The sequence below is a fragment of the Lemur catta genome, chromosome 13 (assembly GCF_020740605.2).
Source record: "Lemur catta isolate mLemCat1 chromosome 13, mLemCat1.pri, whole genome shotgun sequence".
NCBI classification, from domain to species: Eukaryota; Metazoa; Chordata; class Mammalia; order Primates; family Lemuridae; genus Lemur; species Lemur catta.
The window spans coordinates 62,645,905-62,717,993 of NC_059140.1; the positions used below are offsets into that span (position 1 = coordinate 62,645,905).

The 72,089-nt window shown below is 42.2% G+C and overlaps 1 protein-coding gene across 8 annotated transcripts; it reads right to left on the minus strand.

Moving 5' to 3' along the window:
- Positions 1-5,920: 5,920 nt before the first annotated feature.
- On the minus strand, positions 5,921-42,600 carry RUBCNL (rubicon like autophagy enhancer). Of its 8 annotated transcripts, XM_045567272.1 has the most exons (15): positions 30,796-31,252; positions 29,687-29,742; positions 28,742-29,403; positions 25,837-25,919; positions 25,142-25,352; positions 22,270-22,371; positions 21,760-21,820; positions 21,040-21,172; positions 18,943-19,088; positions 16,408-16,472; positions 11,985-12,223; positions 11,117-11,178; positions 8,737-8,890; positions 7,699-7,789; positions 5,921-6,453 (listed from the first exon to the last, which is right to left on the minus strand). In XM_045567272.1, the coding sequence occupies exons 3-15, from the start codon at positions 29,274-29,276 to the stop codon at positions 6,341-6,343; spliced, it is 1,995 nt and encodes a 664-aa protein (XP_045423228.1). In that variant the 5' UTR covers positions 29,277-29,403; positions 29,687-29,742; positions 30,796-31,252; the 3' UTR covers positions 5,921-6,340. The 8 variants fall into 8 exon arrangements, with proteins under 8 accessions (XP_045423228.1, XP_045423230.1, XP_045423229.1 ...); XM_045567274.1 differs by lacking the exons at positions 29,687-29,742; positions 30,796-31,252 and adding an exon at positions 42,521-42,600; XM_045567273.1 differs by lacking the exons at positions 29,687-29,742; positions 30,796-31,252 and adding an exon at positions 41,851-41,943.
- Positions 42,601-72,089: the final 29,489 nt, after the last annotated feature.

The following is a 72,089-nucleotide window of genomic DNA, read 5'->3' on the forward strand; positions in this document are numbered from 1 at the left end:
TGTTTGGCTTAAGTAACTGTCAGAATCTGAGTCATGGCACCAAAAATGTCAGGGAAATCTGAGTCACGGCCCCAAAGATGTCACAGTGGCAGTGTGCCCTCGGTTCTTGGTATACTCTTGGCCAACCAATGACCAGACACACCAAAGTGTCAAGTCCAGACTATCATCCTGGTCCTCTGGCTCTCTTCTTGGAAAAATCACCAATGATGGAGTAACCTCAAGCAGGAAGCAGTTTCACACAAGCAGCTCTTTATTGTAAAACAAAAACCATCTGTCTCCACAAGTGGAGAGAGACAGACCAACTCACTCACTCACTGACCCACTCTCTCTCTCTCTGGCTTCTCTGATTGTTTCCTTTTATTAGCCCAGTCTGGGGGAGGGCTCTCAGGAGGTGTGGGACGTTATCAAATGATCAACAGGTGTCCTCAAAATTTCATCTGCCTATATGAGCTCCTAAGAAAGCCCACCTTGGGGGAGAGGGTGAACCACAATGCAGATTCAAGGTAATGGCATATTAATTACTCTTAGGTTACTCTAGGTCACTTTGTAAATCCTATCATGCCTGGACTGGGGAGTTCCCAGATTGATCAAGCACTTCCTCCTTCCCCAGGTGTAGCAGTTACTCGGGATAGGATTAAGGGTAGGGCTACACCAAAATGGAGTGCCCACCCTTATCCTTCTTCCCAGGTGGAGCCATTGTTCCAAACAGCACCAAAGCAAGGAACCCATGTCCCCAAGAAGACAAGGAAGATCAGGAGATCCTAACTATCTACCTAACATAACTAGGTCAATGGTGGTGCCATATTCTGAGATGGGAAAGACTACAGAGAAATATAAATATAGCCATCAGCAGGCTATTGGTTACATGACTCCAGAGTTGAGGAGAAAGCTGGGGCTGAAGCTATAAATTTGGGAGTCATTTAAAGCTACTTCATTGAATAAAACCATCTAAAGAGGCAAGAAAAACGATGTTAAAATTGAACCCTGGGATCTCTATCTTTATTTAAAGACGGATGGAGAAGGAAAAGGAGAACCAGAAAGGAGACCAAGGAGAGGCCTGCAGAGGAAGGAGAGAAATCACAAAAGTCAAGATATTTCAACGGTTCCAAAAGCTTCAGGGAGGAAAAGTGGGGAAATATGTCCAGTCCATCTGGTTCATCTGACAGCTAGTCCTGGTCACTTTTGTTCACATGGTCTTTAGTAAAATAACCAAGAGAACCAGGAGCTTTGGGCACTAGGCAGCACCTCCGTCACCAGACCCTATGAAGATGGGATTAAAGGTGGTCCCCAAGAGCTGACCTGATTTCTCCACTGTGGGTATGGACAGGAGAAATGGAAGCACCCGCTCCTTTTTATACAGTTGCAGTACTGCTCTGATTTTTAAAATGATGTCTATTTTATATAGTAAAACTTACAAAAGAAATTTTTCAAAATTATTCTAATCCCACTATACAGAGAGAGATATTCACCCTTAAAGCATGGTAAATTTAATTTTAGTCTAGCTATTTATAGCTCTATTTTTATTACAAAATTTGATCCTAGCATTTTTGCTTAAGAAGAATGCAGGCAAGTGTGGTAGATGAAGACAATGAAATGACTACTGAATTTGGATATTATTAGTGAGCTTGACAGTTTTGGTAGAATGTTTGGGATAGAAACTCCATTGGAGTAGGCAAAGGGAAAAAATAGCTATGGAAATGAAGACAAAAATTAAAGACTGTTCTTTCAAAAAATGTTGCTGTGAAAAAGGCCATAGAAGTGGAACTGAAGATGAATATGAGGTCAAAGAATCCTTTTCCCTCTACTTATTCATTTATTTTTTAATATAAGGAATACTAGACAAGAGTAGATAACTTAGAGGTAGTAGAATAGCTTTTGCTGCCTGCATGACTACAATGGACTGAATGTTTGTGTCTCCTCAAAACTCATGTGTTGAAATCCTAACCCCCAATGTGATGGTATTAGGAGGTGGGGCTTTTAGGGGGTGATTAGGTCATAAGGGTGGAGCTCTCATGAATGGGATTAGTGCCCTTATACAAGGGGCCCTAGCGAGACACCCCTGTCCACTCCACCACAAGAGGTTACAGTGAGAAGACACCATCTGTGAACTAGCAAGTGGGCTCTCACCAGACATGGCATCTGCCAGCACCTTGATATTGGACTTCCCAGCCTCTGGAACGGGGAGCAATAAATTTCACTTGTTTATAAGCCACCTGGTGTAAGTTATTCAATTGCAGCAGCTCAACCTAAGACAATGACAAACCTGTCCCCCACCTACTCATCCACTGGCATCAGAACCTCTTATCTCACACCCTGGAGTCCATAACGAGCAGAGTACACGGGAAGAGTTTAGATATGGGTAACTAGAGTCTACAGTCAAGCCCTTCCACAGAGGTATGGGGTGTGTGTGTGTGTGTGTGTGTGTCTGTGTGTGTCTGTGTGTGTCTGTGTGTTCCAATAAACTTTACCCACAAAGGCATCGTTATGTGCCTGGCAACAGTACTTGCTCCATAAATGGCCTATATGGCTTGATTAATTTCTGTTTAGTGATGAAATTTGTTGAAGTGAACGGGACTGAGGATCAGAACAATGTAATAGGGGTAGAGGGTGGCAGAAAGGGACACTTCTCCAGTGAGCCATTAGAAGCTTCTCTGCCTCTGCCTGGGGTAGAGGCAAGAAAGTTCTGTGGGTAGCAGATTGGTGTGCTGGCTCAGGACTCTGGAGCCAGGATTGGTGCTTTGATGCATCCCTGCAGTCTCCCCGCACCCCAGCTTCCCCTTCTTGCTCAAAGGAACATGGTAGACATGTCAGGGAGGGGCTTGGGGCTCCAGACCCGCCCCTCACGTCTGAGCCTATCTGTGGGCTTAACATCAGCCAGACAGCCCATGCAGGAAGCCTCATCACCAGCCTTCTTGGGGTCACCACTAGAGGGGGCTGACGTAGAGAAGAGCACTGCCTCATCTGTCAACATCCTTCATGAGCCACTTCCTTAAAGGAAACATTTAGGGATCTCTGCCTTTAAATAAACAATTCCGCAACTGGTTTCAAAAGGGAAAACATAGTTCCCTTTTCTCACTTCATTAGAAACTAAAATAGTACTTTTATGGTGATACCGCTGAGGTGAACCAGGCAGGTTGGGCCTGTGCAGGGTAGGATCCTGTCTTTATTTGAAATTTTGATATTTTGTTCTTCGTGGATTTGGGGGGCATGGATTTTTTAAAATACCATATTAAAACATTTTGATCTTGATTACTGAGTTTTGGGGATCCCATCAATTTTATGTCAGAGCCTTAGCCCCCAGGGGTCAGCGTCCATGGTGCCTTCTTGGAGCACCCCAAGCAGAACCCATCAGTCCTCCAGTGTTTTGCCCAGACCTCAGCTTTAGGATGTGTGTTGCCCTCTGACTTCTATTTCCCTGACCTGCTGTCTTGTACCTGCCCTAGGAGAGACCATATGTGCCTTGACTGCAGAGTCCACACCTTATCCTCCACCCAGGGCTGACAGCAGCACTGCCCGGTGCCTCCCCAGCCTGCAGCTCAAGTCTGTGCCTTGACAGGTATTCTGGTTTTCTCCTTCCTGGCCCTGATCTCCCTCCACAGCCTATCTGCCCTCTCTCCTTCTGTGGGGTGTCCCAGTGATGCCTCAGAATTGGCTTGGAAATGGAGTCCTGCTCTGTACTGGCTCCCTGTCTCTTGGTACCGTACACTCAAAACACCTACAGCAAAGGCCTACAAAGTGCCCTGCTCACAGCATCATTCACAGGCTAAGATATCTCACATGGCATCCCGACACTGCTGTGTAACAGGCTCTCCTGCTGTGAAGTCCTCCACGAGGCCAGGATGGAGAGGGGCCACCAGGACCTCTCCCAGCTACACCCAGAATGCCCCCGAGTGAGTCCAGCAGTGAGGACAGCCTGGGGTAGAACAGGTGGCCTCCCTGCCCCGAGCCGATCAGTCCCCAGCCCCGTGTGTGCTATGAGGGAAGGGACGGGTCTTCTTAACATCACCAATCAAGACCTCACTGGAGATTTATTTGAAGATTAGTGTCAGTTTCTGTTACACCTGAGGATCAAGATGGACCCACCGGCTTTTTCATGAGAGGTAACCCCACCCTCTCTACCATGACCCAAACCACCACCTTCCAAGTTCATGGGTAGCCCAACACCTGGAAGGTAAGCAGCTTTCTCCAATGCTTAAGAGCTGAGTAAAGAGGGATAGTATCCAGCTATCCAGCTGCTGCTGCTCTGTGTTTTGGGTCTCTCTCTGTATACACCCACAAATCTATAGATGGGACAGGTTTTTATGTCATCGTCCTCTTTTAGAGTCCATTTTCTATGTCTTGACGCTTGAAGGTTAAAGGTCCAATACTTGATATGGCCTCTGTGTGCCAAGAACTGTGATGGTTTGTTCATATGTGCTACATGATCTTCATTTAACCCTCATAACCACCCCAAATGGTAGATGTATTAGTTTCCCAGGGCTGTCATAAGAAATTACAACAAACAAGGTGGTTTAAAACAATAGGAATTTATTCTCTCATAATTCTGGATACCAGAAGTCTGAAATCAGGGTGTCAGCAGGATTGGTTCCTTCTGAAGTCTCTGAGGAAGCATCTGTTCCATGCCTCCCTCTTAGCTTCTGGTGGCAGCGGCAATTCTTATCATTCCTTGGCTTGTAGATGCATTGCCCCAACCTCTGCTCCCGTTCTTGCCTGTGTCTTCCATGTCTGTATTTCTGTCTAAATTTCCCTCTTCTTATAAAGACACCAGTCATTAGACCAAGGCTTATCTTGATCAAGTATGTCCTCATCCTAGCTTTCCATCTGCAAAGACCCTAGTTCCAGATAGGTCACAGTCACAGATACATGGAGTTAGAATGTCAATGTATCTTTTGGGGGGCCACAGTTCAACCCACAATAGGAAATATTGTTCTCATTTTTGTATTACAAATTACAGACTGAGACTGAGTCACTTACCTAGTTACCTAGAGAAAAGAGGTGGTGTGACTCAATTTTTAATCTGTCTAGACCTCATAATTACCAGTTATTGGGCCCTTTCTTGTACCAGACACTCTGTTGGGTGCTTCATTTCCATTTCTAATCTTCCTATCAATTGCATATAGTTATTATCCCTCACTTAAAAAGAGCTCAGATAATTTAAATGGCTTGCCCAAACAGGCAGGAAGTGGCAGATCCAGGATTCAATCTGAAGTCCTGGCCAATACTCACCTAGGTCAACACACCAGAACATCTTTGGGATGGCTCATCCCTCCTTACCCCATGTCACCTGCCTCGAGATGGCATAACTTCCTACCTGCAGTTTATAATCAAGACTGTAAATGACATGCTACTGGAATTGTCTATATGAAGAGTGTAGAGGCAGAAAATGAATCATTGAGGATCACAGCACTGCAATTCACAGCGGGTGATGGGCTGACCAACTACTCATCTTCCTTCCAGCAGCCAAGCAAGAGTTGAATGGAAAAACCATGTCATCAGTAAATCCCATTAAAGAGCAATGTATGCCACAACTAATTACTTCCCCATAGGGTGCTACACATGGGCTGACACACTGTTCTAACAGTGTGGGAAGGAGCCTCTACTACCACAGTGGGGAGGAACCAAGTCTCAGACAAATCCCATAGAGCCGTTATTTAAATTATCTCATTGTTTCTCAAAATAAATATCAAGAGCCCTCACTTCTTGGCAACTGCTGTGCACTCTTCCTTAATATTAAAGATATGTAACACACACACACACACACACACACACACACACACAACCAGTGCCTTACAAACACAGCAACCCTGAGTACAGACCCTTCAAGCAATGCTTAAAATGTATAAGACCGACACAACTACAAAATGGCATTTAAGTGGAAATCTGTTCCTTGAAGGAATAACAGCCTGAGCAAACAGATTTTGGGTTGCATTTTTGTTCATTGACTCTACCATTCAGTTTTATCAAACAAGTTTTAGAAGAACAGAAATTGAGTAATTCATCTTGTCAGTTACAAGTCACAAAAAAAAACCTGGCTCTTGTATTAGCTAAATATAACTATTCAAATACAGTTTAAGAAGTATCAAAAAAACTCTTTAAGAAAACCCCAGTAGCAGCAAAAGTATCAAACATGTGTAAACAAAACCACTAGTAACAGCCCTATGCTTAATAACAAAGAATCTGCATTCTTTTAAAACATTAAGTATACACAATAAAGAGAATATTGTCCATCTTTTTTCTTAATATACAATACCTGATACCTAAAACAAGGTTACCAATAGCAGACACAAACTGTGTTATCACAAGGCATGTTGAACAGTCTTTTTCCCACTGCTCAGGGGCATCAAGTCGCTGCAGAGGGCAAACTTTCCAAAAGGCTTCTCCTAGCTGAGATCCTCACGCACCGGGGGCACTGGGAGGACTGGAAGCACCGCTTGTGAAAGCAAGCCCTGCACGCTGCAAGCAAGGAGGGTGGCCGTTAGCAAACGGGCTATCTTGTTTTCTCACATACATGCAGATGCTCATCCCATCCTAGGGAGGGAGGGGTCCGAATCCAGAACATAGAGTCTTCTAGAAAGCAATCAGCCAGATTGAAACTCCCAGGGATTATAGCTCTCCCAATAGGTCATGAACATGAGGCTCAGAAAGGGACCCTGCAGTGCCCTCCGGATCTGCCCAGGCACTGAAGCATGAATTCCCCCAGCCCAAGAGAGGCGGTGGGTGATGGCTCTTGGGAAGCAGCATTGCTGCTCCTCTAGAAATGGCCCTAAATGGAGAGAGCTGTCTCATCCCAAGGTCATGCCCCCTTTCTGGCACCAGACTGTACCCAGTGACTGGTCACCATGGAGTTTAAAGGCCTGACCGGCCCTCTATGCCCGATTTGGAACAATGCTGAAAGGTCACTCATTTGCAGAGCTCCCCATGAAATGGGCTGAGGGCTCCACTGTAACCACATCACAGTTCCACTTCTCCCTCTGCCCAGCACTGCTGTCCTCACACCCTGACAGGTACTGAGCTGGAGAACATGCAACTTTCTGCATACAAATCCCTGCCTCAGATCTCTTTGCTGGGCAACCCATCCTGAAACACTGCCTGAAGGGTTAGGGGAGACAACACTAGAGTGGCCTAAGAGTTGGACCTGCCCATATCAAGGGTGAAGGCAGAGTTCATTACCAAGATCTCTCCCATGAAACAGGGTTTAGAAAGCACGGGATTCCCTTGGGCACTAATACTGTAGAACAACAGTCAGCAACCTTTTCTGTAAAGAGCCAGATAGTAAATGTTTTAGACCTTGTGGGCCATATGGTCTCTATGACAACTACTCAACTCTGCCGCTCCAGTGCAAAAGCAGCCAGAGACAACACTTCAACACTGGACATGAATGTGCTCCAATTACAAAACAGGGGCAGGCATAGGCAACAAAGGGACTGTCTCCTCTAGCCAAACCCTGTACCAGGAAACATAATCCTTCATCCCTGCCCCACCCAAATACTCCTCTTTCTGTGCCCAAAATTTTATTATCTCCAATCCAACATACAAGCACACGCCAGCATCATTGTACTTTAAATAAACAACTGAACTTAAGTTATTAAGCTATTATTCAGCTTAATAGCTGAATAATAATTTTTTGCTTAAGTTATTAAACTTAACTTTGGATTTAAGTTGGTAAGCTATTATATTAAGTTTATGTTATTAAGCTACCTGAACATCTTCTACATGTTGTCGTCTGAAATGGGAAGATGACAGTTGTATTCCGGCAAAATTCACAAATAAAGCCCTTTCCTTGACACAGCTGTAAAAGAAGGTATCAAAACGTGACAATTGGCCGGGTGCAGTGGCTCACGTCTGTAATCCTAGCACTCTGGGAGGCCGAGATGGGCGGATTGTTTGAGCTCAGGAGTTCCAGACCAGCCTGAGCAAGAGCAAGACCCCATCTCTACTAAAAAAATAGGAAGAAATTAGCCAGACAACTAAAAAATGTATAGAAAAAATTAGCCGGGCATGGTGGCACATGCCTGTAGTCCCAGCTACTTGGGAGGCTGAGGCAGAAGGATCGCTTGAGCCCAGGAGTTTGAGGTTGCTGTGAGCTAGGCTGATGCCACGGCACTCTAGCCCAGGCAACAGAGCGAGACTCTGTCTTAAAAAAAAAGTGACAATCCTTATTGGTAATTCTCTTGATGGAGAAGCTGTTATCACTCTTATAGAACTTTATAAGCATCAATTTTTTAATGTCTATGATTCTAGCCTCTAGCAGGAAAAAGATACTGTGTTTTTGCAGCAGTGAATGGATCAGAACAAAAATAATGCACATTCATCCATTTCATATTAAGGCAGTTTTAAATTGCCAGAGAAAGATCATAATTTTAAACAGGTGTTCTTAAATGATCTCATTTCATTTCTGTTTGCTGCACTAGAATTCTTCAGTCCACGTAGACACAGAGCTTTCTGTTCCCTCAGCTCCTGAGTCCACATGGTTATATTTGGCATATCGGGGCACAGTGGGCCCCATGCCAGGCTGGGCATCCCGACTTAGAAGTCACTTGCCCAGACTCACATTCCAGCTCGGCTCTGCCCCATACTTCACAGTTCCCAACCTCAGTTTTCTCATCTGCAAACAGTGTCACCAGCACTTCCTTCCCTCAGGGTCTGAGAGAGTTAAATAAGGTCAAGGGGAGACCACTCAGAATAGGCCCTGGTGAATAAAGGACAGCTCGGGGATTGCTGCAGGCGAACCCTCACCTCACAGCCGGCCACATGCCCGAGGGAAGCTTTCAGAATGTTCTTGAGGGTGGGTGCCAGCAGCCCCTTCTTGATCCTGACCAGGTCCTCCAGGGAGAACAGGTGGAGCTCGTCAGTCAAGTGTCTCGGCACCTGCTCAAACTCCTTTAATGCACTGCCAGAGAGGGAAAGAGGAGGGATTCGGAAACCCACCCACACACAGGCTGGGAAGAACGCAGCCAGTTGTTTCTGCTCAGCACTCACACTTAATTTTTTAAACCCAATTTTTAAAAACTAGCCCCAAGAATAACAGTGAACCTCGCTCACCACCACTCTACATTTTGCAAGTTTGCTTGGAAGCTGGAAAGTTAAAATTCCATAAAAGCGGATGTCAAACAGCTGATGAGCAGAGAAATGTCTCTCTTGCAGCCTGCCCCATGCACACATTGAGCAAATGAAAACTGAATGTTTGTTTTCCAAGTCTTAAAAATGTGCACCGAGTACTGTCTGATTTTTGAGTAATCAAAATTACTACCTTACTCATTCCAGCTAAATTTCAAGTCTGTCAGCATCCCTGACTGCTGCCTCAGCTGGTAGGAGAATGACTGCTCGCAGGCAGGCATGTGACTCCCAAATCCACGAGTCCAACACTGAGTTTAAGACTCAGGCATCCAATTGCAGGTGCTCATGGTCACTTAGATGTCCTGAGGGCATTCAAAATGGAACTTAATCTTCTCCAAACCCACTTGGTCTCCTCTTGAAGTACCTAACTTGGCCAGCGGCAGCACCATTCACTGCATTCCCAAGCCAGCCATGCCCTACCCTGGACTTGGCATGCTACTAACACCAAACTGGATTTAATTCTCCACCCACCCTGAGATGCTCGGCCATGCTGCATCCTCTTCCTGGAGGGTCCCCAATCCTCAAGCTCAGTTTATCTCTGAGCCTTGGCTGCTCTCTACCACACCCCACCCCTAACTGAGCTAAATGCCACCTCCTCTCTAGCCTCATGGCACCTTGCACAGGTGTCTAACACACACAGTCTGGCAATGATCTGTTTGTGTTGACTTTCCCCCTGAATTTAACATAGATATACTAATTTCTTATCTGAAGCACAGAATAGATATTCCAGAATTTTTTTCGTAGAAGGGAGGAAATGTAAATATTGTTACGTGTCACAGATAAAGAGAACCGAGGCCCTGAGACCAATGCCACTCCAATGTCATGAGGTGGAGGCTCAAGGCCAAATGACTAGAGAATGCATGCTCCTTCCTGAGAAATTGAATTAAAGAGCAATACATCATCATTAAAGATCAGAAACGGAAAAATGCTTTAAAATAAAATTTTTAAGAAAATCCCTATGATCTCATCTATTATAACAAATAACCTTTACTCCCTTGAGTAACCTACTTTTTTTCCACTTAAAAATCTCTCTCAATGAATTCATGTCTAAACCTTTATTGGCTGTACGGTATTCTATATTATCGATGTGGTAATGAGTATTGTCCTATTACTGAACACCTAGTAGATTTGTAATATCTTTTCTTACTATAAAAACTATACTTTAACTAAATTTCTGCCCATATCCATAGGTATGTCCTTAGAATAAACCTCTAAAAGTAGAATTTCTAGACATTATGGTCTCACCTAGTTTGACATGCCTCTCTATAAGGGGTTTTAAAAGGCCACTGGTCCACCCATGTTCATAGCAGCATTATTTACAATACTTAAGGAGTGGAAGCAACCCAAGCATCCACTGACAAATGGATGGATAAACAAAATGTGGTATATACATACAATGGTATGTTATTCAGCCTTAAAAAGGAAATTCTAACACATGAGACGACATGGGTGAACCTGGAAGACGTTATGCTAAGTGAAATAAGCCAGTCACAAAAAGACAAATGCTATAAGATTCCACTTATGTGAGGTATGTGAGTAATCCAAATCATAGGGACAGCAAGTAGAATGGTGGCTGCCAGGGGCTGGGAAAGGGGGACATGGACAACTGTTTAATGGTACAGAGTCTCAGTTTTGCAAGAAGAAAAGAGCTTAGGAGCTGGATGGTGGTGACAGTAGAACAAAAATGTGAATGTACTTAATGCCACCAAACTGTACACTTAAAATGGTTAATTTTATGTTTTGCGTATTTACCACAATTTAGTAGTAATAATAATAAAAAGGCCACTGGCTAGAGTTGTTTACTCCCATACTGGCCCATTCTTCTAAACGAGTTAAATGCTCCACTAGTGATTTAAAGGGTTTCGTGATTTTAAAGAAATGGTCTGCCTTCCCGAGGACAGCGAAGAAGCCCTGTGCAACGGCAGAGCTGGGAGCAGGAGGCTCAGAGGACCAGCAGAGGCGTGGAGGGATGGCAGACTGTCCCCACCAAGAATAGTACCTGTCAGCAAACCTGCAGGTCTTCAACAGCTTCTTGACATGGAAAAGCTGCTCCTGGATTTCCTAATAGGAGAAACCAAACAGGGGTAAGAGCTACATGTGATCAATGAAACCGTCAATGTGCACATCAAATATGAGTGTTATTTCTAACCTTGAAATGCTACACCTGTATGAAACAAACCTTTTCTAGCAAACAGCCTCTACAGCAGGGGTTCATAACCAAGTCCACTGATCCACAGGGGGTCTCGGATGGATCCGGGTTTTGTGGGGTCTGAAGCTTATGCAACTTTGGGGGCCTTCTTCAAGAAAAACAGGCCGGGTGCGGTGGCTCACGCCTGTAATCCTAGCACTCTGGGAGGCTGAGGCGGGTGGATTGCTCGAGGTCAGGAGTTCGAGACCAGCCTGAGCAAGAGTGAGACCCCGTCTCTACTAAAAATAGAAAGAAATTATCTGGCCAACTAAAATATATATATAGAAAAAATTAGCCAGGCATGGTGGCACATGCCTGTAGTCCCAGCTCTACTCGGGAGGCTGAGGCAGGAGGATCGCTTAAGCTGAGGAGTGTGAGGTTGCTGTGAGCTAGGCTGACACCACAGCACTCACTCTAGCCTGGGCAACAAAGCAAGACCCTGTCTCAAAAAAAAAAAAGAAAAGAAAAACAAAAGCTATGTATGAATATAAAACTCAGTATGGGGCCTTGGAAAGAGCCTGTGCAGGTGAGGGGCCCCAGAGCTTAAGCTCCATTGGCTTATGATGCACCTGCCTCCTGGAGGGTCTCCCTGTGGAAGCCTGAGACTAGAGTGACGTGCATTTCCTGCCGCAGGACCCTTCCAGCCAGGGCACTCCCGGCCTGCGGAGACGCCGCTCACCTTCACTCTGTCCAGCTCCTTGGCTTTCCCATAGAGGCTTTGGCTGACGCTTGGCAAATGGAAAATGGGCTGGTGCCATATGCTGTCGAGCAGCCGCTTGGAGAAATTGCTCACGTGGTATTTCCTGAAGTCCCACATCATCAGGATCCGGGCAGGGATGCAGGACTCCGCGCACGAGTGGCAGCAGTGGCAGAAATACTTCCCCAGGTATTCGCAGTACCGCAGCCGCTTCACAAACTCTGCCGAGCGCACCCGAGCGTGAGGCCGGCGCCGGGCACCCACCCTGGTCGCCCCCCACCTCCGATTCCTACGCAAGACTCAAAGACTCAGATGACTTTTTTTTCATGATTAAAACCATACTCGACCTCATGGCAGCTGGGAAAACTGTGGCAGGGACTTGGGGACTTACACTGTGCCCACTCATGAGCTTTGCCATCGTGGAACAGATGTCTAAAAAATAGAACTCTCCCAAAATACTCCTGGACTTTACAGATGGGCATCACAAGCTGCAATGCAGCTAAAAGAACATTTATTTAGGGTCTGGAGCTCAGACGCTGCCTCTCACTAGCAAGGTGGCTGAGGGCAGGTCAGAATCTTTTCAGGCACACTCTCCTGAGACCACAAGATGCAGCTCAGAGCTGGATGAAGTGATATCACACGTATGAAAAGTAAAATGTAAAGCAGTAGGCATACAACGTTAGGAAGTAGCATCCAAAAGAGCTTCTTGATAAATCATAGAGAGGAAAAAAATACACAAATGCACAAAGGATGGGAATAGGCAATACACGGAAAGAAGAAATTCAGATAACCAATAGGGATGTGAAGAACAATCTCAGGAACAGCATATTTTAAAAAAGTGAGATACTATATTTGCCTTGGGCTTTCAGAAATTTAGAAGATTCAGAGCTGGTGAAGTATACAGAGGTGACTTTCCAATAACAACATTTTCATCAACTCATCGATACATAACCTTGTTTTAGATGTCTTTCTATTTAAGGACACCTTAATTAATATATTTTGTTGACTCATAATATTGAATTCAGGGCCAACAGCACAACTCACACCTGAATGGAGCTTATCAACACACACATTTTCTCCACAAGGCAGACCTTCCTGCTCTTAGAAATGATTCACAGCACTGCAGCACCATGCGTGGGGGCCATTTTAAACAGTGAAATCACCAACAGAAAGCACAAAAATGCAAACAACATGGCACTGAATAAACCACGAAAAGGTATACCCTGGCCCCTGCACTCCACATGCCTGATTGAACTTAGCAAGATGGGAAGAGAAAGGAGGACAAAAGAGGACAACAAATTTTCCCCACAAAATTCATCTTTCCCCAGCAGCTAAAATCCTAACATCTCAATATCCATCCACTCATTCCTCAGACTTAAGTGAATACATACTAAGCATTATACTCTCAATACGGAAATAGCTATGTCCATCTCTTTCGGTTTCCTAACCCGTTCATTAAAATAGAACAAAACAAAGCATTCTAAACCAATGGTTCTCACCCAGGGGTTATTTTGTCCCCCAAGGTACATTTGGAAATATCTGTAGACATTTTCAGTTGTCACCATTGCGGGGCTGCTACTGGCAGCTAGTGACACTGCTGAACACCCTGCAAAGTGTGGGACACCCCTCCCAACAAAGTCAACGGCACTGAAGCTAAGAAATCCTGCTCTAAAACACCACTGTTCTCATTTTATGAAATGTCAAAGTCATGAGGAAAAAAAGGAGGGAAATGTTCTAGACCAGGGATGTCCAATATAACTTCCTGTGAGGATGATGAGAATGTTCTCTATCTGTGCTATCTAATACAGTAGACACCAGTTACATGTGGCTATTGAGTACTTGAAATGTAGCTGGTATGATGGGAAAATTGAATTTTTAATTAATTTAAATTTAATTTTAAATAGCCACGTGGGCTAGTGGCTACCATATTGAGTAGCACAGTTCTAGAATAAAGCTAACTAAAGAGAAACAATAACTAAACGCAATGTATGAAACTTGATTGGCACCTGCATGGAAAAATTAGCCATAAATGATGCCTTGAGGACAATAAATGAAAATAGACTAGTAAACAATATTAGGGAATTGTTCTTTTTTTTTTTTTTTTTTTTTGGTGTGATAACTTATCCTTATTTTGGGGACATGCTGAAGTTGTAAAGGGTAAAATGTCATGTTCAGTGTGTGCAAGATTGAAGGAAACATGACCACTAAATTCAATGTGGAATTCTGGATTGGATTCTGGAACAGATAAAGGATATTAGTGGAAAAAAACTGGTGAAATATGAATAAAGCTTGTGGTTTAGTGAACAGGACTGTACCAGTGCTAATTTCTCAGATTTAATGATGACACTATTGATGATGTAAGATGTTATCATTAGGGGAAGCTGAGTGAAGGATATACAGGAACTCTGTCCTATTTTTGCAACTCTTCTTTAAGTCTAAAATTATCTCAAAATAAAAAGTTAAAAAAAAAAAACCTCATCCTAAGAGCTAGAGGAAGTGCATAGGAAAAGTCCAAAATTATTTATGTGCTATTTACAATCTGTGTTACATCTACCTCTGTTGCACATTTTTTCCTCTCATTCTTACTCCCTAGTCACATAAGGCTTCTTTTCAATTGCCACAGACCCTTTGCATATGATGAACACCCTCTCTTTCTGGAGACAATAACATCCTTATGAAACCTCTTACTCCCAGCCCCTCATGCCCACATTAAGTTTCCTTGCTATAAATCCCATAGCTCTCTTGACTTTCTCTTTTGTTACATGTGTCACCCTTGGTATTTACTTACTTGGCTGATAACTGTGTCTTCCCTACAAGACAGTCAGCAAGATCCTTGAAGGCAGGACCACATTTGCCAGATCCATGACTATATGAACAGTGCAGACACATGGCTCCATATTTGTTGGTTGGTTGGTTTGTTTTCAGAGACAGGGTCTTGCTCTGTTGTCCAGGCTAGAGTACAGTGGCAAGACCACAGCTTACTGCAACCTCAAACTCCTGGGCTCAAGCGATCCTCCTGCCTCAGCCATCAGAGTAGCTGGGACTACACCCACTATACCTAACTGATTTTTTTATTTTTCATAGAGACAGGGTCTTGCTATATTACCCAGGCTGGTCTCAAACTCCTGGCCTCAAGTGATCCTCCTGCCTTGGCCTCCCAAAGCACTGGGATTACAGACATGAGCCACTGTGCCCGGCCACATCTCCATATGTGAATAAAATTAGAGAAGTACTTAAAAAGTTGGAATCTTAGTCACGTTTCTCACTCATGTGTTCAATATTTACTGAGGTACCAGGAAACAGTGGTTAACCAAACAGACATGGTCCCTGCTAGAATAGCTGGGAAAATGAGTCATTTAAAGAGACTTAGTTATAACTGTAATGCCTGTCAGCATTTTCATCCAATGTGTTCTAGAGGAAGCCCAGACAGATTTCTGCTTTTTATTTTCATCTCTTGAAGTAGACAGAGCTCTTCAAAGTCTTTTTCCTTCAAAGACCATCAAAGGCTGAGGGATCTCTTTCCATCCAAGCTCATCTTCCCAGCCTTCTGCAGGTCAGACCCAGGGACACCCCCATAGCAGAATAAGTGACTCCCAGTCTCAAGTGGGAAACTTGCATTTCTGACTTGGAGAAGCCTGATTTTCTGGGCCTCAGTTGGCCCAAGAATGATCCTCTCAGGCCACCTCCTCAAACTCTCTCAGAAAAGTCTGGCTAGCTCCTTGGTGAGCCATCATTCACTCAACAAAAATCTTTCAAGGACTCATTCTGTGTCAGGCACTCTTCTAGAAGCTGGGAATAAAATAATGAATAAAACACACAACATCTGCCCTGACAGAACTTATAATCTAGTGATGAAGACAGACAATAATAAGATGCATCGGTAAAACATAAGAGAGTATTTTCGGAAGAATATGCTAAGAATAAAAAACAAGAAGGCGAGGCAACATAAAGCGTGCATGTGAGTGCAGCCAGGAGTGTGGTGAGGTGGGCATTTTCGATAGAGCAGCCAGGGAAGACCTCACAACTTCTGAGTGAGGATATGAAGGAAACAAAGGAGTCAGCCCTGGAGTGTCTGCAGGGAGAGTATTCCAGGAAGAGAAAACCACAAATGCAAATTCCTGAGTCAGGAGGGACCTGGCACCTTCAAGGGCCAGCAGGAAGGCCACGTGGCTGGAGCTGAGTATCCAGTGGGGAGAGAACTGGGAGGCTGGTTCTCCTCATTCCTGGCTGCTCACACAGCCTTGTAGGTCACGGTGGCCTCGCCACAAAAGAGACAGCAACTTCCATGAGGTTCTTGTAACAGCCTCTCCTCAAAGGCGTCTCTCACAAAACAGCGTGCTGCCCAACTTTGTCATTCTTGACTCTGTCATCGCATAACAAGCAGCAACCCATTGCCCACACTTACTAGGCTCTATTGGAGTTCCACAGCCCGCACAGAAAAAATTCTGGGCCACCACCACGAGGTCCCTCCTGAGACAGAAAATGGTAATAGTTACATTTCAGAGAAGGCCGAGGAAATGTTTTTCACTAATTGGAAAAAAAAATTGACATCATGATACTTTTCTTGGTTTGAGGCTTTCATTTTGTCACTTTTCATTTGGAAAAGAAATAGGTTTATTTAACACAGTTTTCTAGTTGAAATCTCTGGGTCTTTTAAAGCTAGAACCTTTTAAAAGCTTCTGCAAGAACCAAAGCAGGAATCAGTATCACAAGTAACTACTCCACCAGGGGGGTTTTAGGGACTTCTCATTGCCTGCACAGAGTCCTGTCTCCAGAGAGAACTGCAGGCACATTTTGCAAAGGCAATTCAGGGAGACCAGACACCAAAGAATAATGCACTTGGGAAGTTCACAAATGGATCCAGAGAAATTTAGACAAACAAGAGGCAACGTTAGATAAATCATCAAATGTGTCTGATGAGATATTCCACTGGTGTATTTTCTATTGAATTGTGGTGACACTGTTTTACATGTGATTTGGAATTAAGGAGAAAGTTGTAAAATTTTATTACAGTTCAGGGTCAGCAAGAATGGTCATGGTAAAAATATGCTAAATTTCTACCCATGTGCCTTAGAGAAGATTGAGGGAAACCCTAGAGAAGAGATACCCCACACTAAGGACAGTGACCCTGCACAACACCTAGAGAGGGAGCTCTTCTGCCCAAGCAGCCCCAGAGAACTTACTGGCATTCTCTTGTAAAGGAAAATAAAAGTCTCAGGATCACCCCCACACCCACCTCCTTATGCAAAAGGGAAGGTCAAGCCTGAGTCAAGTTCACTGGCTTCCAAATGAATAGCTGTTACTAATGTTATGCAACAACCAGATCCCCAAGGAAAGGTAAAAGGCCTCAGGCATCTATAAGATCCGTTCCCAAGTGTATCTTCTCAGGTGCAGAACAGAGACAAGCTCAAACATTCCTCTACCTACCTAGGAATATCTACATAATTGATTCTTTCTTTGCTGCCTTTTTTTCTTCAAACACTCACCTTATCTTAGGTAAAATATAGATTTCTTGGGCATCACAAGAATGTAACCATTTTCCCCACTATTCACCTCCCTCCTCCTTTTTCTTTCTGTATGCGCTCTGCCCCGAAATACTGATGTTCCCAAATCCCTCTCCAGAAAACACAGTCACAGATGCATCTGTGGCTTCTGTTTTTCCCGACCACATCCTCAAACTTTGGCTTAATAAACGTCCGTTGATTGAGATCTTTGGCTCAGTCATTTATTTTGGGTTGTCATTCTCAAAAGAAAGATATAGTCTGTAACTGTGGTCCCCAAAACCTGGGCCACGGACTGGTAGCAGTCTGTGGCCTGTTAGGAACTGGGCCACACAGCAGGAGGTGAGTGGTGGGTGAGTGAGCGAAGCTGCATCTGTATTTACAGCCACTCCCCATCACTCACATCACCGCCTGAGCTCAGCCTCCTGTCAGATCAGCAGCAGCATTAGAGTCTCACAGGAGCTACTATAACTGCACATGCGAGGGATCTAGGTTGTGCTCCTTATGAGAATCTAATGCCTGATGATCTGAGGTGGAGCTGAGGTGGTGATGCTAGCACTGGGGAGCAGCTGCAAATACAGATTATCATTAGCAGGGATGTTTGACTGCACAATAAATGTAATGTGCAGGAATCATCCCAAAACCATCCTGCCCCCATCCCCAGTACCTGGAAAAATTGTCTTTCATAAAACCGGTCCCTGGTGCCAAAAATGTTGGGGACCACTGGTCTATAAGGCACGTTTATGTGGCATATTCAACAACCCTCACCAGTCCCTTCATAACTGGAGTTTGCATACCAAATTTAATACAAACCAAGAGGAATAAAAAAATTGTATACTATTAAAATTTTTATCTATAATCTTTGTCCATAATCTGTCATATACCCTCAGAATAAATTATAATTAAATTATTACTTGAAATGTATATATAGGTTTATTTCCTTTTTGCATCATCTTAGTTGTGTTGTCTTTTAGGACTTTTGTTACTTCTTAAAGAACAAACATTTTTATTTACATTCTGCTACATTTTCTAACTATTGATGCTCTCCTCAAGATTAAACTTTTTCAAAATCTATTCATTAATTTTTAGTTCACATTGACTGTACTGGAAAATAGAATGGTTCCGTGTTTTAAAATTACTGCATATGATTTTTAAGTCTCAAAATTAGCCACTTTAAAAATTCCTATTAAGCCTTTTTAATTTTCAGTTGCTATGTAATATTCATAATTCATTTGTATAGTTAAATTCTCAACTTGTCAAAACTTACAGAGTCCTCAAAAGCTAAGCCAGAAAATATGCCCAACTTTCGTTTTCCTAAAACAAACTTTCCTGTGTCCCTTAGCGTATTATTTTTTTTGTTCCCCTACTTCCATAAAAAATAAAGTGGGGTCTGCCACAACTTGTTTTAGATGGAGGCCCAAGCAGCAGCCCATACTTACTTAAGGGGTGGATGAATATTAAATATGATTTGAAATCTTGGGGGGGCCCAGTCTTCAGTCCCTCTGATCCTGGATTTAAACTTAATCTCCTGTGCTACGCTCATACTGGATTCAAAGTCTTCTCGGACACGCTCTTCATTGACAACCTGTGTAATTCATAAGAAGATTTAGGAACAATTGAAACAAGCCTATTTCAAGAATTTCAATAAAAGAACATTCAAGTATGTTTCCAATATTAAAAATTTACCGTGAAAAATTAAAACTGAGTTCAACTGAACTAAAGTATGTGGCAAGAGCTCACCATGTCTCTAAAGCCACGTGCAGAACTGCTTCTACCCCCACCCAGCTGAGATCGCTTTCCTTAGTAGTTGCAGTTCGTTTGTTTCTGGACTTCGAATTTACTGTAAGTAGGTCATTTTGACCTGGAATACATTTATAAGTAGCAGAAGCCCATAGATGCTGCCAATAAGAAGCTCTGCTGTGGTTAATCTTCTCCAGAAAGAGCTCTATTAAGACCATTCCCTTGCCTTTAACTATTCTGCGGCTGCCCTCCACACCACTGCGCTTTCCTACTGCCATTTAAAGTCCAGACTTCTCAAATCAGCATTCTATGCCCCCATAATTCAGCCCCTGTCATTCAAGTCTTATTTCCATGAGGATCAACCTTCCACACACAAATACACACAGAGAGGTGTTATTTAACCACACCAAGCCCCTCTGCTCAACAGCACACACACCATGCGCCTCCACTTTTGCTGCAGCCTCCCTCTGCCAAGAACACCCTCCCCACATTTCTACCTGCCACAGTTCTGGCCAGCGTAATATTTGGCTCAAGTTATGAGATCTCCAGTCAGCCTTCCCAAGGAGAAAAGAACTTTTATCTGAGGAATGTGAGTCCTTCTAAATGCTCAGATCCGGAGAGGCATTAAAATGAGACAGCAGGCACGTCCCATTTCCTCCCTTTGAACTATGTATTCATCTCTTGAAACTGCTTGCTATTGCCACAAGTAGCTATAAATTAACCTAATAATGCCACACTGCACTGGCATTGTAACCCAGCCCTTATAGCTTAATAATGTACAGCCAATCATTAATCAATATTAATTCTATAAAGCAATGAGAATTCTTGACAAACAACTTTGTATCAGCCTACTCCCTGTCCCCCTTTTATGTCTTTAAAAACCTGCTTTGTGGCCAAGCACCAGGAGGGCATGGCGGCTCACCCCTATAATCCTAGCACTTTGGGAGGCTGAGGCGGGAGGACTGCTTGAGGCCAGGAGTTCAAGACCAACTTCAGCAAGAGCAAGACCTTGTCTCCAAAAAAATTAGCCAGGTGTGGTGGTCCCAGCTACGAGAGAGGCTGAGGCAGGAGGATTGCTTGAGCCCAGAAGTTTGAGATTGCAGTGAGCTATGATGATGCCACTGCGCTCTAGCCTTGGTGACAGAGTGAGACCCTGTTTCAAAGAAGAAAGAAAGGGGAAAAAAAAAAACAAAACCTGCTTGCAACAAAGGCTAAATGGAGCTCATATCCTAGGCTACTTGGGTCTGAGTCTTGTGGGCAGCTGTCCTCACTTTGGTAAATTCCTTAAATTATATTTTGTGCCTCAGGCTCTTTTTTTTTTTTTTTTTAGGTCACCATTAAGTTCTACTGAAAAAAATTAAACACTCCCTGCCCTGTACTTTGAGTGCTTTTCTCCAATTCTTATTTTAGCCTTTGTCACAAAGTTCTCTCCCCCCAGCGGGCTGCATGCTCTCAGAGGAAGTGTGTCCTACAAGGGAACCAGCATGCACTTTCCAGTCAGGCAGCCTGGGCAGGGCTCCTGCGCTACCACTGACAGCCCTGCCAGGGCTGGCCCATCACGTCACAAACAACAACAGCATCTACCTAACAGGATACTTATGAGGATTAAATTGTGAATTGCTGAGCACAGTCCCTGGTACCTAATAAGCCCTCAACACAAGCCAGTTTCATCATTCATTTTGAGTCTCTCCCAACACCCAAGAACCATATAAGGAAACAAATATTTATGTGAACAGGGCAGGCAAAATGAGAATTCAGGAAGTTTTGATTCAAGTTCAATTTCTTTTGATACTTACTATTGAGCTGGCTGCATTCAGGGACCCCGCCAGCTGGTAATTAACTCCTGACAGCATCCAGCACTTGCGGAATACTCGGTACAACTCTCTGGCTAACCGCTCAGCAGAATTGAAGTCTGGCTCATAAGCAACACTGAAATGTAAGAGATGCAAGAACCGAAAAACTATATTCGTAAACAGCATGTTCAGGGTCTTCCTCTGGTTTTCAACTGTCCTTCCCACCCTCAAAACTCAGAAGAGGCTGTCATATAAGACCATGAATCTTACTCAACCCAATTCCTACATGCTCAATAAATCGTTTGTTGATTGGGGGTACTAAGACTTGGAGGTGTAGTGAAAAGAGCATTGCGTTTAGAGCCAGAAGACCTTGATTCAAGCCCTGCTTCTGCTATTTAACAGCATTGCATCCAGAGGCAAATGCTGTTTGAGTTGCCTTTTCTGTATCTATAAAATGGAGTTTAAAAACACATGCATAAAACTTGCCCCGTCTGTCCCTGAGGATTAAGTGAGAATGTATACAAAAATCTTTTATACACTACAAAATACTGTAGAAACTCTGGGGGTAATTGTTTCATTTCCCAGTGGTAATCCCCTAGATTCATTGGAACAAATCATTGGGACTGGATGAATTTGGCTCAAAATGTCAAGGCCTAGCGTTCACAGTGCTTCGGAGGTGACAGCCCAGGGGTCTATGTGTGGGTGCACACGGAAGACAGGTACCTCTTAGAGGAGCTGCAGGAACACCTACAGGTTTCTGTGATATCGTTAAACTCTCCAAGTTCTGTGGGAAAATAAAAGAGTAAGGAGATCTTTCAGTCTGCTTCACTTAACCATAGCCAGTTTTATAAGAACATTTCAGAAATAGCCAATTATTCAGTATCTCCATGCTTTAGGTTCTTTTGAGTTTCTATTATAAACTACAGATAATAACCAAAGATAGAATTTCATCTGAAATTTGACCAAGTATAATTGAGAAAGCAAACAGATATTAGACCATAATGAATGTCTGCTTTTTCATTCAGTTGTACAAGTGATATGAGAGATAACTATCAAGACATTTGAAACAAGAACATCTTTTTTTTTTTTTATGCCAGGGATATAATCTGACCTTGGGAGAAGTTTCTTTGCATGCCACTATGGCGTGGCATTGCATGCGATGCATGTTAGTATGTACGTGCAGAGGGAAGTGGGGAGGCAGCCAGTTGTATCCAACAAGCTTCCAAATCTTACCTAAAATAACAAATTCATCAAAGTCACATTTGCAGGGCTCTTTCACAGCATCATCGCAAGTAGGTGTTTCGGCCACTGGGCTGACCTGTAACACAGCACAACCTACAGAAACGGAAGGAGGTTTTCACCAACAAGAAGAAAAAGAAAAACTGCACAACCTGCAACATTCAACTAAATAGAAATTGGCAAATGAAAAGGGCTAAAAGTTTACTTTCAAAGAGTTAAAAATTTCAGCTTTAAAATTAAAAAATGCAGGGAATAATTTTTGTGTTCTTCTTACATTCACTATGATGAATAAAAGGATTGATCAGTATATGGGGGTTTATAATAGTAATCTATCTACTTTTAGATATGTTTGAAAATTTCTATAATACAAACCTTAAGGAAATGAAAAGGGAGAAAATGATCTTAGCTTCATAGTGAGGCAAAGAGTATAGGAGACATAAATATGATATTGGGTTGAATAGTTCTCCCGCAAAATTCATGCCCACCCAGAACCCGTGAATGTGACCTTCTTTGGAAACAGGGTCTTTGCAAATGTATTAAGTTAAAATGAGTTCATACTGGATTTGGGTGGGCCCTAAATCCAATAAGACTGGTGTCATACCAAGAGGGAAATTTGGATACAAAGATAGAGACACACAAAAACAATGCCACGTGAAGACAGAGATCCGAGTGATGTGTCTACAAGCCAAGCGATGCTAGTGATTGCCTGAAACTACCAGAAGCTAGGAAAGAGGCATGAAACAGATTCTCCCCCAGAGCTTCTAGAAGGAACCAAACCTCCCAACAACTTAATTTCTACCTTCTGCCAAGAGTTTAAGTGCAGCCTGGACGACATAGCGAGACCCTGTCTCTAACTAAAAAAAAAAATTATAATAAATGAATAATTTGAAAATGGTGGCAACATGAAAAAATTGATATGAAATACTATTAATATAATCATACAAATCTAATCATACTATTAATATAATTATATAAATATAATTATATAATTAGTATGAATGTAATTTCATACAACTATCATTTGAATAAACATAGGAAAGAAACACAGAGACATGAATACAGTTGTTCAGGGACATCGTCTAGCCCATAGGGCACACAGAAGTTACATGAATCAGCCTGACTTTAAAACAACACTGCTCCATTCTAGCTGGGTGACTACAGAACCAATTAGAAGCTCCAGCTTGGGTGGATGGGATGTCACCCATCTCTGTTTCTTCCTCTCTTTTGGCCATGATCCACAGTAACAGACATGTGACTTAGTACAAACACAATAATATATTTAACTGATAAAAAAAAATATTCAGGAAACATTGCTCACCCTAAGTAAGATGCACTCTAATGCTTTTTCTCCTATTTCTGGTTTTGTTTGTTCGTTTGTTTTTTGTTTTAATGCTCTCAGGACCAACCTGCAGTTTGAAGAACACCAACCTACCTCACGGAGGAACACTGATCACCACAAATGTCACAAGAGAGATACTTAATAAAAGGTAAATATTTTTATTTGGCAGGTAGAAATATTCTTAAATTTCATTGCACATATTCATGCTCTTTAAAGCTTTAGCTAAACATCAGTTTCTACCCAAGCCCTTAACAAATATTTAAAGTACCTATTTCAGACAAGGCACTATGCTAAACACAAATACAAACAATTTCTCATCCATCCGAGAGTTTAAAACTTCACATGGGAGTTGAGATACTGACACACTTAACCACAAAAAGGCACAGTTGAGCGCCATGGGCTGTGCACGGCACGACCCCAGGAAGAGCCGCACACGCGTAGACAACAGTGGAGCATCTGGGGCATGACTTGGGTCTCATTCCACACGCACGGTGCCCCTGCCCTGTGAAGTTTCCAGATTTGCCTCAGGGAGCCATGTCACGGTGCCAGTGGCAGGAGGCTGCTTTTAAAGGACGGGAAGGGTGAAGGACCTGCTGTGCAGTTCCCGGGAAACACACATTCCAGAGGAGCCTCCCCAAAGCAAGGGGAAGGAGGCAGGTGATGCCCGCCGACCTGGTGACGCACTGCCCTGGGTGCTTGCCTCTGCCTACAAGTTACCCCGCAAGGCTTCCCTGGCCCCTGCTGCAGCACGTTTGCTCCTTGAGGGAAGGGGCATATCCCATGCACGGGCGGCTCCCAGCACCTACCACACCACAGGCTCATTGTTTGTTGAATGAATGAGAGATGACTACTTGGAAAAGGACAGAATCTAAGAGGAGCTAGGAGAATGCTATGTGTCAGAAAACAAAGGAAGAGGAAGACATTAGCCACTTTTTTTCTTTTCATCGAAAAAGAAAAGCAGGATAAAGTCCAAGAAAATAACAAAACAGGATCTGACAACTGGATGGAGCAGGATAACCAGCGCCAAGGCAAGATGGCAGCAATGCTGAGGATCATATAGGTTACGCAAGAAGTTTTAGATAAAGGATTGAAAGACATACAGTGGTCCCTCCTTATCTGAGGTTTCATTTTCCACAGTTTCAGTTACCTACAGTCAATTGTGATCCAAAAATATTATATGGAAAATTTCAGAAACAATTCATAAGTTTTGAATTGCACATTATCCAAGTAACATGATGAAATCTCACACTGTTCTGCCCAGGACATAAATCATCCCTTTGTCCAGCATATCCATGCTGCAAACACTGCCCACTTGTGAGTCGCTCAGTAGCCATGTTCGTTACCAGATTGAGAAAACATAGTGTATACAGAGTTGAGTATTACCTGACATCTCAGGCATCCACTGGGGGTCTTGGAACATATCCCCCCTTAGATAAGGGGGGACTGCTATACTTCAGTATTTGACAGAAGAGAGGAGGTGTGTGGGGAACATACAACACAAAGTGTTCTCATTTTTGCCCAACTTACCTTCATAGCCACTGTCTGACGAAGTGGCAGACCCAGATTCTTGCTTTATGTTGGTACCAAAGGTCACTTCAGAGTCAGCTTGATCAAGCCCAAGTGACCCACTGGCTTCTTCTTTACTCCAATTCTCTGTCTGCTGTTCGCTCAGGATGTTACACTTTATTTTCTCCATTGTTGATATAATCATATCTGCAACATAAAAGTGGGCATTTTCCTACAGGAAAAAAAAAATCAATAAAAATACAAGCATAAGCAACTTTTTTTCATGGAAAGTGTATCAGATTTGAAAAATCAAGAAGCTCTATTTAAGTGAAGTTAATGCATATACATATAAATGTTAATTTAACTGAGTTATCATAGGTCACCATATGACTTATAACACACAGAGACAGATTTAGCTCACTATAAAACCAAGAGACAACTCAGGTTGAATTTCTTGTGATAGAAAACCCTAGGCTGGTGGTAGCCCAACAGCAGACATTATTCATCATGGAAAACATTCCACCTGAGTATAGACACTGCCTGGAATCCTTCTCAGCTTAGTGCTCCTGGCAGTGTCTACCAACTAAATGCTGAAATGAAACCTATTTGCTATGCCTCATTAAGGTGAAGTTTCCAGGTTAAAATCAGAACAGCACTATCTAAAGGATTAAGAATCTCTGCAGTTAAATAAAAAGGAAGAAGAAGAGAGCATTCACCTTTTCTACATCAACAGGCAGCTCTAATGCCTCTGGTGAGAAGCAATTCAAAGAAATGGTTTTTCCACTGACTTGAACAGCACCTGCCAAAATAGCAAGTTATTAAAAATGGAGAAAAGCTTAAAGATTATCTAAGAAAACACAATTCTACGGAGGATTTTTAAATACTGTTTAAAAAAAAACTAGCACAATTGTAGAATAAATTAAGATGACAGGAGAAGAAAGATCTTTCTGATGTTAAGTCTTGCAGAGACTGTCTTAATGACAATCATTTCTAGGAGAGGCTGCAGCAGTAACTTAGGGGTATCCTGCGGGGTGGGGGCGGGGGACACCACAGAGGCCAAGAGGGTAGAAAGAGAGGTGGGTTCATGGGAAATACCTTCAGGAGATGGGGAAGGGTGACAAGGAACAGTCCAGAAGCAGGGCCACAGAATTATGAGAACACTTCAACTCATTGCTCCAAGTCATTGCAACTGACCCCATTGCAATTGACTTCCTGCCCACAGAAACAAAATCCAGCTGACACAGGTCAGCATGGCTTCTCTAAAACAGTCTTCCTCCAGTCAAAGCCAAGAAGAAACTGAAGAAGGGACATGCTGCAGACTGATCCATTCCTACACCTTTAGCCACTCCATTACTGGCAATGACCACCATCAAAACAAACATCATCTCTATCATGTGATTTCTTATTGCAGCATTTAAAGGGAAAAAAAAGTCCACGAATGCCATAAGAGCTGAGTTGTCCAAATCTGCTAAATTAGAACAAAATGTTGCAAATGTCCTGGTGGTTACACATCTCTCAGGGTGACACAGTTGCAAGCAGGGTCACTCAAATCCTTTGCTTCATGTTCAAGAGAGTGGTGGTTACATGGAAAACTTCAAACTTCTTAGCTTCAGAAGCCATCTGGGTTGGCAATTTTTTTTCTGTAAAGGACTAGGTAGTAAATATTGGAGGATTTGAGGACCTTACAGTTATCTGTTGCAACTACCCTATTCTGCCACTGCGGTGACCTATAGACAACACAGAATTTTATTTATAAAAACAGGAAGCTGGCAGGAGCTGGCCTGCAGATCATAGTTTGCACACCCTGAGTACAGAGGAAAAAGCACAGAGAAGAATCCAACCGAGTGGATTCCAGGTCCAGCTCTCCATTCACCAGCTGGGCCCCTGTCAAAATTTTCTCAGCCTTTAAATTGGAATAATTACTTCTTAGGACATTAAGGAGATAAGGAATGTGAAAATGCTTTGTAAATGTGTAGATACTGCAGAAAACAAAAGGAACTGTGGAATTTTTTCCTATAGCCTCAGGAAATGCTTATAGACTCAAGTGGTCTCTCCCCTGCCCTATTTTCTAGAAAAGGAAAATTCTACTGCCATTTGAGATACAGCCGTCATAGGAAAATCCATGTCCTAGTGGCCATTTGCCCCATCGCTGCCCCCACAGCACAGAACGAACAAACCAGATCACTCAGGACTTTCCTTCTTAATCCTATGGAATGAATCCCCTTACCAAGTTTAAGAGCTATTCTCAAAACACTGAGTGTGTTTTAAAGGCGCTGAGAAGAACTGCTGGGAGTCCTTGTCTCTGGACAAAAGGGGCTGGGAGGCCTGTTTTCTTTCTGGGGAAAAAAGACAAAGCTATGGGATAATTTTAAATTGTATCACTGTACTTGATACAAAAACAGATTTCAGGCAGGTAAACTAGGCCCCAAAGATCATCTTCAGTTTATAACTTTTCACTGTGGTGGTCTGTCAGAAGACGGCTTTCCTCTACAAGAGATCTAGTAGAAGACTAATCTCCTACTTGGCCACCACTAAATTTGCAAGTCACTCTCCATCCTGAAAGCTAAAAAGTAGAAAAAAATGCCTGCGATCAGTCCTGTCAGTTTGCTAAAATGTGGTTCTTATTTCGAAATTAGCCACTGAAAGATTGTCCAAAATCTGCTATTCTTAAGCTATGAATAATGTATAAAAGGTTGCATCATCCTTGATTTCTTAAACATTTCCAACAGAATAAACTCCATATTTTAGGTAAGTGGGAAGATGAGTTCCTGCTAGTGAGAAATAAATATATAAACAGACATATAGACAAACAGGTAGGCAGCTTTTTAAATTGTTTTGAAGAAAACTCCATTGATTATTTGGACCAGGGTTCTAACAGAAATATAAATCAATAATGACAAGTATTAATATAACATGATGAATATTTTAAAATAAACATGCCACAAATTATAACAACAACAATGGCTAGTTTATTGACCCTTGAGTGGCACTCTTGCATGGGTTATCTCATTTTAGGGACTTTAGTATTTTAGGAGTATGTACATCACCTCATACCAATGAGAGCCCTTGTTTTAATAAAAAGAGGTTTTTTATAGTCTTTGAGGGGAACTGTAGTTATTATTTTTAAATCTTACTATTTCCCCATCACACTCTGTACAGGTAAATATAACAGGTGAAGCAAGTTCATGGCCTATGTAAGCACAGGCACGAAAGGGAGCCCTCTCTGACTGTCTGGAAACACCTTCCACCACCCACACTGAGTTGAGAATGCTTCTGATGCTCTCCCTTGCAGACAGTTTAATGAGCTGTAATTTCCTGAAGGCAGACACCAACTCAAAGATGGCACATGGCATTGACTATTAACTATGCTGAGCTAAAAAAAAAAAAAAAATGACATTTCCCTGCAGTCTAAGGAGAAAGCAAATACTTGGTTTGACCTGTTGTGACCACCCAGGTGACTAGGCTGACGACAGTATTAAGTGAGCTAATGCACTGGCTTCTGGTTAAGGTGGAAACCCATGAACTTTCCTGTCATGGGGCGGTCAATAAGGCAGGCTTTAGGCCAAGGCAAAGCAAGCTCATGAGCAGACAGGAACCAGGGACGTCACCAGCTAAAGTTACCTTCATCAGCAGAAGCTGTCAGGTGGGAAGGGTTGAGAAAAGCACCGTCAACCTCAGGACATGGGGACGTGGCCAACATCTTAGAGCTTCTGAGCAGAGATGCCAGATGAGAGAGCCCTGGGAGCATCACCCATTCTTCACTTGAGGTCAAAGACAAGTCACCATTCTTTTCACTTAAGCCCTGGGCAGAGGCACTGCCAACGGAGTCTGCAGTATCCTCAGACAATGATGTCTCTGCCAGGGAGTCCCCAAGGAACGGGGTTGAAGGGCTCAAGGGAGAGGCGGTATCCGCCACAAAGTGCTTCCTGATGTTCCCCACCGCTGGCACCTGGGGGGCCAAATCCCGCAGTTCTTGCTGCACACACTGAGGGTTAATCCAGGCAGCTTTGTGCCTTGTGAGCCTGACGTCCAGGTGGCAAGGGGGCTGGTCAGGCCCCAGCAGGCTGGGCGAACCGTGAATGTTGCTAGAGTCATCGCAGATCCCTTCCCAGGGGTCCACAGGAGAATCCTGCTGGCTGGTAGATTGTGACACCATCTCTCCAGGCTTGGGGCTGCTTCAGATTTGTTCAAAACAGAGAGCAGGAGCTCTCCGATGGCTGCTGTACTACCTGATTGGGGCCTTGACCTCACCACATGGCCGGCTGAGGGTCTGGAGAGCTTCTCTGCAATGAATGAGCAAGAATCATTCAGAATAAATAAGCGTTCAATCAGAGTTTGATTCCAAATTATTTAACAGAGGCAAAAAACAAAAAAATTAAAAAGTTTGTACTTAGCTCTATCCAACACAGTAAACTACACTTGGATTTACAAGTTAAAAAAAAAAAAAAAATCAGCCATAAAACTAGCAGCTTGACATTGGGATAGGAAACATTTTCCAAAGCATAAAAATAATTGAAGAAGCCACAAAGGATCAACTGATAAATCACATAAAAATGTAAAACATACCTGCATTGAAATTATTCCAGTAAAATTGAATGTCAAATCCAAAATGAGAATACTATCTGGAAGACACATTTTCAAATTTTCTTATCTTTATTTAGTTTGTTCTTGTATTTCAACAAAGTAGGCAAAATGGTATATATTATAAAGCAGGGTGAAGATCCATAGCACTAAAAACTTCACTTCATGTAACTTATATTAGGTTAATACTAATTTATATTATTATAGCAATATAAATTTGTTATTAGCTTATAATATTAATATTTAAGGAACACACTGTGAATCTAGAATCCATCTTTAAAATGGTCCGCTCGCTTTAAGCTCAGAATTTAGCATAGTAAATGATGATTCAAACGTTGAGAGCTACCCCAATGACAAGCACTCTTGTCACTACAATTACAGGCCCAGGAAATGTTTCTCTTTACTGTTCTCCCATTGCCCTTTGCGTCGTGAAGCTAAAAGCAAATTCAACAGCAAAAGCAAGTCCAGCCAGGGGAAAGCCTGGAGACAGAATCAGCATGTCTAGGCAAGTTTAGCCGAAATGAAAGGTGGTGTAGCACATGCACAATGGTAAACGTGACATGTTGGGACCAATTCCAGGGCTGTAAATACCATCCCTGTGTACGCAGATGACACCCACACGTATATCTCTATTCCTGACCTCCCCCTTGAACTCCAGGCTAACACAGTTTACTGCCTATTTGACATTTGTCCAGTGGGCGTTGCAACCTGATATGCCAAAAACAGACACTGATTTGCCCCCAAACCTGCTCCTCCTCTGCTTGTTCCCATTTCAGGAAACACATCTCCCAGTTAGTTGCTCAACCCTAAAACGTAGGAGTCACTCCTGATCCTTGCTTTCCCCAGCTCTCCACCTTCAATCCATCAGCAAGTCTACAGCTATAGCTGCCACCCTGGTCTGAGTCACTGTCTTCTCCCACCTGGATGTCCACCCATAGCTTCCCAATGGGTTTCCCTGCTTTACTCTCACCTGCTTATAACCAACAGGTATTCAGGGAGACTTCTTATAAACCTAAGTCAGACCATGTCATTCCCCCAATCAAAATTCCCTGAAGGTTTCCCATCACATCTGGGTTAAAATCCAAACTCCTTACCTTGTGCTTAACGCCTGACATGATCTTGTCCCTTGCAGACCTCTCTCACTTGTCTTCACCCAGCCACACAGCAAGCTCTTGAACCCTGCAAGCTCTGTCCCACCTTAGGGCTACTATTCTGGGTTTCCTCTTCCTGAGATGATCTTCCCCCAAATGCTCACACATGCATGCCTTGATCTGTAAGTTACTTCCCCAAAGAAGTCTTTCCTAACGACCTTTCTTAAGGTAGTTCCCCGTCACTCCGCAGCACGTCACCCTGGTTAGTTTTCATCACCGTAGTGCTCACTTCCGGATATTTTTTAGTTCCTTACTATCTTTCTTCCCCACACCCACACCCACCCCCACCTGACTGTAAGCTCCATGAGAGCAGGGCTGGTCTGTTCACTGCCAGGTCACAGCCCCCAAAGCTAGAGTCACGTATGGGGCTCAATAGATGTCTGTGGACTGAATGAATGAATTCAACAAAGTGGAATAAAGTTAAGAGCTAGAGAAAAACCTTCTGTTCTATTACTGGGGTAGAATTATAATATTCATACAGGGATAGAAGTGAATCCATGTTTCCTGAGAATATGGAATTTTTCTCACCCAGTCCTTACAGTGACAAGACATAAGTTTAAAGAGACCAAAGGAAGAAACACATGAAAATTGTTCTTAAAAGTCCTTGAGTTTTCTTGATTTGGGGGCCCTATATTCCAGGTCATGTCTTTTGGAGTAATAAAGAAGATTATATATAATAAATACACACACAGAGTTTTCCCTTGAACAACATGAGTTTGAACTGCACAGATCCACTTACACGCAGATTTTCTCCCACCCCGGAGACAGCAAGACCAACCCCTCCTCCTCCTCCTCAACCTACTCAATGTGAAGAGGACAAGGATAAAGACCTTTATTGTGATATACTTCCACTTAATGAATATGTTAAATATATAACATACATTAAATATATTTTCTTATGATCTCCTTAATAATATTTTCTTTTCTCTAGCTTACTTTAATGTAAGAATACATTATATAAGTAGCATACAAAATATGAGTTAATCGACTGTGCATGTTATCAGTAAGGCTATCAGTAAGGCTTGCAGGTAACAGTAAACTATTAGTAGTGTTAAGTTTTGGGGAAGTCAAAAGTTATATGAAGATTTTTTGCTGCACAGGGGGCCAGCACCCCAACCCCCACATTGTTCAAGGGTCAACTATGTTTGTGTATGTATTTGTATATAATATATATTGTTTTCAGGATGTATTTATATATATATCTTTTGTATACAACATATGTAAAAATGCACATATAAATGTATATAATGTATAAATGCAGCCTGAAAACATCACAAAAAGTCCTAAATCACTATTCAAAAGTATCATAAGATATAGCTTGCTATGTTAACTGCCACTCACTACCCCAAAATGTTTCATCTTCCTTCTTCTGACCTCAAATCCCACCTGTGCACCAATTTCTCTTTGTCACACATCTTTTCCCCTCCAATAATTTTGGATTTCATAGGTACAAAAGGAAACCATGACTATGTTTTTATAAAATGCCAAAAACACAGAAGCCTAGAGTAAAACGTGAAGAGCTCTTATGGCCCTAAGCCCCACCAATCCTACTTCATTCTCAGAAATAACACTGTTAACCATTTTACTCCTTCCAGACCTTCAACTATGGAGTAACATATGTCATATCAGAAAATATGTTTTATTTTTTATATACACACAGAATCATATTGGACATATTCCATAACTCACGTTTTTCTCTCCACAGTGTATGTATTAAGGGTGTATCTCATTCTTCTAAATTGTCTTATCACTTTCTATAAATATCATACTTCACTTAGACCCACTGATAGAAATTTTTAGTTTTTCATTATAAAGTATACATAAATGAACATCTTTGCTCAAGTCATTTTTTACTGACTTTCTTTTACTAGTCCCTTTCTCTTACTAGTTCCAATCTTCGTGTGAGTCCACAGTTCATGATAACCTCAATATTTCCAAGACAATAAAGCTATAGAAGTATGTCATGGTTTACGCTCAATTTTCTATAAATCATATATCTCTTATGTGGGGGGAAGATGATTATAGATGTGAAACCACATGAAAAATATACAATCTCAAATAGTAAGCAACAGTGATCCCAGTATTCTTTATAAACAGATTAAAGTCAACAGTTCAAAGAGAATGATGTTATTTGTGAGACTCCCATATACAAAAGTGACCACAATGCATTGAGCAAAAACAAACTTCCTTACAAAAAGCAATTTTCAGAGGCAGGTGCTTGCTCCACTTCCTTCTAGAAAGGTGTTGCTGCTTCATGCGAATAACAAGCAGGTGCTGGCTTTGCCAGGTTGTAAAATCAACACATTTAGAGCTGGAATAGGCCCATATAGATTCAAAACCACATCTAAGGTCACAGCTGGGCAGTGTCAGAGAGAGGACAAAAAGCCACGCTGGACACTCACCAAGGATCATGAATTTCTCTGAGAGGGAGACTGACACAGAGGAGAGGGCAATGTTGAAAACCATCAAAGTCCAGGTCAACATCTCCATTTTTTTTATCTTTAAGGCAGCAGGTAATTCCTGAGGTACCATCATACAATTGCTGGATGTGTTGCTTGTTGCCATATTGCTAGTAGTCTGTTAGCTACTCAATTAAGAAATATATATTGAGCATCTACCGCACGTCTGGCATTGTTTTTGTTTTGGTGGCACTGGGGTAACATAAAACTGGTGACTAAAATAAGCTTCCTGTGCTCTGGTGGAAGGAAGATTAGAAAATAGATGCACATTTAATACATTTCAGGGGCTGATAGGTAGAAGGAAATATGGGTCTAAGCAATGCTTAGCATCTTCTCAACACACTTCCCTCTGTCATAAAGCAGGGCCTTTGAATCAGAGCTGCTTGGGTACAAGAGATAAAATCAATTTCCCAAAGCATTTTCAAGAAAGAGATACTGAGTCTCAAAGCTTACCATCATGCCTACTGAGATTTGCCAACTGGGATCAAAGGGTGAGCACAAGCACAAGCACATATATGTTACTAGTTAACATATATGCAGCAGCAAAGGCCCTGGACAAAGGAGAGACTCCAGGGCTCCCCCAGCCAAGTCATTCTGCATCAGAGTCAGTGGCCCCATCAAGAATGACTACAACACTAAGGCCACCACAGGGACACAGCATTGACTGCAAAGATGCAACTTTTGCATGAGGGACAGATGCCTCAGTTGTGCATGAGTCACCGTGACCTCTACAATGACTTCACAAAAGTCTTTCAGACCATAAGCAGCCAGCACTTTGAGGGCAGAGCAGCTTTAGCTCTTACTACCCACAAGAGTCTTAAAGTTACTCCACGAATAGGTACAAGGACATCAGATTTAGGATTTAGATTTTCTCCACTCCAATACTAACTGCTCATAGAATACATAACTGAGGGCATCAGAGCAAAGATTCATCTTAAATGTTACCTTCTGAGGCCTCCCTGGTAACTCTATTAAAGACAGCAACTGCCTCTCCCCAACAGTTTCTGTCCCCCTTCCCAGCAATATTCCTCTCCTTAGCACAGCTCTCCATTTTATTTAATCTCTATGACTAGCACCTACTAAAATGTAAAATTTTTAAAGAATTTATTTTGGATATTGCTTTGTCCCCAGAACTCAGAACAGCGGCAATAATAGATGTTCACTAAATATATTCCTTGAGCTTATGAATGCAAGAATGAACAAAATAACAAATAATACTTAAGTATGACTATGTTGGTTATTTCCATTGCCCAAGAAAGGAAGTCAAGAATGGATGTCGCCCTTTAGAAGAAATTAGAGATCACAACCTAAAATGTCCAACCGGTTTCTTAGAATAAAGGATATTAGAGAATAGAAATCACAGAGTCTAGGGTGAAAGGTAAAGTTCATTTTTGTCAATTTTATGGTATCTCACTAAGCATGCCCAGTAATAAGTGCAAGCGAGTAGAGAACAAATAAACCTTTAACCACAGCAGGTGCGCTGTTGGGTTAACATGGTTTCCCAGAATGTCTTCCCTTCTCAGGATCTACTTCCCTTCATGCTTCGAAGTGAAGCAAAGATTCACATCCCCAAGGAGGCTGGCAGACTCTAACACTATTGCATATCAAACAGAAACCATTAAGATGCCCAATAATTTCACTCCATGGCTTCTACAACAGTATCCAGGAATTTCTAGGAACAGCAATTTTCCCAAAGTCGCACCTTCATCAAAACATGTGCTAAACACTATGTCAAACAAAAGCAGCAGGAAGGAAACAGTGCCCTACTGACTATTGGGCTCACACAGACTCCACTCTCACTGATTCGGCCTTCAGCAACGACCATTAATTTCCAAGGTTGCTGTCAGAAAAACATGGAGGAAGGACAGAAAACAACCAAGAAAAGTAAGTGGGATAAGATCAGGGAAAACCAGATACTTCTCCTAAGAGAACTGCAGGGTTGCCCAAAACACCCAAACGACTAACTCCCTATGGTTACTGAATATGTCACACTTCCCACTCTCATTCTGTACAGTGATAACGTGCAACACTGCAGATGTTATGCCAATTTGAGAACTGAAATGGAGACCGTTAGGGACTTGCCCAAAGTCTCACCATTAGCAATTAGCAGAAGTAAGACAAAAACAAAAGTCTGACACCTGATCCAAAGTTTTTTCCACTGGTATTCACATGTTCCACGTGGGCTGAAATTGGTAGGATATTTTCAATATCATTAGCAAAGTAATTTTAAGAATTTTCCCATCAGACTTTGCATCAAATGTAGGACTAAGAACCATATCATTATATTTGATTTCATGTCTCTGGAATCATTCTGAAAATTTTATGATTACTCTTTCCCACTAGTGTAAAAAAAAGTCTTTGTACCATACAACTCCAGTATAAGAATATTTATCTATATACCTTACATATGGACAGCTATTCTAATACATTATGTAACTATAAAGCATATGTTAAAATAGCATTTTGTTCTTGCTTTCTAATGAATCATCTTGTTCCCTAACAGTATGTACCCTCCACTTTGGAGACCACTGCTCGATTAATGTTTTACTTAAAAACCTTACAAATAAAAAACAACAACAAAAACAGAATTATACTGAACATGATTAGATAACTAAGCAAGAGTTTGAAAAATTTTTTTTTTTTTTTTTTTTGAGACAGAGTCTCGCTCTGTTGCCCGGCTAGAGTGAGTGTCATGGCGTCAGCCTAGCTCACAGCAACCTCAGACTCCTGGGCTTAAGCGATCCTCCTGCCTCAGCCTCCCGAGTAGCTGGGACTACAGGCATGCGCCACCATGCCCGGCTAATTTTTTCTATATATATTTTTAGTTGACCAGATAATTTCTTTCTATTTTTTTTAGTAGAGACAGGGTCTCACTCTTGCTCAGGCTGGTCTCAAACTCCTGACCTCAAGCGATCCATCCGCCTCGGCCTCCCAGAGTGCTAGGATTACAGGCATGAGCCATTGCGCCCAGCCTTGAAAAGATTTTAATACAGAAATTTACCCAAAGTATGGGTAGGTATCTGCATATGAAAGATGGCTAGATTTCCAAGTCTGGGCAAAATGAAATGGGGAGCCAGGTTGGAAAATGGTCTGGTAGTTCCTTAAATGGTTAAACATTCAGTTACCATTTGGCCTAATAATTCTACTTTTGGATATATACCCAAGAGAAATGAGAACATATGTTCACACAAAAACTTGCACACAAATGTCTATGGCAGCATTATTCATAATGGCCAAAAAGTGGAAACAACCCAAATGTCTAACAACTGATGAATAAACTAAATGTGCTGCATCCATACAGTGGAGTGTGACTCAGCCATAATTGGAAATGAAGTTCAGATTCACACTGCAACGTGGATGAGCACTGAACACATTACACTAAGTGAAAGAAGCCAGACACAAAGGCATTTCACATACATATTCATATGAAATGTCCAGAATAGGAAAATTCACAGAGACAAAAAGTAGATTAGTCGTTGCTCGGGGTAGGGAATGGGAATGACTAACGGGTACCAGGTTTCTTTTTGAGGTGATGAAAATGTCCTAACAACAAGTGTGGTCATGGTGACACCTATCTATGAATACACTAAAAATCACTGACTTGTACGCTTTAAATGGTTGAACTGTTTGGCATGTAAATTCTATCTTGATCTCAATAACACTGTTTTTAAAAAATGAAATGGGGAGAAGGGTCTGTCTCCTTCAAAAGATCTAAGGAGACTAGAGGAAGCTGGCATTTCCCTGGCTAGGAGATCAAAGGAACGCGAGCCACAGGTCAGGCTGTGAGCAAAGATACTGAAAGGACAGGAGAAAGCTAAAAAGAGAAATAGAGAGTAGACAAAGGAAATACTGAATAAGTGTGTCTAAAATAGGTATGAAGAAGAGAGAGGAAGTAAAAGTGAAATTGTCACAATAGAACTATCTAGAAAAAGAAAATCAAGAGCTGGTAAAGACAACATTAGCACTATGACCATCAGCAACTGGGTGCCTACTGTCAGATTTTACACTGAGGACAACCTGGACTTACAGACAGGAAACAAGGTCAGAAAGGTTAAATATCGTGGTTATATTTTAAGTGTCTATTTTTTAGAAATATACACAGAAGTACTTAGAAACAATTGATAGAATTTCTTGAATTTGCTTTAAAATAATGCCAGGGCAGGATATGGATGAAACACAGTTGGCCATGGTGATAATTGTTGAAGCTGGGAGAAGGGACAAGGTTGTTCATTTTATCATTCTTTCTTTTAAGTTTGAAATTTTCCATTAAAAAATCCCCCAAAAAAGTTTTCTTTAAAAACCTTCAACATTTGCTATGTCTGTCCCATGTGTCCCTAAGTTACCTCTCCAATCTCCTTCTCTACTACCTGGACACCTATACACTCCTCTACAGGTCTTTATTTAAATATTACCTTTGGACTGAGACTTTTTCCATCATCTTTTCAAAAACCGCATCCCTACAGGTAAATGCTATCTCCCCATGTACTACCCTAGTTTTTTTCTATAGCATTCATCTTCTGACATCTTCCTTCTCATCAGTTCATAACTAACACTCATATAGCATTTACCTTGTGCCTGGCACTGTTCTAAATTTTCTACACGTGCACACACACTCATTTCCTTATCCCTTGATAAGGTTAGAATCCCTCAAGGTGTTTCAGATTAATTATTACCAACCTAGCCCAACCTCCAACAAAAATGAACTCTTTCAGTTTCTAAAGAACAACATCCAAAGGACAGTTAGAGGAAAAGAGGCAGGGTGAAAATTGTTAAATGTATCTTGATTAAGAAACAGTAGAGGTTGGACGTGGTGGCTCACGCCTGTAATCCTAGCACTCTGGGAGGCCGAAGCTGGTGGATCCTTTGAGCTCAGGAGTTTGAGACCAGCCTGAGCAAGAGCGACACCTCGTCTCTACTAAAAGTAGAAAGAAATTATATGGACAACTAAAATATATATAGAGAAAAAATTAGCCGGGCATGGTGGAGCATGCCTGTAGTCCCAGCTACTCGGGAGACTGAGGCAGTAGGATCGCTTGAGCCCAGGAGTTTGAGGTTGCTGTGAGCTAGGCTGATTCCACGGCACTCTAGCCTGGGCGACAGAGCGAGACACTGAAGAAAGAAAGAAACAGTTGATATGTGAACAAAACCCACAAGTCCCAGTGGTATTGTTTGGAAAAACAGAAAGCAAGAAAACTACCATCTTTATTTCACAGTATAACAGAAGATACTTGAAGTTAATAACGAATTATTTCTCCTGTACTAAGGCAAACGCCAGCCTTCTTGAAGCACTGTTTTCAAATGACCAAAACCCAGGAAGCCCAGGCTAAACTAATCTAGCCCTAATTCTACAAGCACAGGGGTGAAGGGAAGATCCCAACATCTCTCCAGGATATTAATATTCACCAAGCATAGAGCAGATGGCCATGAACTTGGCAATGCCAACAATATGGAGATGTTTACCTTTCAGAGCCCAAATTTCCATAAAACCAAGAGCCTAAACGAAGAGTGAACAACCAAAAATAAAAAGTAAAACCAAGAAAAGGCCCAAAACCAAAAATAACCAAACCAAAAAAAACCCAGATTTTTATATAGGTCACAGAACAAATCAAATGATTTGGCAATTGAGTATTTTTTTTTAAAAAACACCCTTAAAATATGCACATATAGAAGTGCAAGTCTCCTCACTTAGCAGATTTAAGGAGGCCATCCCAAAAAGTGTATTCTAAGAACAATGTCCAAATAAACAGAGAGAAAATAGGGAAGTACCCTACATATACACTGGGGACTCAGCTGTTTTCTAATCCACTACAGCTTGTTGGAATAAAACAATGTAGAAGAGGGTAAGGAGAAAAAATATCTCCATCTCCAATTTTCGTCACTTAAAATCAACTAGCAAAAAGCACATGTTGACTATGGGTATTTTTCAAGGTTACCTGCCAAAGAAAACTTTGAGGTCTAATTTACATTAATTTCTCTTAATAAATAAAAAGCTAAGGATCATTGGAACTAAAGCACTTATTTATAAAAACGATTTTTCAACATGATTGTTGGGCAAAGCACATTAAATGTATAGTTTATTTCGCCTTCTATTCATTGGCCATTTTCCAGTCTACTGATGATGAAAACACTTGAATCTGAAACATTTTTTACACCCTGAGAAGCATTTTACTTTCACTGTTCATATGTTCCAGTAGAAACAAAGCATTCACTGCATATGGAATCATTATCACTATTTCATGAATCGGAAAACTGAGATCCAGAAAAAGGAAGTAAAGGTGATGACCGCAAAGTCACTCAATGGTATGCTCAGAGGTCAAACCCTGGAACCTTGCTCCAGAGCCTCCAATCACACTGTCCATGTCACCTCAATGCGTGGGATAAAACACAGTGCCAGAGTTAAAATACATACATGCATACAAACACACAGACAAGATCCAGTCAAATATAATTTGTATGCCAATCTGAGAAAAATTATTTCTTAGCTGTGTGGCCTTGAGCAAGTCACTTAACCTCTCCATGCTTCAGTATCTTTACAGGATTGCTGTGAGAACAAAAAGAATTGTAGCGTGTGTATCTCAGTCTGGTGCACAATGTTCTATGAAAGTTAGCTTTCTTATCACCATCATCATTATTGCATAAAGACTTACAGTTCAGTATAAGACAGCACAATTAAGGAGACCTAGTTTAATTTCCCAACCCCTTAACTGAGTCATCCTTCAACTTCTTTTCATTAAAATGGAAAAACCAATCAGAAATCTTATTGGGTATCATGAAAAGATGCAATATGACTAAACAGGCACTAGGTATTACTAAAGTTGTAATTTCTGGAAAGCTGGACATGCTTATCCAAGAAGAACTCCTTGAATTTTTACAGCAACACAACCAACCATGCTAATCTTTCCTTTCTGTACTAAAAATACAAATCTACATTTAGTAACAAGGGAAACTGTTCAAATTTGTCAGTGCTACTATTTGTGCGCCTTCAGATGGGTGGGGAAAATGTGGCAGCAAGCTATACACTTTCTTTAGCTCTTCACTTATCTTCCTCCAAAGACCATTCAAATGAAAATGCTCACTCTTGGATGTTTGTTTATCCTTGGCTCTGACAGCATTTTCCCTGTGTCAGAAAACAAGAACTCAGAATGACAACAATGTTTTTGGACTTAAATGGTTGCATAAGGACTATGTCTAATCAAATCTAACCCCCCAGAGAGAGTATGACCCTCAATTTTCATCAATGTTCCTAACATCTCCCCTACTTGGTACAGGCCCTAAAGTAGATGATGAAAAAGGCACAGTTCCTGTCCTCTGCTGTCACACTGTGATGAGCAGTTTCACCAGGCAGTGCAATGAAGAGGAACCGCAACAAGAATTTGTGAAACAGACGCATCTTAACCCTTTGGACAGGTAATTATGAAAACCCCAGCACTACCATAAAGTTGCTGCCTTAACTCTGCTCCAAACTAGGTTTTCTTGGTGGCCAGGAGGGTATGTTTGCAGCAATGCAACGTTACCTTCATTTGGGAAGATCATACTTTCTTTATACAATGTCCAAAACCACCTCCCTCCGTACTCCAGTTCATGTGTCTTCCAAACCACCAGTGAGGTAGGGCAGTTCTCGAGCAAGGGAACTGAAGTTCAATGAGGCTTTTTGACTTGCCAAGATCTCACCCCTTATTTGGCTTTAGGACTGGGTCTAAGAAACCCGAGTTTACCAACTGTCAGTCCTTTGCACTCTCCCACCACATCTTCAATTCTAAGATCCTTCCAAAACCCATTGTAATAACATACCGGCAGCCCTTGAATATACCCTTTCCTTTGAGTCTTAATTCTCATTTACGGTGAAATAGCTCTTCCTCTGAAGGTTCTTCACATTTTCCAAGCTGACCGGGCAAATAACTTTCGCAGGGGATCGTAGCAAACCCTCACGGCGTGGTGCGGCCACGCTGGGGGGTTGGGGATGAGTGCAGCGATTCCCGGCTCCCCGCTGCCATCCCGGCGGGTGGGCTCCAGCTGGGGGCTCCGACCAACCGCACGCCGCCTTCACGCTCTAACCTAGCTCAGTTACGTAGCAGAATGTTTGTCTTTCTACCACCAGATATCCATGGGTTTGCGCGTGCGAGGGAGGCGGTCAACCGCGGCCCTTCGCGGTCGGTTTGCGCGCATTTGGGGAACTGAGAAAAGCCCCCGAGCTCCGAACGCAGCGCCCGGGGCCACGCGGGGCGCAGGCTTTGTACTCACTGAGAATCGCCCCGCGTCAAAGTGCCCTGAGTTCCTGCCCCTGCGCCCTTCCCGGCCCAAGCCGAGCACAAGGTCGCTCTCACTTTGCAAAGTCAACGCCAAAAAAATCCGCCACCCTGCCGAGGGGCCCCTTTCTAGGGTCTCCAAGGGGCTCCCGACACTGCCCTGACCTACCCCGAGATCCCCGGGTCTCTGCTCGGCACAAGCCTCTCTGGGGCCCCTTCCACCGTCCCGCCTCTCCCGCCACGCTCCCTTCCCTTCTCCCGACCGCTCCCGGCCCCGCCCCGCCCCGCCTCACCCCCGCAATGGAAAGCGGCGCGGGTGGACGCAGCGCGTCCGGCCTCCGTTAGCGCGGCTCTGGGCAGCTTTCAGCGGTCACGGCGCCCCCCAGGCTGCGGCTAGAGGGAGCGGGAAGCGACGCCTGGACGCCGCCACGCCCCCTGCCATCCCCCCCTCCCACATCCGCCGCCGCTGCGCGGTGGAGAAGCTCCATAGGGAAGCGAAGCGCAGCTCCCGGGTCGGCTGCTCGCACCGAGATGGAAAGAACTTGGGCTCCCCGGGCTCCCGCTCCCCTGCAGCCGTGCCTCCTGCTCCGGGACCCCCGTGCGCCCCTGCAGCTGTGCCTCCCGCTCCGGGTCCCCCCGTGCGGCCCTGCAGCCGTGCCTCCCGCTCCGGGTCCCCCCGTGCGCCCCTGCAGCCGTGCCTCCCGCTCCGGGCGACCTGAGCCGGGACCCCCCGTGCGCCCCTCTTCGCGTCCTCTTGGAAATCACACCCTGCCCTCCCCGTGGGCCCAGACAGAGCAGCGCTTTCAGGGGTCGAAAGGGGATAAACGCAGACTTGGCAGAAATCAGAAATGAGTTCCCAACCCCAAACGCCCCAAGCAGCAGTATTTAGCATTGAGTACAATCGCCTGAAATGAAGAGTGAGTAATCTGGGTGAATCTGCCCCGAAATCGACCTGCCATTTACCCGCAGCGTGAACTGCCTCCTTCAGACCTGGCGCCCCAGCTGGCTGCTCCACGCGGAGTACGACTCATCCAGCCGACTTCGCTGTCAGCGTTTGTTCAACCTACTCGTCACCTTGTCCTTTGGCAGCAGGGTTTGAAATCCCATCACAGGTGTGGCGCCGATAGTCCTGAGATCTGAGATCGTGGTGGTGCTGGGAGAACCTGCTAACCAATACAAAAAGTTTTCACAATGGAAACCTACTCCCTGTTAGCAGGGCTGAGCGCACGACGCCCCTCCGCCCCTAGGGGGCCGCAGCGCCCTGATTGCTCTGGGGAAAGTGTCTCCAAGCTATCTGCACCTAACCACATTCAGCTGAGCAGGCCCTGGCTTTCTTAGAAAAGTCCCTTCTTGGAAAAACCAAGTCCCATCGCACTCTCCTTGGTTCCCTGACTTTGTCCTTTGTCATTTCCAAGTTGTAGAACAAAGGCACTGGTAATTTGGGCTTTATTTGCCCGGTATCTGTGGAACACCCTGGTCCCTGGCATATCCTGGCATGGAGTATTTAAGGGGTAACTCCCCATTCTAGTCGCTCCCATCTTCAGATGAAATTATGAATCCGTGTGACAAAGTCGGGTGAATACTTGCTGCCAATCTCCTCGCTTCCCTTGGGGGCAGCCTGTTGGAACCTAGACAGCCTGGACCTGAAGGAACTCTGGATATTTGGAATTCCAGATACAGTATCCCAGGCATTCAGATCAACTGAAGGCCCACTGGGAAAGGCTTGCCTTTAAGGAGTCAGAAAGAAAAGGGTGCTGCAATGTGCCAGGTACATTTCCTAACTGTTTTGAGCAATCCTATTGACATCCCTGAGAATAGCAAATCACTGTTCCCATTTCACAGAGGAAAAATCTGTGTCTTAGAGAGGTTAAGTAACTTGTCCAATTTCACACGATCAGGCTTTGAAGGCAAGTGTGTTTAACACCAAACTCGATGTCTAATTTCCACCACGCCAGCAGCAAGACAGAAGAATAATAAAGGGACCAAGGAAGGGCCCGCTTCAGGAATATTTAAAGAGAAAGAAGAGTCAAGAGGGAGCTGAAAGAATCTTAAAACAAGAGCAAATGTCATGCAAGTAAACCAGTGAGTCAAAAAAGAAAACAAACAAACAAAAAAAACTGTGCTAGGTGGCAGACTGGACATACTCCAAGGCAAGAAAACAATTCTTTAGGAAGACTAGGAAATTTTAGACCAAGATGATGTGATTTGGTCAGTTTCCTCCAAAGCCACTTTGAAATCATTTTTATCCAAACTGTCATAAAGCTGGCCTGTGCACTGTTGCATGGGCATCTTGCTAAATTTGAATATACACATTCAACATCTGGTCACAAAAGAGTTCTACATTCTGAAAGATTATCTCTAGGACTAAGAAGGAAAGTTGAAGGACAGATTTTCCAAGTTAGGAATACTCACTGGAATTCTGCTCTGTCCCCTCTGGGATCTGGAAGTAGAATTTCCCAAGTACTAGATGCTGAGGGGTAGGCTTTCCAAGACTACGCAAGTGATTGGTTAATTCTGACAAAGTCACTGATAATTACAAACTGAGCACCATGTAGGAAAAGCAGAGGCTGGTTTTGTTTGTTTTTTTCCATGGGAAGGTAAACTTCCCTTCCACAGTACCCTCCAAGACCTGGGGCTTTAAGGCCATGAGAGTGTCAGGAACAACTCAACACGTTAGCTAGCCTAGCCAGGCTCACCCCAGCACTGGTTGGTCACACACAAAGCTCTATTGTGGCCAGGACAGCCTCTAGAAAACTAAAAGCCTGGCAGCTGCCGGCCAAAACCCAGCCAGACTTCACAAGGAGTGATTTGTGCTGTGAGCAGAGCTTTGACCCTGGTTTTGAACTGAGCTGGCAGAGTCAGCAAAGGGGAAATCAGTCTCTGTACAAAACAGGAAGGAAATGAGATGAAATGAACTGTATAATGAGCTACCAAAAGGAGCCTGATGGCATCGTCACAACACAGAAGTTCAGGGAAGAGGGACTGCTGATCCTGCACGGGACGGAAGCCAAGACACGCACCAGGGAGGGGGACAGCCAAGGGAAGCTGCTTTTGGCTTGGCTGTTTCTTCCCCTCCTGCCTGTCTGTCTTAAACACCCATTTTCCACAAATGGACAAATCTGTATGGTCCCACTTACAAGAGGAACCTAGAGAAGGCAAATTCAGAGAGACAGAAAGTAGAATAGAGGTTACCAGGGGGTAGGGAAATAGGAAATGGGGAGTTACTCCTTGATGAGTGCAGAGTTTCTGTTTGGATGATGAAAAAGTTCTGGAGATGGATGATAATGATGGTTGCATGATATTGTAGGTGTACTTAACACCATCAAATCGTATGCTGGAAAATAGTTAAAATAGTAAATTTTATGCTATGTATATTTTACCACAATAAAAATATTTTTAAAGATACTTGGAGCTTCTCAAGAGCCCAGGTGCTTATGCAACATCCAGGGAAAGATTTTTGGTCCTTGTTCCATCATGGGCACTGCAGAAATTCCCATTTTTAAAGTCTGTGTTAACTTGGGTATAGAGATCCTTCACCAGCCCTTGGGGGGTTCAGTGGCTCACACAGCATCCAAATGCTATGCAGCCCTTCCCTCACTCACAGGCCATCTTCACCTTCCCATCAAAACAAACAAAAAAATTCCTTTCTCTTAGCTCCTACTTGAAGAAGCTACCTCCCACTTAGGCAACTCGTGCCTCTCTGCTTACCATACACTAGAGCCACAATTAAAGACAAAAATCTAACTTTCCCAGGGGACTCACAGCCCAGTTGGCCCTTTTTAGGGAGGTGAGAGAATAGTGGTCTCATTGATTCAGATGTTTCTACAAAGCAATAAGAACAAAACAAATGAATTTCTCAATAAATTATTAGCTGCAACAAAATAAAAATGGACCCCTCAATATATTATCCTACCAAAATGGTTAAAAAATTCTGCTTTACCAGTACAATGGACACTAATAGAAGTTGCATCTCTATAAGGTAGATGAATCCAACCAACAGCTTCTCTCTCATGGATTCATTTCACCAACCATTAAAGTCATTCACCTTGATTTAATGCTCTGATTTCATGCTCACCAAGCCATCTTCTACTGAAAAATAGATTTTCTGTGCCAATTTGCCTACAAGAAAAGAAGGCACTGACTGATCAACATGGGCATTCCCACCTACTCCACTCCCTTAAAGTTATAGTTTTCATTGCAAATAGCAGTAAATTATCATTCTTACATATGTTAATCTCTAGTGAGTTTGGTCAGATTACATCAGACTCTGTGGTAGGCAGAATAATAGTGTCTCAAAGATGTCCACATTTTAATTTTAGGAACCTATAATTATGTTATATGGCAAAGGGGAATTGTGGTAGCAGATAGAATTGAGGTCACTAATCAGTTGGTTCAGTACAAGGAGATTTTCCGCATGGGTCCAATGTAATCACAAGAGTCCTTATGGTAAAAATGTGGGGCGGGAGAGTCCAGGTGAAAGTGATTTGATGCGACGAAGTTTTGACCAGCCATTGCTGGCTCTGAAGATGGAAGGCCGCCATCCGTGAGCAAAGAATGTGGGTAGTATGGAAAAGACGAGGAAACAGATTCTCCCCTGGATCCTCCAGGGGAGGCTGACACCTCGATTTTAGCCAGTGAGACCCATTTCAGATTTCTGGCCTCCAGAACTATATGATACTAAATTTGTATTGTTTTAAGCCACTAAATTCATAGTAATTTGTTACATCAGCAACAGGAAACTAATACAGACCCCAAGAGACTGAGTGATTTTGGTTGTACTGATGAAACGCAGTTTCTGGAGCTGCAGAGTAGTAGACCTGCCAAGTGGTTTCCTGAACTCCTCTGGAAATATCTCGATTTCATTTTCCTCTCAAATCATCAAAATCCTTTGAACATAATAATATAGGCTCTTAAAAACATCTGTTGAATACATGGATTTGGGCAAAATATAGAGTCTGTGAGCCATGGCTGGTGTATTTTTGATGGTCTGAAAACTTTAAGGATTAACCATGTCTCTCTTTAACTAGTTGTGGATGAATGCCTCTAATATCAATGTGATAGTTAATGTTATGCGTCAACTTTGCTAGATGGGGCATGCCCAGGTATCTATCTGGTTAAGCATTATTTCTGGGTGTTTGTGGTTAATATCAGTGGCATTTGAAGTGGTGGACACAGTAAAGCAGGTGGTCCTCCCAGTGCTGGTGAGCATCACCCACTCCCTTGAGAGACTGACTGGAGCAAAAGACAGAGGAAGGAAGGATTCACCCCTTTTTCCCCACCTCGCTGCTTGAGCCAGAACATCTCATCTCATCTTCTGCCCTTCTCTGGTTCTCAGGCCTTTAGGCTTGGACTACACTCTACCACCAGCTTTCCTGGGTCTCCAACAAGCAGACAGCAGATTGTGGGACTTCTCAGCCTTTATGACCACGTGAGCCAGTTTCCCATTAGGGGCCAAGGGCCAAGTTCCGCTTGGCGCTCTGAAGGTTCACTGAAAAATCACTGACAAGATACAGATTAATAGGAGAAAAGTCATACAAATTTATTTAATGTGTATACCTGGGAGCTTTCAGAATAAAGACCAAAAGATACAGGGGAAATTGTCCGTTTTTACGCTTAGGTACAACAAAGTATGGACAGCTTTGTAGCAATATGACTGGACAAAAGGGTATGATCTTAATACTAATAGACTGAGTGCAGAAACCTTGCAAGGCCTGTCTGTCTAGATTCTTATTAGCTCTGAGCAGCATCCTTCCTTCTAGGGGCCCCACTGGAATGGGGGTCTTATGACCTACCGTCAAACAAAGTAGGTCAGATAATTTCTTTATGGCCAGTTTTTACACAGAATATTTTTAGGTTTTATGGCTGGCTTTTGACTAAAAGGGGTGTTGTCTGGTTTCTATGACCCAACTTGGGGAAGAGGGATTCTAGTTTCTGTGGGTAGCCTCGGGAGAGTGGGACTGAAGACAGAAGGGCAGGAGAAGGTCAGAGAAAACCTTTTGTTTCTGAGGCCCTCATTTTGGGGTACTTTTCTCTGAGCCCCAACACAATCAAGAAATTGGTAGTTAAATTACATGGATTTAACAGCAAAAGTATTGTGACAATAATACCCAGTCCTTTTTCTACATACAAGGAAACTGTGCATTCAATTTAAAAATCAATGCCTAGTCTTAGTATATAGCAGTGGCTTCCCTCACGCAAGAGGAAGCTTCATTTCTATTCTAAGGCATGTGGAAGCTCTTTAGTCTAGCTGGTGAAAGGGCTTGTGACATTCTGGTCAACACAGCTGACACCCATATCATGCCCAACACTAAACACTAGGCCTGTTTGAAGAAGGGAAGACAAGTGGAGCATATCAATGAATCATTACAGCATGCAGTCAGCTAAGACGGGCTCCCGAGAGGCCTGTTGTCATTCTCTGGTGTTGGAGTTGCTGTCACAGAGTCAAACCCAGTGTAAATGAAATGGTCCCTTGAAAAATGCCATCAGTTGGAAGTTGCTGGTTCAAGAGCCCTCCTGGGAAGAGACGTGCTTCTTGTATTGAGTTGTGAGCTCTTCCTAGCAAGAGTTGATGGTGCACTGACTAGCCACACTCACGGGGCCCCTGTGGGCATGGAGATTTTTTTCTTTAATGTTCATTGTTTCTAACCAGTGCTGTATTTCTGTGGCTTTAAAGCAGTTCTGTTTGTTACGTGATGAAAAGCATATCAGTCAACAGAAATATGTGCAACATAGAGCACAAAGAAAGCCTGGCTGGTTTGTGTTGAGCTTGGATGGACTAAAGAATGGAGAAGGCTGGAGATGGGAATCTGAAACCACTTTAAGGAGGTGGAACCTTGTTCTAAGGGCAGTGGGAGCTACTGAGGGGCTTGAAACAGTAGGAAATAACCAGATTGGGAGTCTACTGATATTTGCATTTTCCTTTCTTGGTAATCCAATGTTCCTTAAGGCAGTGCTTTCCAAACTATAATGCGCATAGGAAGTACCTGGAATCTTGGTAAGTGTAGATTGCCATTTAGTAAGTCTAAGGTGGAGTTCTGGGGGCTGCAACAAGCTTGCCAGGGCTGCTGAGGCATGGCCTGGTCTTTGAGTAGCAAAGCCCTAGACAAGATCACTCATGAGCATCCACCATTGGCTTTTCTAGAGCCTGCAAGAAGGTGAGGGAGCAGCTGGAAGTCATACGCAAAGCTCCTTTCCATCCTCAGATAGCTGCACGTTTTCCTAGGGTAACTTAATGGCTCTGGTGAAGAACATTGTGGCAATGCCATTAGTCATTCATTCTGAGTGCTTTTTGTTCTGGAATATTATTCAGACTCTTTGCTCTTTTAGCTCAGTACTGTCTGTCTCATCTTGTTCTCTGTGTTCTCAGTTACCAAATGGGCTTTGAAATTCCCTTTTCCCTGCTGTCTGCAGTGGATTTGTTACTTCCCAAATGGAGGGGTCCCTTCGCTTGGCAGGTATCAAGTCAATAGACACAGCCAAGTTGGTTATAGCAAGGGGGGGTATCATTTGGCACAAGTAAGGAACACACTGGACATGGTTCTGAAAGCACTGTGTCCCTCAACAACGGGGTTGACTGATTTTATAGTCAGAGGGTAATGGGGTGTGATCTGATAGGGTCTTGCAATGGGGTGACGCCAGGTCTTGATCTGATTGGATTCTGGATCCTGCCTTGCAGTGTCCACTTCTTTTATTTTTTTATTTCAGAATATTACAGGGGTACAAATGCTTTGGTTACATAAATTGCCTTTGAACCACCCAAGTTAGAGCTACAAGTGTGCCCATCCCCCAGACAACATGCACCGCACCCATTAGGTGTGAATTTACCCATCCCCTCCTCCTCCTCCCACCTATCCCACACCCAGTAAATGTTACTTCCAGACGGTTTCCACTTCTTAATTCAGTCCTGAATCCTCAATCCAAACACTTAGGTTTTGCCTGTGTTTGCACTTTCGGTTCATCTGGGCATGCTCAGGTTATGTAACCCTCAATCTGGGGGGTCCATGACAACTTAAAAACAACTCACAACGTTGTTATGTAAAAGTCGAGCCACATTGGTCTGATGTGGTTACAGATCTACTTCCCCATTTCTTGAGATTGACATCAAGCCAAGAACACCAGATTCTCCAAATGTGACTACTGTGCCTTAATTTGAATAGTTTAGTGATGTGAAGGGAAGTTGCAGATAAATAAATTAGAATTTTTTAAATTGATGTTGCAAGGAGAGAAACATGGGACTTCTCTAAACTTTGTTTTGGTCAATACAGCATATATATATCTCTCCTGTTGTGTAAACTAAAATAAAATCTTAAGCCCCCCAGCTGACTAAATGGACCCCCTCTTGGCCAAGGGGACTCCTAAAAAAAACCTTAAAGTTGAGTTGCTGGTCATGAAGAAAAGAGAGGTTGGTCAGACATACTTTGTTATGCCCCATCCCTTTTGTAACAGTAAGATATAATACAAAATCATTAACAAGCCTAAGGCCATGTACAACTAAGGTTAAACAGCACCTACAGGCCATCAATTTACTCAAACAGAGTTCTTGAGTGTTAGCATACGTCGGGTGGCTTGTCTCTAGTTAACAGACTTCCTTATCTTAACTTAAAACATTCCAAACCTTTAGACAAAGCTTCATTTATTTAACTAATTACAAATCAAAGAATCTTTAAACCCACCTATAACCTGCAAGCCTCCACTTCAAGATGTCCTGCCTTTTCAGCCCAAACCAATGGATGCCTTCCATGTAATGATTTATGACTTTATGTGTAATTTGATCTTCCTAAAATGTCTAAAACCAAACTGTAACCCAGCGATGGCAAGACCACTTGCTCAAGGCTTCTTGGGTGAGGCTCTCCAGACCACGGTCACGCATAGTCAGCTCGGAATAAACCTCTTTAAGTTATTTTACAGATTTGGGTTCTTTTCCATTGACAAGAGTATAGTATAAATGAGATGATAAATGTCAAGTACTTAGCCCAGTGTCTAGCACACAAAAAACATCTGAAGGAAATCAAAATATTTTACCCCAAAATATATTTTTGACATGTTATGAGATGGCTGCTCAGGGAGCCAGCAAACCGAGTGGCCCTGCAAGGCTGTGCTTTGTGGGGGAAATTTGCGTCCGTAGAGAATCTGCATTGATGCAGCCAGATTCTAGGAAATTTCCATTGTCCAGATCTAGGAAAGATTAACTGAGTCCAACACCTTGAAAGCTCTGAAAGAAACATTTGCCATCTCTCTGAGGACAGCTACCTATAAGGTTTCACCTATAAATGAGACACCTTTGCTATCCAGGCCCCCTCTTCTCTCCCTGTCTTCCCCATATAACCTGTCTTGCTACCATAACCTGATTGACCACCATAACTAGTTTGGGGCCATGCCCCCAGCCCCCATGCTTTCTGTAAACTCATGATGGTATATAAGCTTCTGCACCCCATTGGGGGGTTAAGTAATCACTCTGTGATTCTCCCTGTGTGTGTACACGTTAATGAATCTGTCTGCCTTTTCTCCAATTAATCTGCCTTTTGTGAGATGATTTTTCAGTGCACTTTCAGAAGGCAAAGGGGACATTTTCCCTTTGCCCCTGCAAGTCTAATATATGGTAGCTATTGTTATCAAAACACACGCTTTATAGAGATGTGAAAGTTAAGTAAAGTAACACATGTAAAGTACTTAAGATAGTGCCTGGCACATGGTAGATGCTGAACACACCATAGCGTTCATGATGATAATGGTGGTGGTGACGATGATGATGATGAGAAACAGAGGATGACAGGAGGAGAAGCAAGAGAAGCAGAAGAAGGAGAGAGAAAGGAGGAGAAGGAGAAAAAAGGGGAGGTAGGGGAGGAAGTGGTGGTTGGTGGAGAGTTGGGGGAAGAGGGATGTAGAGCTTGACTTAAACAAGGGTAACAATAATGGTGTGTTGGCAAACATTTAGTAACTGGTATTCAGCACATTGCTGGCTAAAGAGCAGGATAAGGTTAGTTCTGAGAGTCTCCAAGGCTGATTTTGGTGATGAGAGCATGAATGTGAGGTGTGAGGAGGTACGGCAGGAGCACACAAAGCTTTGGGATCCTTCCTTCACTACTACCATCGCGACAGCAGTTATTCTACAATGAATAACGAGTATCCTCAGCTGGGCATGGTGGTGTGCAACTGTAGTCCCAGCTGCTGGGGAGGCTGAGGCAGGAGGATCGCTTGAGCCAGGAGTTCGAGATCTCAACTCTTTAAAAAAAAAAACAACTGAGTATCCTGAGCATCCTTACGATTAAAATAAGCTTCACGTTCTATATATTTTACCACAATAAAATATTTTCAGTTACAAAAATAACATTAATAAGAAAACTGGTGAGATCAAAATTAATTCCGTGGTTTAACAGTTAAACAAACAAAAAGGACTGAGCGCATCTTTATGATAACCTTGCTTAAGACAGAAACAAGAAGTCGAACCTCTGTAACTGGAAGCGTTCCTCTTCAAGATCCTCTTCTCCTTCAGTTTCTAACCGGTTTCCTCTTCTTTCCCTGCCCATCATCTGGACAGCCGCCTTAAGTGTGCAGGTCCTGAGAGTGGTGCCTCACCAAGGCTCTCTGGGGACGCCACTTACTGGAAATATCTCTCGTCCTGTGCCCGTCACCTGCTTGCTCAGCAGTCAGACTTCTTTGCTTTATGTTACAGTTAGTCATGTGAAGGTGCTTTTCTGGTTTCTAGTAACTGCGGCAGAAGCATGAGATTTGAATTGTGAAAATCTTAGATCAAATCTTGTCTCCATTTTGGACAATGTATTAAATTCAGATGAGCTTCAGGCTGGGTGTGGTGGCTCACGCCTGTAATCCTAGCACTCTGGGAGGCCGTGGCGGGCGGATCGTTTGAGCTCAGGAGTTGGAGACCAGCTGAGCAAGAGTGAGACCCTGTCTCTACCAAAAATAGAAAGAAATGATATGGATAGCTAAAAATATACATAGATAAAAAAAATTAGCTGGGCATGGTGGCACGTGCCTGTAGTCCCAGCTACTCGGGAGGCTGAGGCAGGAGGATTAAGCCCAGGAGTTTGAGGTTGCTGTGAGCTAGGCTGACGCCATGGCACTCTACTCAGGGCAACGAGTGAGACTCTGTCTCAAAAAAAAAAAAAAAAAGTCAGATGAGCTTCTATCCCCTCTTCTGTCAATAGAATTACCTTTCTGTGATAAGACTTTGGGGAGATTAAGGAGGTAATTTACTTAAACATATTTCAACAACCAACAATAATTTCTTTGCATTTCTTGAGGGTCATTAAAGGCGATTGCACTCATAACTTTCTGCCCACTTCATTGCATTTCTTTTCCCTCCTCTTGGATTTATTTACACCCAGAATCTACTCACAAGCATCTCTCACTCTCCAAATGTCACTTCTTACAGCGACTTACTCAACTCACGTAGCTTGTGTTGTGTGTGTATATTTCGGAGCACCCAACACAAGCCTTCCACATAGTGAGAGCTCAGCAAACATTTGTGAAATTGACAGGTTTTAGTCTGAAATGTCTGTTTTTAGGGCACTCATGGCCAAAGAATGACCAGACACACCAAAGTAAGGCAAACACGAAAATGAGGTTTATTGAGGAGAGAAAGACAGGATTACAGGGCAAGAGCAAGGTATAGGTTCATAGAGTGTGCTACAGATGATGACTGGACCCATTGTGGCAGCAAAGGGAGAGCAAAAGGAAGGGCCAAAAAAGGGCCCAGTTATGGCCTGCGTCTTGTTTTATAATGCCCAGATTGGGACCTCCCTCGTGGTTCAGAGGTCACCATCGAACCACTTTGATTAGACAATTGGGAGTTGCATGACCTGAATCTTACTACACATGCAGGGTGTTCTAGGTCACTTCTGGACTCTGTGGTACCTATGCTGCTTGGCCTGTGGGCCAGGGAGTCCTCTGCATTCTTTTGCAGCGCCGATTCCTAGGGTATTCCCTCCTCCCCCGGGTATAGCAGGCGCTCAGGAGAGGACTGGGGTGGAGCACAACCAAGATGGGGGCCTGGGGCCCACCCTTGTCCTTCCTCCCAGGTAAGGAAATTGCGCCAAGGCAACAGCACCCACTTTCATCCCTAGGAGACCTGGAATCCCTCACTATCTACCTAACAAAATTAAATGGAGTTTAATCAGAATACAGAGTTCTTACTACGAAAGTACTGGAGTAAATGACTTTTTCTTCTAAAAGAAGTTCGACCCCAGTCACCTCTCTCGTTGCAAACCTCATCCTCCCCACAAACATACATCAAGGCAGAAAGAGCACCTGGAACAGAATGTGACGTCCCCTTGATAAAAGGACAAGGCATAATACTCCCTTCTCTTCAGCATCCCTCCCCTCCCCTATTAGCTTAATTCAGTAGGACAGTGACCGGGGAGGGACCACAATCAAAATGAGGTGCTGTGTGTTTCTCTCCAGCTCTGGCATTCCTCTGACTCTCCTTAGGATGTAATGAGATGTTCTTCCCCAAAAGTCCATGGCCTGATTCTCCAGGGATATTCAGTTTGCTACCAAGAGGAGTTGCATCACATTGTACAAATTAAACTCTTTTCTTCACCTCTATCAACCCAGACACATGTTTACATCCACTATTGCTATTCTGATGAGAGGAGGCTCCTGTCACTTCTCCTTTGGTTCAAATTACAACAGCAGAATCCTCGCAGGCATGTCCTGAATCTGCAGTCTCCAAGGCAGCTATAGTAGGTCACTGGATAACTCTTTCATTAAAAGAAAGAAATAAAGGAAGGAAACAGAAGAAGAAGAAAAAAGCTTATTCTTGAGTCCAAGAGAGGCTCACATTCCCTTTGTATTAGTATATAGTGGTAATGTTTTCAGAACGAAAAATCAGGATGTAGTATGATAAATGACATTTCTGATTTTTAATACAATTGGTAAGTTATAAAATTGTGCTAAATCTACTTTAAAACATTTATTAATTAACCTTTATTGGAAAGAAAACAATTTAATGAAATCACATTTACCTGGAAAATCCAAGATTACCTTCCCTATGTGGATTGGTTATAGTACCAATGGGCATGACTCTAAAAGCAGCACAATTTCCCCTAATCAGCTTATATTTCTGTGACTCTATTTTATGCTTTCTTATGAAATTAAAATGGCTTCAAATTTACTTAAACACATTTCAAGAACCAACAATAATTATAATGCAACCAAAACCCTTTCTTTGCATTTCTCAAGGATTATCAAAGATTATCAAATCTTTCATGACTCTCCACCCAAGTTCATGGCATTTCTTTGCCTCTCCCTTCAATTTCTCTACTTCCAAGCATTGCCCTATCTCAAATTCCACCTAAACTCTTTCTCAAACATAGCCCAAACAACTCTGGTTTCTCTCTTTTAATTATGTAGATTGACTTTTCAGATCCTCTCCCAACAAGCAAGACCCCTTATATTTTAGGAGTGACAAAGCCAGAGAAACTAAACAGCCAACTACAGGATTTACTTCACTGAGTGCACATAGAGGGAAAGGCTGGAATCCTTACATACTGATAATTTTTTTGTACATCAAACATTCTTTCATGCAATATAACTTTTCACCTCTCTGTAACCTTTCTTAAAATGTTACGCACAGCTTTGTAATTTAGCTACCACTATATCCAACTTAGGTCATCTCTTCCTTCTGTTAACTTAAAAATCACACACTTTATAAATGTGGAAAGGAGAGCTTTATTTCTTATAAAGGGTTACAGGCTGCAAAGTGGCCATTCTGACAGGCTGGGAAGCAAAGCCTCTAGCAGAGCTCAGAAACAGGCTCTTCAAGGTGGGGAGGGGTAAGACAGGAATTTATGCTGAATGGGTTAGCCAAGTTTATATATTCAACAGGTTACGAGAGGAGCTGTGAACATTCATGAAGGTGGTCCTAACATATGCACAAATGAATGTATATATTATATATGCCCCATGTTTACTTAGGGGCAGAGACTTAACATTTAAATGTATTACAATTAGGCCCTATATGTCAAAGGTGAAGTAGAGACATGAAGGCACTCAAGTGCATAGCCCCTGTAAACTACCTAGAAACAGTCCGAGGTTGGTGGTCTTCTTATCGGGAGAAAGTTACTGAAATCAGTCTCTTGTCGAATCAAAGCTGTACTTAAGGCTTATGGAACAGGGGAGTTAGTCAGTGTCGGGTGGTGGATGAGCTGTAATTGTTTCAATATTGCTTGTCTTGAGGCCAGTGCTTGTTTAGCTGCTAGAGAAAAAGAAAAACCTCGTGGCAGTCAGAACAGAGTTTATTCTGTAAGTATAGGGTGTGTGACTTAACCCTGACGTGGCCTTAGGTTTTGTTTATAGTTTGGTATCCTATTGCCATAAAGAGTCCGTTCTGTCTGTTTTACCATCTCTATTTTAACATTAATGCTGTGAGTTGTTGCATATAAACACAAAAGCAAGGGGGTATAATGAGGCATGTCCAACCTCTCAATTCATTAGGGTCAGTAACTCAGTTTTTAAGGTTTCTCTGTGGTCCCCATGGCCAAGAGGGGATTCTTTCAGTTGGTTGGCCGGGCTTAGAGTTTTATTTTTAGTTAGTTTATGCTTCCAACCTCAGAAAGGCAGTATAACTCACTAATTACTGTTAAAATTTTCACCAAAAAATAGTCCAAGGGAGCAAAAGAGAAAATCCAAAAACAGATGCACAGATATATGGCCATTGATTTGCAACAAAGGTGCCACAGCAATTCAGTGGGAGAAAGTATCACTTTTCAAACAAATGGTACCTTGGCATCTTAATATCCATGTGGAAAAAAACCTAAACATTGACCTTTACCTCACACCATACACACAAATTAATTTGAGGTAGATCACAGACCTAAATGTGAAAGAGAAAACAATAAAACTTTTTAAAAGAGTACAGAGGAGAATACCTTCATGATTTGGAGATGAACAAAGATAACTTAAACAGGACACAAGAAACACTAGCCACAAAAGAAAAGCTTGGTATTTGAAATAGGTATATTCAACAATACCTACCATTTAGCTGAATCTTGTATATTAGCTATGGCTTATAATTATTGGAGATTCACAATGTATCATGATTGACTACACAGATGTATCCTAATTCCCCCTGTATACCCATACATATGAACAAAATTCTTAATTTCACATTGATTTTGTGGATGCATTTTGGTTGCAAAACATCAGACCCTTTCTGAACTAAAGATTTATGAGAAAGAACAAAACAGGGAAGTCAGCTGTGCTTTTAGAATTCCCCTGAAAAGACAAGAAGATACAAATAAAGCCGATCTTTAGTGCACAGAACTCCTAAGTTGTCAGCGTTATTGTGGGTCATGTGGCCCTCCAAGCTATAGGAGAGATGATCTTGTCTTTCTCAAACCATTTTCAGCAGGTAATTCGCCATTAGACTTAGGGCTGAACTTAATGACATCAAAGGTTTGTGGTTCCAGGGTCGTCTTTAAATAAGATGCAAGACCATCATTTGTGCAATTATACATTGGCTTATTCTATCAGAAAAGAGGATAGTAAAGTAGATAATTTCTAGAAGCCCTGTGACACCATGATTCTTATTTGATTTATTTCATTGCTATTAATTGCTGTTTTCTAGCTAAAGTTCATGTAACACATTTGATTCATTTCGTCGACTTCTCTTCTTCATACTTCCTTATCCATTTTTATTTCTTCTATAAATCCTTATCTTCCTCTTATTGTTGTTGGTTTCCTCTTAAAATCTTTTAGAAGTTAACAATGAGGACAAACTGAAACAGGATTGGGTCTCTTTCCCAGCCAGTAGCCCTCCCTTGATTAGTTTTCCAAGATGCTAAGTGGTTAGTGCAGTAGAGCTAAGGGTTAGTTCCACCAGTGGTTAGAAATTCTCTCTTAGCCACTTACTTACCAGCTACATGCCTTGGGCAAGATACTTCTCTGTGAGCCTTGGTTCTCTTCTTAGTAAAGTGGACATGATGCGCATAACATCTAGCACATAGGATGGTCGTGAGGATTAAATGAAATACAAGATGTCTAGATGTTAGTACAGGGCCTGGTGTGGAGAGTAGGCTGGCTGTGGGTGTGATGAGCGTAGCTCCCTGTGCAGCAGAGCTATAGCCTACCATTGGCCTGTGCTCACATTGCTTAAGGATCAACCCTCAAGGGCTTCACGTTCAATCACACTCTTGTTCACTTCCAGAATCTAAGCTCCCAGCGCTCCAAACACTGGTGTACATCATCATATCATTATGGAAACTAAGGAAAAATTGTTTGAACCTAAGGAGGTGCACATTTGAAGATGTGAGATCGTCTTTATTTCAGTCTCTCACTGATTATCATAAATGAAAAAGTAACTTATCAAAAGTTCTCTATCTGGTATCGGCATGTATCTCTCAGAGATATGCTAAGCACTACTGGGTACTAATTTTTGCACTGTGTCAGGGACACAAAGCAATAGATAGTATTTGACGTTGGGCAAGATATTTAAGGTCTCTAAGCTTCAGTTTGCATATTTGTAAAGTGCATGGTAAGAATATCTACTTTAATAGGGTGATTATGAAGATTAAAATAGATAATATGAATATGTAGTATAGCCAATTATACATAAACATTCAAGATATACTATCCATTAATAATGCTGTTAATTTCACTATAGCTTAATTTCTCTGATTTTAAGAGAATAATACCTATTATATAGGTTTTTATGAGGATTAAGTTAGATAATATTTAAACTATATGTGGTACTATATATAGTTTCAGATATATTGTAAAAGCTTAATAAATGTTGGATTTTTAAAAAAAGATTTCTGGTAGTTGCTTGCTTCACTGGCCACACACACACACACACACACACACACGTACACCTGTGCAATTTCCCCCATCAGCATTGATACCAGTGAATAAGGAAGAAAATCTATACATGTTGCATGAACCTTCATAGTGTTTGAGGTTTTATAAAAGGCGCAGGTCCATTTATACAGACTAGCACCATCAAACTTGTGCAGATTAAAATGAGTATTCTCTTTAATGTATCCTCTCTTCAAATGAAAATTCTGCTTTTGGGGAAAAAAGAGGCAGTTGCTATTTATGCTGTGTCCATTGGTTATTTTTGCTACTCCAAATGGAAATTATAAACCACATATCTGTTTGAACCACGAAAATTCTTACTTATAGTCTTAGAGTTGTTCTCTTCTCCCCCAGTGATTGCCATGAAAAGCCTGTTGCTTGCCATCTGAATTCTCATAAAGCCCAGCTGGTCTTTTTTCCTAACCCACCAGGTCTTAGCTCATTTCCCTTCAAGTGAATCAGATAACATCATCCTATTTCACTGACTTTCATTCTTAGATTTATGAGTAGTTTGGCAATGTGGTAATGTCTCCCAATAAATGTCTTTTCTTTCTTTCTTTTTTTTTTTTTAGACAAAGAGTCATTTGTGAAAGCAATTAAATATAGTAATTGCTCAATACTTTTTTTCCCACTTCCACATACTTAGCCGAGGAATTATACACTGTCAAGGACATGACGCAATAGATAGTATAATGATGTGTTTATTTGACCTTGGGCAAGATGTCTAATGTCTCTAAACCTCAGTTTGCTCATCTGTAAAATGCACATAAGAGTATCTACTTCAGTAGGATGATTATGAAAATTAAAATAGATAATATGAATATTTAGTATAGTGCTATTTTTGCTTTAAACAACTAATTACCTTTTAAAGATATCTAAATATTAATAATAAGAAAGTCTTCCTAGGCTGGGCATGGTGGCTCACACCTGTAATCCTGGCACTCTGGGAGACCGAGGTGGGAGGATCACTTGAGGCCAGGAGTTTGAGACGAGCCTGAGCAAGAGCTAGCCCCTCTCTTTACAAAAAAAAACATTGAAAAATTAGCCGGACATCGTGGCACACTCCTATAGTCCCAGCTACTCAGAAGGCTGAGGCAGGAAGATAGCTTGAGCCCAGGAGTTTGAGGTTGCTGTGAGCTATGATGATGCAACTGCACTATAGCTGGAGTGACAGGGCGAGACTCTGTCTCCAAAAAAAAAGAAAAAAGAAACAGAGTCTTCTTATTCGCCCACATAGTGCCATATATTTACCCACGGAATCACCATTTCCAGGACTGATTTTATAGGTGAGACCAATGTGATTGACCCACCAAAAGAAAGGGGCTTGGAGCTGCTTCTCCAGCACTTGTCAATGGCTTTTATTTTAGAGACAGCTCTGCAGATTCGGAGAACAAAGTACCCAAGGAACCAAAGTAAATAGTTTGCAAAGTGATCGAATTTATCTTCCTGACCTTATCAACATCTACTTTAGTCGCTTTTGCTAATGTTCCAGAAAATAGATTAGACATTTTGGGAGTGATAACAATTCCTAAAAATGCTCAAAATGTTCTTTTTTATGATTTTAAATAAAATATATTCATTGAAGGATAGTTGGAATGGAAAAATATTCTAAGTTTTTAAATCATACATAATCCTAAAGCTTACAATCACTACTAATATTTTGATATATTTTCTTTCAACTTTTTTGCATATATGTATACATACTGTTTATGTTACATACATACACATTTTAGAAAACAGGAAGTCCTCTTATATATCCAGTATCCGGCTTTTACTTTATTTATTGATTTATTTTTAGAGGGTGCTGAGGTTGGAGGATCCTGGGCTCAGGTGATCCTCCCACCTCAGCCTCCTGAGTAGCTGGGACTACAGGCATGAGCCACTGAGCCTGGCTCCAATATCCAGCTTTTAAAAATAGCATTATAGCATCAGCATTTTTACAATCATTAAATATTTTTCACAAAACCTGATTTTGAATGACTGTGTGATAGTCCATCATGTGACCCATCCACAACTTATTTAACCAACACTCACTGCTTTAAATGATAAAATTTTCATTCCACCACATGTATTATTTTTCAGGGGTACAATTCACTCTTTTTCTACAAAAGGTTGGGTCAAGCTCTATTTGTATAGTTAGAAACCAAGGAAAATCCTAATGGTTTAGACACCAGAATTGGCAGATATACAAGAAATGACAGCAAATAACTTTGAGTCTCCGTTTCTATCACAACTTCTAACCTTTGGCTTGAAGGGCATGACGTGCGTCTGATGTGCTTGCCTATGGTGATAAATACTTTCTAAGTTTTTACCTTGATTCCTACATTTAGTTTTCCACTCACATGTTCCCAGACCACCCCACAGAGACAACAGAGTTATTTGTTCATTGAGTAAACTAAGCTCCGTGTGTTGCTATTCCCCTTGGTCACTCTGAGTTATAGACAAATGAATTCTAATTTGAGATGAGATCTGTATTTAACAGTTGAATAAAAGGGATATTGAAATCAATTTAAATGTAAACTCTTCATATAAATCCAAACATATCTAGCTCTTTCTTTTATCTTCAAAAGTGAGGTAACAATTGATTTTCCCCCATCAAAGATGTCTTCCTGGCATTGCGTACATTTTCCCTGAGCCAACCACACTCACCAGCCTATCCTGTCCCTCACTCATCCCCAGCCGTGAGCTCTGCCTGGCTCTTTGGGGATGGGTTTACGAGAGACCTTCAACTCACTGCTAGTCTCAGGATCCATGTTATTAATGGAGCAGTTGTGCTATGATTTGAACGTGTGTGTTCCTCCAAAATCCATGTTGAAACTTAATACCCAATGCAATAGTATTAAGAGGTGGGGCCTTTAGGAGATGATTAGATCATGAGGGCTCTGTCCTCATGAATGGGATTAGCGCTCTTACAAAAGGGCTCAAGGAAGCCTGTGAGGCCCTTTCCACTCCTCCCTCTATGTGTGGACAGAGCAACAAGGCACCATCTTTTAAGTAGACAGTGAGCCCTCCCAAGATACTAAATCTGCTGGCACCTTGACCTTGGACTTCCCAGCCTCCACAACTGTGAGCAACAACTTTTTATTGTTTATAAAGTACCAAGTCTAAGGTATTTTTGTCATAGCAGCAGGAATGGATTAAGACAGGTTAAGAATGAAAATAATCAACTGTGAAACACTGGTAACTGCAAACATCTCAGCATCCTTGTGCAAAGCACCTGGCCCCACTACATTCTAGTGGGGTAGCAATGTAGATGGACTAGATTTCAATAAAGGCTAATGGAAATGGAGTGGGACTATTTAAGAAGGTTGAAGAGGGGGCAGGAGGGGACAAGGAAGGACATCTAATCACGTAACTTCATGCTAGGATTTTCCTTTCTTAACACGATGACAGTCAAGGGGAGAACAGAAAAGAACACACTTCACAGCCTCACTTGGGTATATTCCTGAGTTCTACAGATAAAATCAGCTCCAAAATTGAACTCTTCTGCACTGATTCTTTGAAGGGGTATTTTTACACTGGATTCTGTTGTGTGTGGCTTTCCAAAAGCCATGGGGCCCTGCCTCTAGGTGGCTTCCCCAGACAACCTCCAGCTGCTTTTTGTAGCCGCCCAACTCCCTAAGCTTGGAGCCACTCCAAGGGCCCTCTCTCCAGGAACGAGAGGTCCTGACACAGTTGGTCTTACCCATCAGCTACAAAAGAAGATGTAACTCCATTGTACCTGTTTTATATAACTTATTACAACATTGTAAATAGTATTAATAAATTGCATGTCTGTTTGTTTTATCCTCCTTTCTAGGTTAAACTCACTTTCTGGTAGAGTTAACTTGAGAAACATCTACCAGTGTGCTTGTGCAGCCCCATGCACCAGCAGTGTATTGGCAATGGAGTTACCAAGATCAATAAGGCTGGATTCCTTCTCCCAAGGAGTTATGATCTAGTAGAGTCTTGGCTGCAAATTAGAATCACCTGGAGAGATTCTGATTTGATTGGCCTGGGATTGGTCAGGGATATAATAGAGTTTAATTCCCTGGGTCATTTGATTGTGCAGTCAAAGTTGGCAAAGGTTGTTCTGGTAAGAAGAAAAAACCATATTGTTTCATTACAATACAATGGCTTGGCTCGTAAGTACGTAGTCAGATGGCGCTATGAAGGCCCAAATGAGAAGCACGCTCCCAGGGAATCTCAAACCTGCACATTGGAATCACTTGTGGAACTTTTCAAACTAATTGACCTGAACTCTCAGCTCTGTAGGGCATTAGGCATTTTTGAAAAACTACCCAGGTGCTCAGAGCTGGTGGAAAACCTTGAGACCCACCTAAGAAGTTAAAATGAGGGAAGGCTTTCTAAAAGGGGTAACTGAGAGCTGTGTGGAGGCCTGGGCAGTACACATGAGTAATCCAGGCAAAGAAGGAGGCCAGACCTTGTCATTCTACTTTGCTTCTCTCCTAAGCCCACACAGATCCTGGAACATCATAGTCCCTCATTGAACTTCTGTTAAATAAATGTTTAGGACGTAAATTATCTGTGGGGTTGCGTATGTGGAAATATCGGTATTATTAATAGTTTCCTAGGGCTGCCATAACAAAATATCACAATCTGGGTGGCTTAAAACAACAGAAATTTATTCTTTCACAGTTCTGGAGACTAGAAGCCTGAAATCCAGGTTTTGAGCAGGGTTGGTTTCTTGCTGGAGGCTCTGAGGGAGAATCTGCTTCATGCTTCTCTCATAGCTTCTAGTGGCTGTCCCGATCCTTAGAGCTCCTTGACGTTAGACACATCACTCCGGTTTCTACCTTCAGCATCACAATCATCACGTGACCTTCCCTTTTGTGTTTCTGTGTTCAAAGTTCCCTTTTTGTACGAGGACACCAATCATTGCATTAGGATCCACCCATCCAGCATGACCGCATCATCACTTGATTACACCAGTAAAGACCCTATTTCCAAATAAGGTCATGATCACACGTAGCTGGGATTAGGACATCATCCAAAAGGGGTAAGAGAAGCCAGTGGCCACTGGATGGAGAGAGGTGGGCAGAGGAGGGGTCCAGAGCTCATCCTGCTGTTGCTGAATCTATTCAGTTGAGTGAGCGGCTCTGAAACATTTCCATCTTATGAATGCCTAGATTTTGTAGAACTCCTCCACACATACCACACTGTTGTTTTGTGAAGTTACACTTCTCATTTTTAAGGAGAAATAAGAAATATTTTCTAAACCAATTACAGATTGTGTGACATCTTTTTTCCTCCATCCAAGTCCTCAGGCTTTATTGATTTAATTCTTGCTTCAACTTTGACAAAAATAGAGCTCATGCTCCCTCATACTCACAGACACGAGACTTTCAGTGCTAAAAACTGGGGCAGTCCCACGCAAACTGGGACAAGTGGTCACCCTCCCCCCTGCTTCTCATTCTATCTCTCCTTTCCAGCCTCCTTGTTTGCCTTCTGTCTGGGTGTGCCCTGTTGGAAGAGGATGGACACATGTGTCCTATTTCAAGTTTTGTTAAAGGACTGTGAGAAGTTCCAGCTGATTTTTATCCAGCCTTAACACTTAGATAATACTCAGAAAGCAATGTGGGCTTGTGATTTGGTAAAATTCAAAATAAGTTTTTGTTTTGTCAAGCCCCACCTTACTGCCCACACTGTGAACTGGGAAAATAATAAACTTCAAAATAATCTAATTCTATTATAGAGTGACTCTGTTTTGAACATATGACCTTGACCTTTACATGAATTTGGAGCATTCTCTTATAGCCCAAGGTCTCTGAGAATAGACATTGTCTCCATGGCTTAACTCCTGCCCCTCTGCCTACCGCAGTCTGGCTTCTGTCTCCACTCCTGCAAGGGAGATGTTTTCTGAAGATTAATGGGACATCCTGATTGTCAGATTGCTTGGAGAACACCTCATAGAATGGCTAAAATTAGAAAGACTGACCCCATCAAGTGCTGATGAAGGTGTGGAAGGACTGGAACTCTCAAACAGCTGGTGGGAATGTCAAATCACACAACCACTTTGAAAAACATCTGCCAATTTCTTTAAAAGTTGAACATACATGTACCCTATGATCCAGCCATTTTGGTCCTAGGTATTTACCCAAGAGAAAAGATAACATATTGCCTTAGTTAGTTTGGGCTGCCATAACCAAGCAGCATAGACTGGGTGGCTTAAACAACAAACACTTGTTTCTCACAGTTCTGGAGGGTTGGAAGTCTAAGATCAAGGCTCCAGAAAATTCATTGCCTGGTGAGAGCCTGCTTTCTGATTCATAGACGGCTGCCTTTTTACTGTGTCTTCACATAGTGGAAAGAGAGCAAGAAACTCTCTGGGGTCCCTTTTATAAGGGCACTAATCCCATTCATGAGGGCACTAATCCCATCCCATTCTTGATCTAATTACCTCCTGAGTACCATTACCTTGGAGGTTAGGATTTTGATAAATGAATTTGGGGTGGGGGACACAAGCATTCAGTCCGTTGCATAAATGTTCACGTGAAGACATAAACACAAATGTTCAAAACAACTTTATTTGTAAGAGCCAAACACTGGAAACAACCCAAATGTCCATCAACAGGTGAATGGGTAAACAAACTGTGTTATATCCATTCAATTGAATACTGTTTACAAAACACAAAACAAAGCAAAAAACAGTGAATGAGCTATTGATAAGTTCTCCAGCATAGATGAGTCTCAATCTTAAAATAATTAGGCTAAGTGAAAGTGAAAGAAGCCAAACAAAAAAGAATGCATACTGTATGATTCCACTTCCATAAAAATGTAGAAAATGCAAACTAACCTATAGTGACAGAAAGCAGACCAGTTATTGTCTAGGAAGGAAGGTTAGGCAGAGGTGGGAAGAAGGGGATACAAGGGAGCAGGAGGAAATTTTGGGGTGATGGAGGTCATTATTATCTTGATATGGTGATGATTTTAAGGTGTGTAGATATGCAAAACACTCATCAGACTGTATACTTTAAACATACCTATTTAAATATCTTATTATATGTCAACTATACTGCAATAAAGCTGTTTGTAAAAAAATCCCATACACATATTTAAGTCCTACATTAACTTGATTTAACTACAGTGTTTGGGAAAACCAGCAATTTCCTCCTCTTTGAAATGTTTCTCTTTCCTGGCTTCCAAGACCCAACTCTCCTGAGTCTCTCCCTGCCACAACCCACAAGCAGTAAGAGGTTACCGAATTAGCTATAGAAACGAGATTAGAGTTCCATGTGTGGATTTTAAGCAGATAGACTTGTCTATTATCATCGTGAGCAGTCACAAGAATTACAAAAAAGAAGAGAAACTTCTAATCCATCTGTAAATCCAAATGTCTCAAAAAATACTTTTGCAATTTCCTGGCTCCTTTGACACCAGAAAGAGGATGTCAGCATGTTCGGGGATATTTGGTATTTTTCACATGTGTAAATGACTCCCCCAAAAGAACAACATTAAAGAAAATCAGAAGATTCTAAGAACTAGCTGCCAATTTACACAACAGCCTTCCAGTGTGCCCCCTCAAAGCTATGGAGAGGTAATGAGTTGACGCCCAGTGTCCCATGTGAGCAGTTTGGCTTTTCAGCCATAGTTGGAACAAGTCTGGTGCAGAGGGTGGCGTGGCTGGGCTCTAGCCTCCTTAGATGCAGTGTAGACAGACATCCCTGGCTGGACACCAGACCTCCCTCTTCACCCTCCTCAGGAAAGAAGAGCAACTTGTTGACAGTCCTCCTCTGTCCCACAGCCGCTCACGCCAAGAGCGTGAAGACATGGCAGTTGCCGTACTTTCAGAAAGCCGCCTGGCCTTACTAGACAGTGATTGAGTCACTTTTATGAGATTTGTTGCCAAGTTATTTTTAGTTTGCCTAATAGTTACCCAAATATGTTATGACACATGTTTATTTAATGTCACTCCATGTGGTTTAAATTTCTTAAAGAGAGGAAAAGAAATCGCCCAGATTCTGGATCCGTAGTCTCACCAGGACTCTGAAGTGCAAAGCCAGGAAACACCAGGGTGTTTCTATCCAAACACCCTGAGTCACGATCGTTAATGCTTGTAGGAGTCACACGCTTTGGTATTGACAAGCATCTGATCTGAGATTCCTCGGTTTTACTAAATTCAAGGTTGTCATCAGTAATCATCAAATTTGGTTATTGCCAAGCTTAATACCTAATTAGTCTTTTTCCAGGAAGCTTTTAGCTGAGTTTCTCCTTGAAATGGCATCAAAGGTTTAGTGCTTCTAAGAACCATAGTTCAAAAATCTCACTACAAATTTGTCTATTGCCTGCCTCTAGATAAAGATTTAATCCCTTGCTATAGAAGCATTCCTTTGTTTCTGGGAAGAAAACAAACACTGTCTTCTGGGACTGTTGCCTAAGAGCCAGGCAAATCCCACCTGATTAGGAATTGAATGTGGGCATTAAGATAAAGGAGAAATACATTGCATGCAACAGTGAAAAGGATTTAGGTTATTAGGTATGAAATGTCCGATTCCCTAAAGTACTAAGTTTGACAGTTGATAGCTCTGACTTTTCAGTTTGACACTTCTTGTTTTATTTTTTTATTTTTTGAGACAGAGTCTTGCTTTGTTGCCCGGGCTAGAGCTGTGGCGTCAGCCTAGCTCACAGCAACCTCAAACTCCTGGGCTTAAGCGATCCTACTGCCTCAGCCTCCCGAGTAGCTGGGACTACAGGCATGCACCACCATGCCCGGCTAATTTTTTCTATATATATTTTAGTTGGCCAGACAATTTCCTTCTATTTTTAGTAGAGACGGGGTCTCACTCTTGCTCAGGCTGGTCTCGAACTCCTGAGCTCAAGCGATCCACCTGCCTTGGCCTCCCAGAGTGCTAGGATTACAGGCGTGAGCCACCGCGCCTGGCCTTTCTTGTTTTATTTTTATTGTGAAGGTATATCCTCAGTCTTTCAAACACATGGTTTGGCTTGTGATTATCTTTCATATTTTTTTTTTAGACAAATTTTTGTAAAACCACGGAAAAGTGAAAAATTCATGTTATTTTTGAATATGAGTTCTGTTGTGGAACCAATGCAGCGCAAAAGGCTTGAAACATCAACAAAGTGTTTGGGAAGGGTGTGGCTAATGAACGCACAGTTTAAGTTCCATTCCAGTGATTTTAATCTTAAAAATGAGCCATGGGGGATAATGATGAGCTGAAAGTTATAGTGGAAGCAAATCCATCTCCACCTACACGTGAGTTAGCAGCAAGGTTTGATGTTACTATTCCAACGATATTGGACGATTTGAAATAAATGGGCAAGGTAAAGAAGCTGGATAGATGGGTTCCATATGAATTAAATGAACATCAGAAGAGAAATCATCTTGATGCTTGCCTTTCTTTGCTGTCACGACATAAAGGCAAACCATTTCCATATCACATTGTTACATGTGATGAAAAATAGATTCTTTTTGACAATCACAAGCATTCAGCACAATGGTTGGATGAAGATGAAGTGCCAAAACCGAATAGTCATCAAAAAAAGCTAATGGTGTCTGTTTGGTGGTCCAGCGCTAGTATTATCCACTATGCCTTTATGAAACCTGGTCCATCCATTACAGCAGATGTCTACTGCAACCAGTTGGACGAAATAATAGGGATGCTTGTGATTAAGCAGCCGAGATTGGTCAATAGAGACAGGCCAATCTTCTTGCAAGACAACACTCAACCACATGTTGCACAAACAACACTCCTCAAACTACAGAGGCTGGACTTGGAAACTCTCTGTCATCCATCGTATCCACCAGAACTTGCACCAACTGACTATCACTTCTTCCAGGCTTTGGACCACTTCTTGCAAGGAAAAATATTCAATTCACAACAAGCTGTGGAAAATGTCTTTTTCACTTTCATTGCCACCTGCTCTCCAGGCTTCTTCACTGCTGGCATAAGCAAGCTACCGTTAAGATGGCAAAACTGTGTGGATAGTTTAGGCATACACTTTGATTAACTGTACTGCTTCTTGTTTGAGATATAATAAACTAAACTTTTGATTCGAAATCTGACATTTCATATTTAATGACCTGAGCTCAGGAAGCTGTGATTCCTATTGGCTCTTTTTGGATACAGAAGCCAGTTGGCCAGAGGACACTATTAGCTCCCTAATCCTCTGAGGGATATTTGTGTTATGAACTGGTACTCAGAGAGATGAGAGGTCAGAGAGATAAAGCTATTTACAGGGAGATACAAGTAATCGAAGGCAATCAATGCCCCTTGGACCTGCTTCCCTTTGGGGTGGGTATGTTCAGAGAACAGATGCCTCTGAGAAGCAAATAGGCAAGGTTTCCTTTTTCTGTACTGACAAAAGTCTTAGCCAGTTACTTAAAAGTTGCTTGCCTTGAGCCCCAGAAACGGGACATGTGGAACAATCCAGAAGGGCTTACCTGGAGTGATGGAAGTGAAATGGTTTCTTAAGTTTGAATCAGAGAGGAGGACGAAGGTCCTGCTGATATGTATAGCAGTAGGTGAGATAAACTTTATTTCAAAGTAATCACCCATCAAAGACTGTAGGTAATATAAAAAAATAACATATTGTGCAATGAATTTTACCAATGTAGACAGTTCAATCTGGATAACTGAAACCATTCCTCAAATAATAATAGCTAAACTGAACTGACCATATGGTAGGCTCTGTGTGCACATGAACTCACTGAATTCTCTCAACACACACAATTTTTAATCTATTTTATATATGATGAAATTAAAGCAGAGAGGAGTCAATTGCCTGGGACCATATAACTGGTAAAATGGCCGAGCATGGATTCAAATGCCACCCCGGTAACTCCAGATTCCTCCATAATACTCCTGATACTCTGCCAAGCCCATGAGAGGTGGTTAGTGGTTTTTGTTCATTTGTTTTCGTGGGATTTTGGGGTGTTTTTGTTTAAATTAATCTTAACTGGGCAATAGAGGTAGGGATGCATGGTTAGTGAGGGTTGCCTGTGGTAATCTAAATAACTTTTTAACATTTGCTGATATATCTTGTGTATGTGTGTACCCAGAGCACCCAACTGTCCGGTTCAGGAGTAGAGCTCCCTGACCAGACAAAGTACTGCACCACGTCATGAATGGAGCATGGAATTGGAGTCAGGGCCCATGATCCAATCCTGGCTCCATCTTTTTTGAGTTGCGTGACTTAGGGCAAGCATCACCTCTCTGAGCTCATCTACTTTATCAGTACATTGAGTCCTATAGTCCTCACATTTTTATGGTAGAGGAATAAAGCACTGCTTGTAGCTCTCTTTAACTTTCAATTACATTAAGGGCTAAGTTTGACTTTAAGCTTCCCAAAGTACATAGAGGGGCCACGGAAAATGAACTTTTTCATCTCCTAGGGGTAGGGGATCTGCAGGCTTCTTGGAAGTGATGCTGCCTTAATAGTCTCTGTATCAAATAGCAGATCACTGAGGGAAAAGGGGAGGAGAATATTAGGATTCTTGGAGACAACTACTAGTTTTTTACTGTTCTTTGTTTCTATTGTGATTTTCTGCCTTGCTCTTCAATTTACAGTAATGCAATCAAACTTACTGCACCTCTGTGCTAAGCACAGGATGGATGAGAATACATCATTACTTCTTCAAGACAGAAACTCTGTGCTCAAGGAGCACAACCATTAACAAAGGATTCGGATAAATACATAACTAAGTGCAATAAGAGTCATCAGACGTCATAGAAGACTGGGAGGAGGCAGAGGCAACCAAGAAAGAAGTAGGCATTTTTTTTAAACCCAGAAAATGTTTTATCAAGGAAATGATGCTTAAATAGTCTTGAAAGATGAGCAACTGGTCTTTGGGAGTCAAGAGGATGTGAGGATGAGGAGGGTGTGAGAGAGGAGAAACTGGAGGGAAACACATGGGCTGGATCATGAAGGTCCTTATATGACACATGGACTGGACCTGCCATCGTCGTGGGATTATAAAAGGGTTTTAATTTCCAATCTCATTTGTGTTAATTCTCTTTCTTTAGAGCAACTCCACAGGACGACCAAGTGCATTCCTCAGCAATTGACAGAGACATTACAACCAGCCTGACTACATCTTTGGCAGGTAGAAAATTCTGATTTGAAATTGTTAAGAAACATGGCTAGCATTAGAAGCAATGAGTCTCGAGGAGGCAATATTCCTCCAGAGAGAGGCAAGGTGCTATTTACTGAACATGATTGTCTCAAGACAACAAAACGTATTGCATTTTTGTTTTAAAAGTGGAAAGCCACGAGAGGGCGCCAGACTTCACCTTTCTGGCTTAAGAAAACAGGGCACCTGGGCATTGCAAAGCACAAAATGAAGAGGTCCTAGTTGAAGCGAACAAGCTCTTGTTGTTTAATGTTTGTCTTTGTTCTCTAATCAAATTAGAAGTATATCTTCATATTATTTTGTGTGAATGTGAATGTTAACTTATTTTCCAAACTCCAAATCTGGATTTTAAAAAAACAAAACAAAATAATACACTATTACTTCTTGCAATTGTATTTAAGGACTGATGAATCAAACAAAGAACCTTCCAGATCATCCTCTTCTTGATACCTGTGTTCGAAGCTGACTAGCTTATGTCTGCTAATAGGTGGTTTGTTCATTTATTTATTCATTCATTTAACAAATATTTCTTCAGGTTTTATCCTGTGCTAGGCAAGTTGCTAGGTGTTGAAATACAAAGATAAAAAGACACGGCTCTTGCTCTCAAGGAGCTAATTTTAGGGGTGAGGGGGCCAGGAAGACAAGCAAACAAACAAACAAAACGTGGTCATTTATCCAAGGACGGTATTTTAATGTAGTGGGAGCACCAGGGAAGGGCCATAAGCCTCCCTGTAATTTGTGTCTCCCATGAGGACTGGTTTGTTAAAGTATTGTGGGAGAAGCAGTGGTCTGGGAGGCTGAAGAGCTTACGTGGGAGTCCTGGTTGGGCCTTTGGCTGTGAGATTTTTGATAAGTCACTTCACATCCTGGATTTCAGTGTACTCATCTCTGAATTGACACCATTGTTCCCTACAATCTATAACAGCCTTTCTGGCTTCAACATAAAATTGACCATTTCAATCTCAGTGAGAAGTTCTTTTTTAAAATTGTGGTAAAATATGCATAACATAAAATTTACCATTTAAACCATTGTAAGTGTACAGTTCAGTGGCATTAAGTACAATCACATTGTTGTGCATCCATCACCCCAACCTTCTCCAGAGCTTTCGCATCACCCCAAATTGAAACTCTGTGCCTATTAAGTTGTAACTCCACATCCCCCATCCCCCAGCCTCTGGCCGCCACCGTTCTACCTCCTGTCTCTATGAATTTGACTCCTCTAGGTACCTTATGTAAGTGGACTCATAGAACAGTTGTCCTTTTGTGTCTAGCTTATTTCACTTAGCATGATGTCTTCAACACTGATCTATGTTGCAACATGTGTCAGAATTTTCTTCCTTTTCATGGCTGAATAATATTCCATTGTATGGATATGGCAAAGTTCTTTTGAAGTGGCTGTTTCTGACGCCAGCAACTGCACGGTGGGAAGGAGAGCCCTGGCAGAGCAAACTTGCCCACTTTTCTTCCCTGTGGGCCCAGGACAGCCAGTTTGGAACCTGGTGTTCAGAGGGCCTTGCTACTTCTACTGGGGCAGCTCATTCCTTTCACAAGATACACTTTAGCTCCCAGTGTCTTTGTCTGTTTTTGCTGCTATGACAAAATACTGGGTGGCTTATAAACAGTAGAAATTTA

What these genes read in the sequence shown, in the direction of transcription:
- RUBCNL (XM_045567274.1), bottom strand. Translation starts at nt 29,276, where the DNA reads ATGGTGTCACAATCTACCAGCCAGCAGGATTCTCCTGTGGACCCCTGG. An exon ending in TGATGAATTTGTTATTTTAG is followed by an intron (nt 21,821 to 22,269) that starts GTAAGATTTGGA and finishes ATTTTCCCACAG; the next exon opens with AACTTGGAGAGTTTAACGAT. An exon ending in AGGAGCTGGACAGAGTGAAG is followed by an intron (nt 11,179 to 11,984) that starts GTGAGCGGCGTC and finishes TTCTCCTATTAG; the next exon opens with GAAATCCAGGAGCAGCTTTT.